Source organism: Ornithodoros turicata, unplaced genomic scaffold (genome assembly GCF_037126465.1).
Source record: "Ornithodoros turicata isolate Travis unplaced genomic scaffold, ASM3712646v1 ctg00000858.1, whole genome shotgun sequence".
NCBI classification, from domain to species: Eukaryota; Metazoa; Arthropoda; class Arachnida; order Ixodida; family Argasidae; genus Ornithodoros; species Ornithodoros turicata.
Window position 1 is genome coordinate 352939 of NW_026999407.1, and position 65696 is coordinate 418634.

Consider the following 65696-nt stretch of genomic DNA (forward strand, 5'->3'; position numbering starts at 1 on the left):
ATAAAAGCAGGATGGGAATTGATGTTCTGAGTTTGGAACACAAAGAAAGGACAAATACATACAAAGCCTGAGTTTGCCCTTTCAAACGAAACACCTTTGGAAATCGCTGGAGAGGCGTGTTAGCTTAGCTCAATTGGTAAGATCCCTGGAAAGGTAATCTAGAAGATGTGGGTTCGTGTCCTACAGCTGGATAACCTTTTCAGCGACTTCCTTCCTTCCTTCGTCATTAATAAAAGTAGTTTTGACATACCCAGAGGTGGGTACATTGTCCCGGAAAGTCTCAGTATTTTTTCAGCATTTTCCGTCCCGATTTTAGTAATGCGATAGAATCTTGTTAATTCAAATCGCTCAATTCGAAACCCCCGATAATTCGAACTCTATCCTCCAGCCACGACATTTCTCGTTCCAAGCCGCGTGTATATTTCAATGGGGAAAGACCCCCGTTAGTTCAAAGTGGCAAGCATAGTATGCACCGCATAATTAGAACCAACGGCTTCTGCGCATCGGACCGCAACGGGCCACAGCACCCCATATCTCCCTGGTTATTGACCATCTGTACGGTTCCCGTCATTTTTTTCACATTGTGAGCCCTGTTCAAGGATGCGTCTTTACGACAGCAAGGAGCTTAAGCAAACGCTTGCGTTCTCTTTCTCCATTTTCCCTCTCCCCTCTTGAGGCGGTGGAGGAAGTGCGCTCGCTTTTGGAACTTTGTGACTGTCAGCATCGTTCCCTAACCCGTTCACCGTCATTATTTTATTTCCCTAACTGGCACCACGTCAGCGTAGACGACGGCGTGGGTTCTGGTTGCACAATGTAAGCGCTCGCGAATTTCGCGAAAATTACTACTTATATACAGTATGTCAACGTAATACAAACCCATCTGCACTCTCACTGTCCCATTTATAAAATTTCAGATGCACCTACAAGCAGTCGCATGCTTCATGTTAAGGATGAACCCACAGACAGTTGTGATCCACCAGTGTCCCCAGTTACCCTAAAGCATCCTGTTGCAGCGAAGCCCCGGGTGGAAGACTTCAGTCCGGCTACATTCTCCCAGTCCGAGGGTGCCCAGAGCCACATGCAGGGGCACGCTTACAAGACGGCGTACAAGTGCAATCTCTGTCCCGAAGAGTTCATCCTAAGCGCACACTTGAAGCGTCACAAGAAGACACACGTGTGCAACAAGCCAAACAAGTGCGACCTCTGTCCTGCAGCATTCAGCCGGAGCAGTGACCTGCGCCGTCACAAGAAGACGCACACAGGCGAGAAGCCATACAAGTGCGATCTTTGTCCCGCAATGTTCGCCTACAGCTCAAGCTTGCAGTACCACAAGAAGGTACACGCGGGTGTAAGGCAGCACAAGTGTGACCTCTGTCCCTCCGAGTTCACCCGACTGCAGCACCTGAAGGATCACGTGCGGATTCATACGGGTGAGAAGCCGTACAAGTGCGATCTCTGTCCTGCCGAGTTCGTCCGGAGCACGTACCTGCGGTGTCACAGGAGGACGCACACGGGCGAGAGGCCACACAAGTGCAGTCTCTGTCCCGCAGAGTTCAGCCACGGCACGCACCTGCGGCGCCACAGGCGGACACACGCAGGCGAGAAGCCATACAAGTGCAGTCTCTGTCCCTCCGAGTTCACCCAGATGCACCACCTGAAGGAACACTCGTGGATTCATTCTGATGAGAAGCCGTACAAGTGCAACCTCTGTCCTGCATCGTTCATCCGGGGCACGTACCTGCAGTGTCACAAGAAGACACACGGGCAAGAAGCTGCACAGGTGTGATCTCTGTCCTGCAGGGTTCATCCGCAGCATGTACCTGCAGTGTCACCAGAAGACACATACAAGCAAGAAGTCGCGCAAATGCAGTTTCTGTCCTGCGCATTTCTGCCATCGCACGCAAACGGACAACTTGCAAAGAGAAGCTGTACAAGTGCGACGTCCGTCCTGCATCGTTAATCCGGGGTACGAACCTGCAACGTCACAAGAAGCTGCATGGGTGTGATCTCTGTCCTGCAGATTTCACTTCCACCATGCTCCTGCAGCGTTACCAGAAGACACACGATCTCTGTCCTGCAGAGTTCACTTCCACCATGCTCCTGCAGCGTTACCAGAAGACACACGATCTCTGTCCTGCAGAGTTCAGCCATAGCACGCAAATGCATCACCACAAATGGACAACTCATGGGAGAGAAGCTGTACAAGTGCGACCTCCATCCTGCATCGTACATGCAATGTTACAAGAAGCCGCATGGTTGTGATCTCTGTCCTGCAGTGTTATCAGTAGACACACGTGTGCGAGAAGCCATACAAGTGCGATCTCTGTCCTGCAGGGTTCATCAGCAGCATGTACCTGCAGTGTCATCAGAAGAGACACATGAGCGAAAAGCCGTACAATTTTAGTCTCTGTCCTGCAACATTAAGCCATGTTCTGCACCTGTGGCACCACGAACAGACCCTCACGGGAGAGAGGCTATACATGTGCAATCTGTCCTTCTGAGTTCGCTCAGGTGAACCACCCGATTTAAGAGCATTAAAAAAAAAACCAGTGCTGAGTACGAACAAGACAGTCCACTAGAAGACATAAAAGGACACAGACACAAGCACTGAACTTCAACCTTTCCTTTCGTGAACATCTTTTAAAGGTGTATCTGGAGAACTTTTGATAAAATCTGTTTTGCTCGTATTGCTAGGACCCGGAAATTTAGGCAGTAAAAACAGTGGAAATAGGCAGGCGTTTAAGAACATCAAAATAGACACGTTAATCTGGTATGCTCTTTGGCTTTGTTGCTGCTTCAGAATCCTCCATCCAGGAAAACTTGCTGCTTGAAGGCTACAATATCGTAGAAGCTTTAACTTCTGGCACATAACTGCCGAGGCAGCCTAGAACGACGCTATATTGAATAATGCCTGCTGTTGTCCGCCCTCAAAGATATTTAAAGGGCAAGAAGGGCCAAGAGAGAACTGATGTTCTGAGGCTGGAACAACATAGAAGGGACAAATACATACAAGGCCTCAAGTTGCCTAAGAAATTAACGATTAAGTCCTACAGCTGGTTAACCTTTTCAGTGACTTTGATCCTTCATCGTTAGTTTCTTAGGCAACTTGAGGCTTTGTATGTGATTGTCCCTTCTATTAAATTGTCCCTTCTAAGAAATTAACGATTAAGTCCTACAGATGGCTAACCTTTTCAGTGACTTTGATCCTTCATCGTTAGTTTCTTAGGCAACTTGAGGCTTTGTATGTGATTGTCCCTTCTATGTTGTTCCAGCCTCAGAACATCAGTTCTCTCATGTTCAACATTTGCCGCTTGCGTCGACCCCTGTCGTATGAATGTGTGTATGAATGTGCAAAAATGTAAGAGTGAAAGGAGGATGAGTGAGAGAGAGTGACTGGTTTGTCCCTTCAGATGACGCACCCTGTGTGATAGCTGGAAGTCTAAAGAATACCAACATTAGACCTTGGGTTCCTGTTGGGGCAGTGTTTAATGTGTGACTGCCGCGGTCAGCTGAGAAACAGCTGATTGCCAGCTGAAGAATGCAGCACGTCACGCGGCTCGTTGTCCATCTTTCGTAACGTCGTCGTCATCCGCTACACCTTGGAAGTCGCTGAGAAGGCGTGTTAGCTTAGCTCAATTTGTAGAGCCCTGGACCGGTAATCAAGAAGATGTGGGTTCAAGACCTACAGCTGGCTAACCTTTTCAGTGACTTTCATCTTTCATCGTTAAGAAGGGCCAAATCGTTTCATCAAGTATGTACGAACCCCTTCTAGCAAACAAAGATACTGAGGGAAGCCAAACGCAAGAAAGAAAAAAAAAGGCGCAAACACGCAGAAACTAAAAGCAAAATGCAACATTCAGCATAAGCTTGAAAGATGCGTTCGCACTTGCACTTGTCAAAGAAGGCTGTTGCGGCATCTAAAATGCTGAAAAATGCAATAATTCAGTAGAGTCGACAAAAAGGCAGGCAACCCCGAAAATGACACACACAGGCTTTTATAGGCATTCGTAGGCAGATGCCTAAAATTCCGTGGCCTAGTTATCACCTGAGAACTTTCTCACATTATCTGAATATTCTACAGCACTGAGGGCTTTTAACGCTTTTTGATAATGTACCAAGCGGCCCATTTCGCAACACTGTGTCGAAGCACCTTAAGTAACACGTATGGATTCTGTTGAGAAGCCGTCCAAGTGCAATCTCCGTTCTGCAGTGTCACAAGAAGACACACAAGACAACGGCAAGTGATGTTCCTCCTGTGGGATAGATGGCACTTCTTGAAAGTACCGGACACGTTTCTGCAAAATGTCTCGTCTTTAATCAGGCAGGAATCCCTTACAACGGGTCGTGTTACCTCAGACTGTCACGTAGGGAATATTATTCCAGTGCATAAACCTGGTACATGGCGAACATTTTCCTGCCAATTATCGTACTGTATCTCGTATGAGCCTTCCCCGTTAATTCTTGAGAAACATCATTGTGAAAGATGTTTTAGACTTCCCTCTAGAGCATAACTTTTTCTACACTTATCAACATGGCTTTCGCAGGGGCTGCTCGTGTGAAACCCAGCTCACCGGCAAAACACTGACTGTGACATTCTCATCTTGATTTAGGATCTCAAGTTGACACTGTTTTTCTGGGCTTTGCAAAGCTTTTCATAGGGTACCCCATAACTGTCTTGTCCATAAGTCTGAGAAAAATAAAATTGCTAGCTGTGGGCAACCATGTGCCAAGGTAGACACCAAATTTGCATTTCCCGTTGAGTACTGCGACACAGCTGTATGTTGCATGCGCGTAACAGCTTGGATGCAACAGTGATATCAACGCCGCAGAGTGTATCGAAACTAAACTTAGATAACAAGAACAACAAAAGTGGATACGTAAGTGCCAATGTTGCCCACTAAAATGCTGGTGGTCTGGCATGAGTCGTCGCCCCGACCGATTGGGAGATGTGCACCAACTGCCCGGCTTGTCTCTCCATTAGCAACTCTCATCTGGTAAGCCCAGAAGGAGTAAGCCCCTTTCTGCGTTTTCATGATATAGACAAAGCGAGCACGAAAAGCTGAATGCAAACAGTCTGCAAAAATTCCCACGCACATAGGAATGAAGTGGTGATGGTGAATAAAAATAACATGCTTTACATAAACGTTACACATTTTACACGAACTTCTTGCCATGTATACCGTATATTTTTATCCTTTATATGGATTTACATGGATGTGGTTTTTCCTGTTGAGTTCCATGGCCAGGCCTGCATCGTCTCGAAGAAAGTGTGCAACTACACTAGGACTAATTATCTTGTATTCGTTAATTAATTAACTCTTAAAGTACGGGATTCCGGGCAAAAGAAGCAAGATAGCAGAATGAGAGAACACACTAGCTGAAAGCCGTTCTACATTTAAGAAATCGTGAAACACACATGTGCTAGGATATCAATGAATTCTGGTGCGCCAACGAGCAAAAACTGAAACTGTGGAAACAGGGAATGCAGGGAGTACAGCTCTCATTTCACATCCAACTGTCTTTTGTAAAGTGTATTGTGCGGTGACATTACGTCGCAGATCGGAAATATTTTGCATGGTGACTCCTTTGGACAGCTTCACAGATGAAGCAGGGTTTCGAGTCACGTTAAATGTCACTTCCATGCTCCTTTAAGATTCTTTGAACATGGAATGCCTTTCAACTGGGACAGTCTTTCGTTCTGCTCATTCTGCTGCCTTGCTTTTGCCCAAAGTCCCCCAATTAAAGAGTCAATGAACAAAGTTCAGATAATCATTCACCTCGTAGTTGCGCACTTTTCTTGAGAGGATGTCTGCCCCATCGTAGAACTCAACTGCAAAAGTTGGCGTATATGCCGTTATCTTTTTCTAAAAAATCGTGCGCAGCATTAAAATATAGCGCCCCGTTTATTTACTTGTCATTCCCGCAGTTACGGTGGCTGAGCTCGTTCAGATGCTTGCCAAAGGAAAAGTTGCCGTGGCAGACAGCGTTTTAGAGGGCCGAGGAGCTGAGCAACCTAGTTCAACTAGAAAGGTACGTACTTTCAGGAGATTCAGTTGATAAACATCGCATTCATGAGCAGTCGCATACCACAACCAGCTTTTTTTTCTTTTTTTTTTTTTCGTTACAGGCTGTCTCGGATAAAGCAGTAGCCCGGAACGAGGCCGTTGGCAGGAAAAGAAAGGTGCTGTCCCAGCAACTCAGCAGCAGCTCCGATGATGGTGAGGACGATGACGACTACGACGACGACTGGGTGCCAAAGAGACTCCTTCTGGAGGAGCAGCGCAAGGTGTCCGTGCTTCGCCAGAAACTTCACTCTCTGCGACAGAAGCACGAGAAGCTCCAAATGCGCCACGATCGCCTCGAGGATCTCATGCTGGGCAGGCTGGGTGAGTTTGTCTTCCTCGACCGTGGCTGTTTTGCCTTTTTTTTTTTTTTTACCGCTTTCCCGTGTGTTGTTTTTGTGTTGAACGGGTGATGGCGTGGGGGAGGTGAAAAGAACAAATGGACGATATTCTATTTCTGTGTTCAGTCGGAAATACAAAAATACAAAATACTAGAGATGGGACGAATCCATTTTACGAATCCGAATCCAAATCCGAGGGACGTTCTGCGAATCCACGAATCTTGCGAATCTTTTGAATCCTCTCTTTAAAAAGAGCTTAAAAATATAAGGAAGAAAAAAAGAATTCTATTGAAAAGTGTTTTGAAGCAGAATATGCTGCATTTTTAATAGCTAAAACCGGCGCTAAAAACACTAAGAACATAACAGGATGGACGCACTGAACTTTCAACAACTCCAACTTTAAAAAAACAGTGTCCGTCCTGTTATGTTCTTATAGTGTTTTTAGCACTGGTTTTAGCTGTTTTATCATTCGTGACCAACAGGCCAAAATTGGTATTTTATGCTACATTTCTTTAGGAAAAAAAAACATTACATAACATTTCGTTTTGGGAGAAAATACACCCCTGTAGTAGTTGATTTATTTAACATATTGTTCATCGACTACAAGAAATACATAAACTCTCGAGTACAAATTATCTTCATTAAGCTAAACCAACAATCAAAAGCAAAACAATATTACTTTTAAACTTGTAATATAACAGTTCCTGCCTGAACTCTTTCAGTTCAGAGCAACGTAAACAAAAAAAACAAACAAGAAAACACCCGACTGTAAATTAGGCTTTCGGCGGACTCCGGAAGCGCCAGTTTGAAAAAGAAACGAACAAATGTGGTTGCTGGATTCGAAAGATCCGATTCGCCGTTTTGGGCACTTTGATTCGGATTTGCGAATCTCATGGATTCGAGGATTTGCAGATTCATTCTGCACATCCCAACAAAGTACAAATTCAAAGATACGGAAATATGAAATACAGATGTGTGTATTAATTTTATTATGTTTTGCTCCATTTTCTGTTGCTTTCAGAGTCCTGGTCCACCTCAAATGGAGGAAATGACACCCACTTCCACGAGGTATGAACATTATTCGCATACAAAAAAAATTACCCAGTGTAGAAACAACGATACAGTCAACCCTCGATTTATGAACACCCTCGGTTCCCCAAAAAATCGTTCATAAATCAAGGGATTCATAAATCAAAAATTCAGTGAGTACTATCGAGCAAATGGAACAGTATTTCCGAGATGGGATTGTGTTTATAATGCAATATATTGTTTAATTTTGCTTTGGACCATGCCTTCCGCTGTGTCAATCTTGGAAAGAAGAGATGTCAGCACATTCGCACTCAACTGGTCTCGGATTTCCTCTGAGATTTTTAACCTATGTTTATTAATCTCCGGGTGACAGCGGACACCTTATTCATCAATTGAGGTCAGGAACACTTCTGCAAAAACCGTTTGTTGTTCGGATTTTGAGGGGTTAAGAATCGGGAGTGCAATACCTGGAAAACGTTTTTTCTGTTCAGGTGCCATTCATAAGGCCACGAATAATCCCTCGAAGGTTTCTGTTGGCCTCGGAATGATCCGTTCACAAATTCAGGGCAAAAACTCCTAGTTGGTTCCCAGAAATTCCATTCATTATTCGAATATCGAGGTTCATAAAACGAAGGAAAAATACACGTAAAAAGTTTGGTTTCTCGTGCTAGTGTTCATAAAACGAGGGAATTCATAAATCGAAGGTTCATAAATCGAGGGTTGACTGTAGAAGGAACCAAATAACGTTAAACCTCGGGTGGTTGATATATTGCGCTAAAATCGGTTAAAAACCCCGGTGCAGCAGATGATAGTGAAAACAAAGGATGAATGGTGCTTTGTGTCTTTGTATCATGCCTCGTTTTCACCACCACCTGCGGCACTGGGGTTTTTAATTGACCTTAGAAGGATACAGAGGATTTGCTTGTTTGTTTATGTGCATGTGTAGACGCATGAAAGTAACAAACTCAAACACTGTGCTGAACTAGCTGTGGTTTGCCTCGGCCAATTCTCGTTGCTTACGGCATGGAAGTAGCTTGACCAACGTAACAGGGAGGAATCTTGCGATTCTTTCTTTCGATATTAGTCACACATGTCTGATTAGTAATATATTGCAAACGTTAGAAAAATGTGGTAGAGAAAAAGGACAGTGCTTCTGGATGACACAGCTGCAGCAGATTCTCGATGATACAAATCTCACGGGGTAGACGAAAAACTTTGTATAATCCAAAATTCGTATCAAAAGACCCAGCAAGTGCTACCCCAGTCGCGCGACAGTGTTCTAAAGCTAGCTTTTCCTAAAGCATGCAGGCGTTAGGTGATGCTCGACTTGCGAAACTGTGACTATAATGTTACCAGAAGTTTTCCTGGTATGTTCCCTCCACGTGCTCTGGTCGCTGTTTTCCGCCAGTGCGAGGTCACATAGCTTCCCAAGCAGCACAATGTACTGAATGCCGAATGCAATAGGGGTGGACGGGTAGGTGAAAGGCTTTGAACAAACTCGTGAAACTAAAGAACATTCATAAGACACATACCGTCCACCCCTATTGCACTCGACTTTCAGTACGTTGTGCTGCATGGGTCAGATTTTATTGTTGCGAGGGGGGTAAAAAGGGTCAAAACAGAGATAAGTTGATAAGGTTTGGGGCTGTGTAATCCCTTCGATCTTATCTCCTCCGGCACTGCCAGAGGGAGAGTCATTGCTTGCATCGTGCGACGCGATGTAAGGTAGCTCGTGGTGAGGATCTCCCTCCCTTTTCGGAAAAAGAAGCAATCTCACGTCACGAGGGAACAACCTCTGTCTCATCCTCAGCTCGTTCGTATCATCCGTAATGGCAAGATAATGCGTTCGTATCATCCGAACTCACAGACATGGGAAGAGTAGGCATTCCGCCTGAGACCGGAAAAGAATTTGTATCATCCCGAAATTCGTATCATCGAGATTCTGCTGTATGTTTATAGGTGCCCCCCATCACATAAAGCATTATTATTCTCATTACACCTGTGTGTGCACTGCTCTTGGTAGCATAGTCGATGGTAAGCCCATTCCTTTTGCCTGCACCTCCTGAACTAGTTTAAGCTCGCATGTATTTAAGAAATGGTGCAGCATTTTTCTTTCAAGAAGGAGCGAACCTAGTGTGTCGGTCTGCTTATCTAAAGATCACGAATTCAGTCCCAGCCAAGGATGGTGGCAACTTCGTGGAAGTGTACAAGTTGCTCATACCTTCCGCAGAAGAACATTAAATGCCGCGTGTCACGCGTCGCGATTTTGGCGCACGTTAAAGAACCTTCGGGTGGGGCAAAAAATTAATCCACAGACCCGACCATCACCTGTGGCATCGCTCATTATTGCAGCCGTCTCTTAAGCTGACGTGAAGCCTCGAATTATTGTACTGCGCGCATTTGCAAGATTTCACAGCTTTAACGAACAATGTCTGTTCAACTCCCGTTTGGAGAAAGATATTAATCTCGGCATTGTTGTTCCAACAGGCCGCACTGCACTCGTCAACCACTCAGTTTGGCACCTTTGCAGAGCGTGAGAACCCCGTTCTTTCAACACGGAATCCCGTTTTACCCCTGACGCACCATCCTACGGGCCCCAACACTGCAGAATGCAATGCTGTCCAGGGCACAAAGGTACTCTGTTCGTGAGAATTTCTCCGTAACCGTAGCTGAAATTTATAATCAGCTGAGGATACTCTTTGTACATTAAACAGAGCATGGCATGCATTACTGTCTTGTACTTCGCTTTTTCCTTAGACGGCAGCAGCCATCGTCGTGCAGGCATCAGCAGTGCCAGCACCACCAGAGAGGGAGACAGCAAAAGGAGTGAGCTACCAAGGAGTGGGAGAACAGCTTGGGGGGAGGGATCAGCCGGTCCACTCCTCCTTGGCACCGGGGAATCCTGGCATGGTAAGTGTGTGTTCGTAAGCTTTATTCCACAAATAAGAGAAGAGTGTACAAAGAGGTCAAGTCCTGTAGATCACATAAAAACAAAATGGAGAAACCGACACTGAAGATTTTTGTTTAAGTTTAAGTTTTAAGCTTGTAAAAATTAAACTTAAACAAAAATCTTCAGTGTCGGTTTCTGTACTTATGAATAAGAGAATAAGAAATCCGCAAGAATATGAGGAATGTCTGCTGGATGTAGCCTCTATCTCATGTTACGACATTTTTCACTAGGTTGGCTGATTATTGCAGAGCCTCACGTTCAGTCTCTCATCTTACAGGAGAATCGAGGAGGAGCGACCCCAGCGCTGTTTGTCGAAGTGGATGGACAGGTGATATATACGCACGCATTATACCAAGTGTCCCCGAAAATGTGTCATTGAATTATAATAAAAAAAACTATGCCACCTAGAATCATGCGGTTAACGGCATTTGTTCTTATTAGGTTTTCGCCACCTCCTCATGTGAGTGTCGTGTAACGTAAGTTTAATGATGTAAATTTTATTAAGTTTAATTATGAAAACCAATGTGAACAGCGTGCCGAATTCACTCAAATTCATGATAATTGACATTGATATTCACGAGCTATCCCATCGGAAAATCTTCTGGAGCACCGGACCATGACACGCAATGACTTTTTGAGCGCAATCGCTCTCAGTCTGACGAAAGGAGGTTCCAAAGCCAGCCCACAGTGATACAGTAGAATCTCGATGATACGAATCTCATGACAGTTCTCATGACAGCTTGGTTCGCTCTGTGTTAGTTTTTGCCTTGAACAAAGTCTCTATGTTGTTGGGTGTGTCAGGTGCTTGCTGCTTACAATTTGCCGTTAAATAGAACGTGCCTTGTGAAAAGCGTTTGTTAAATCGAGTGCAGAAATGCAGTGACATCTGTGGGGTAATGCACATATGACAGAAGTAATACACGAAGAGAGGCTTTCGTTAAATCGACCTTTACTGTGCGGAGGTTCAACTGTATTAGCTGTGTGCTGACGGTGTCGATGTCTCGCTCGTTGCAGAAGACTACGCACATCCTTTTGGATACGAATGCAAATGATGCGCATTCTACACCCCTCAACCGCACCCCTGTAGCTGACTTGTTTCCCCGCAGGTCCACCTTGGCAACAATGTCTTTGTGCCGACATCCAAGTGGCAGTGGCTTCAGCAGCGCACGCGGGACTCTCTGTTCTGCAAGGAGGTTGCCAGAGCCATCTGGGGAACTGCTGGCCTCAAAGGACGCAGTGTCACTGGCACCATCTGCAGGAGGTTTGTGAACACAGACGTCGCTGCGACTGCTAAGCGGGCCCTCACACCCAGCAAGCTGGAAGCGGTCGGAAGTAAGTGGTGTGCTTTCACAACGCGTACAAGGTGTCCTGGCTAATAATTAGACCCTGAAGTTTTAGGGTTAAACCCGATTTTCCCCCGAATTTGCACCCCGAATCGAGGTTCACCGGTTTAGGGTTAAACCCGATTTCTACCCGCAAAACTGCACCTAAGCTAGGCACCTCACAGCAATGACATACTAATTTTTCACAAAATACACGGTTGATCTCAACATCTGATACTCTGGATAGGCTGTACAACGAACGTTTGTTCGACAATAGAGCCCGATTTATCCCCAAATTCAGTCTGATGGTAATTTTTCCGCCCGAATTTGCATGAATTTTCGACATCAAGTGATTCACCCGATTTCTACCCCCCGAAATTGATTGGAAAAATATAAAACCCGAAAACTTCAGGGTCTACTAATAATAGGTAGATTTAAAACTAGAGAAATCGTTTTTTAACTAGCGCATTGACCTAGGATGTTGTTGGTGCCTTCGTAAGTGCAGTTTTTAGTGTAGAATACATAGGGTTCTACATTTTTGGGTAAAACTCGATTTTTCGCAATAGTTCCCCCCCCCCCCCCCAACAGGTTTTCAATAACCCGATATCTACCTGAAATCCTTGCGGTCCTTCAACCTGTTGTTCTAAATCCAGAAACCGACACTGAAGATTTTTGTTTAAGTTTAATTTGTACAAGCTTTCGCGTGGACCTCCATGCGAAAGGTTGTACAAATTAAACTTAAACAAAAATCTTCAGTGTCAGTTTCTGTATTTTGTTTCTGTGATCTACAGGACTTGACTCCCCTGTTCGTATACGCTTGTTGTTCCACGTAAACCGTCGGAAAAGTGAATCATGATATCAGTAAAGAGAGCTATCTGTGACAACCCATTTGTCCTCCTTTTCTAATCTCCTCCCGCAGGAGTCAAAGACGAGCCTTTGTGGCGCTTGGACAAGTGTTTGAATACAGCGGTCGTTCACTGCCCCAGTTCTGAGTGGAAGTACAGTAGAATCTCGATGATACGATCAGGGATGATACGAATTCTTTTCCGGTCCCGGCCGGAATGCCTATTCTTCCCACGTATTAGAGTTCGGGTAATACGAACGCGTTATCTTGCCTTTACGGGTGATACGAATGAGCCGAGGATGCGACAGAGGTCGTTCCCTCGTGACGCGAGAGCGCGCGAGTCATATGCTGCTGCGTCTTTCGAAAAGGGAGGGGCGATCCTCACCACGAACTCCTTACATCATGTAGCGCAATGCAAGCAATGACTTTCCTTTCGGTGGTGGAGATAAGATCATAGGGATTGAACGGTCCGGAATCTTATCACCTCATCTCTGTTTTGACCCTTTTTACCCCCCTCGCAACAATAAACCGCGAAGCTGTGTGACATCGGTCCTGCGGAAAACAGCGACCAGAACACGTGGAGGGAACATATCGGGACAACTTGTGGCAACATTACGCGTCACCATTCCGCAAGTCGGCTTCACCTAACGCTTGCGTGCTTTAGGAGAAGCTCGCTTTAGACCACTGTCGCGCGACTCGCGGGTGACATGCACGTGCTACGTCTTTTGAATCATCTTTTGAATTTGAGCAGCATTGGCCAAATACGGAGACACAAAAGCGTTACAACCGACCTCTTTCATTGACAGTAACGAAAAATGAACAGTCACTGTCTGTTTTCTTGCCTCAATTTTTATTTTGGTTTAATTCGTTTCATACGAATTTCATCGAATTTTTTCCGCGACCCCGTGAGATTCGTATCATCGAGATTCTACTGTGTAAAGATTCTTGTTTCGCGTCCCAGTGTACACAGCCGTCTTACGGCTTTCGTTTCGCCTGAACATTCCTTGACGACATAACAAACAAACCCAACGGATCGTGTTCCTGATTTCTCCCTGAATTCTCGCGCATAAATAGGACCCGTTTCCCCCCCCCCCCCCAAAAAAAAAAAATTAGAAAAATCGTAAAACCCAAAAAGAAGGATAGCACTGGCTTACATAACAAACAAAGTAACAAAATTTGTCTGGACGTTTCGACGTCTATGCAGACGTCATCGTCAGCAAAGAAACAACAGCGCGTGAGTCCTTAGGTCTTATAACAATCTGGCAGTGGCCCCTTGTGGTTGTTACAGGAATTCTTCTCATGGTGTATGTGCCATGACTCAAGGAATCTTCTCACTCCCCATCTTTGTTACTTTACCCCAATTTTGTTACTTTGTTTGTTTATGTAAGCCAGTGCTATCCTTCTTTTTATTATACATGACTCCTGGCTTCTGGTCTATTTTCATAAAACCCAAAAACAAAGAACCCTAAGAATACAGTCATTGTTTATAGTCCCTAAAGGAAAAAGGTCTCTCCATATTTATAAGAAATCTGTCTATGTGGTTAGCCAGGACACCTTGTATATATATATATATATATCACTTACTTGGATATTCCAAGGAGGTCACGTAGTGTATACTAAACTTTCAGATGCATTCGACAAGTTCATCGAAGAAAATTCCTCCACAGAGACAAAGAAGCAAAGGCGGGCAAAGATGAATAGGTACATTGCAGAAATGCTACAGGACATGAATAAGTAATACCATTCTTTAGCATATCTGTAATATAATATCTATATATAATATATAATATAAAAGTAAAATAATAAGACGTGGACCACAGATTACAGGAAAGTTAACAAAAACTAATAGTGGCACTGTCGAAACGTCGACCATTCTGTTATAATCTGTGTGTTAAATTACCCATTAAACAAATTAGTTTTTAACATTCCTGTAAACTGTCGTCCACGCCTTATTATTTTACTTTTAATAAATATATATATATATATATATATCTACTGTAATATAATGTATATATTGTCATCTGTATGCAGGGTGGCCCACCAACCATGATAGAAATTCCTAGTAAATAACATGGGCAACGAGGAAGCATGTGGTCAAGGGCTTCTTTTCTGTCAGTTTTACATTTGCCACATATTGGTGCCATTTTTATTTCATTTCAATTGATGAAAACTTGATTTCTTCAACTGAACTCTGGAATATCCCAAGTCAGCCTAACGTTTTTCTTGTGGAAATGGATTTCTCGTCATCCTACTCGGTATAGTACAGTCGCCGGCTTGACTTTTCGGACCCCAACTTTTCGAACATTCTCGATTATTCACACACGCTGATACTTCGGACTCTGTTTGTCCAACCAGCGAATTTCTCTCTTGGGGTGACGGAAAATATTGGCACCATCCGAAATTCTTATCAAAATAAATCAACCAACTAAAATATTGAGGGGAAAAAAAGGCAATGATTCAAAGGCTCGATTCAAAATGCCCAGCACGTGCTGCCCACCCGCGGGTCGCGCGACAGCGCTGTAAAGCGAACTTCACCTAAAGCACGCATGCGTTAGGTGAAGCCGACTTGCAGATTTGATGGCGGCACCCCCTTTGTCAGTGCACAGTGACGAAATGTCGCTTCGGGAAACAGAAGCTGATCTTATCAGGCAAGAGCTCGAAGCGTGTTAGGAGAGCATCGACAATTTTTTCTTCGTAACGTTTATTTTGAAGCGAAATCCGTCTTTTCGGACTGCTCGATTATTCGGACTTTTGCGCGGTCCCCGCGGAGTCTGATAAATTGGAAGGCGACTGTGCCTGTAACTCAACAACATTTTCAAAAATAAATTGGAAAAGAAAACGTTAGGTTGACTTGGGAATTTGGGGGGTCCAATTCAAGAAAATAACTTTCCATCAATTGAAATTAAATAAAAATGCAGGATATGATTTTTGGCAAATTTATTTCAGCAGTTGTCATTGCGTTACATGCCTTTTCAGGTGCTATGCTCAGTAAAATGACCACGGGGAAACTGATTTCTACTAGGAAAGCATTAGGTTGACAATTCAGGAAATTAAATTTCTGTCAATCAAAATGAAAGAGAAATCATATCAATATGTGGCAAACTAGCCTGGCAGAAAAATCCGTTGACCGCATGTCTCTTCGTTGCCTCCAATATTTACTATGAATTTCTATCATGGTTGATGGACCACCTTGCATATTGTCAGCTGTATATAATGTATATATTAATGGAAATAATCCAAGAAATTTTACCTCTTTGAGAACAAGCTGGCACTTAAATATGTTTAAATTGGTGTAATGCAATACATATAAGTATTGCAAAATGCGCATCGTTTTGATGTTGTGTTGTGTCACCAAATGTATGTGAACTGTATGTACATACTTTTTGTAATACATCGTCACACACCTGCAGTTTTTTTGTTGTCCTTAATCAGAATAATCGGGGGAACACATTCATGATGCAGTTCTTCGGCATAATTCATAGAAAATTCATGTCACGTATACCATAGTCTCTGCAACACCATTTCCCAATATGACCCGTAACTACTGTGTTACATAACCCCATGTCTATGGGTCTCGTTTGGTTTCCCATGCATCTTCCAATGTGGTCTCTGTTGGAAGGGCGAGCGAAATCTCTGGAAACAGGGAACTTTGTGGAGAAGGTCAAAAGGTCGATGAGGAACTTTGGCAAGTCTATATCTCAGCCCTTCCATCTGATGTGAAAGGGTGTGGTAGCCTCGTTGTTGGGAAGTTGGGTTGTTGAAGCCAGGCAGAGCTTAGAAACGTCAGAAGCAAGCCGCTGTCCAGCAGGTATGAGCAAGTGTCACACTAGTTTTCACTGTAGAGGGGACTCCAAATGCAATATAATACAAACTATGGTGGTGGACTTCGCCACGCAAGTGAAGTGCTTTACAGGAAAAAGCACGCTTTACAGGAATACAACTGCAGGAGGTGCGCCCAGACTGCTTTCTTAAAATATATTCCCTACCTCGATTTCCACTATAACGGGGACTCCAAATGCATTGGAATACAAACTCTGGTCATGCACTTCACCACGCAAGTGAAGTGCTCTACAGGCAAAGCATGTGTTACAGGCATACAACTACAGGAGGTGCGCCCAGACCGATTGATTAAAGATTTATTATTCTCCAGCTCGATTTTTGCTATAACGGGGACTCCAAATGCACTGGAATACAAACTCTGGTCATGCACTTCGCCACGCAAGTGAAGTGCTCTACAGGCAAAGCATGCGTTACAGGCATACAACTACAGGAGGTGCGCCCAGACCGATTGATTAAAGATTTATTATTCTCCAGCTCGATTTTTGCTATATAGGGGACTCCAAATGCAATGTAATGTGAACTCCAGAGATGGGCCTCACCAAGTAAGTAAAGTGCTCTACAGGCAAAGCAGGCTTTACAGGAGTACAAGTGCAGGAGGTGCGCCCTGACCGATTGATTAAAGAATTATTCTCCACCTCGATTTTTGCTATATAGGGGACTTCAAATGCAATGTAATGTGAACTCCAGAGATGGGCTTCGCCAAGTAAGTAAAGTGCTTTACAGGAGTACAAGTGCAGGAGGTGCGCCCTGACCGATTAATTAAAGAATTATTCTCCACCTCGATTTTTGCTATATAGGGGACTTCAAATGCAATTTAATGTGAACTCCAGAGATGGGCTTCGCCAAGTAAGTAATGTGCTTTACAGGAGTACAAGTGCAGGAGGTGCGCCCTGACCGATTGATTAAAGAATTATTCTCCACCTCGATTTTTGCTATATAGGGGACTCCAAATGCAGTGTAATGTGAACTCCAGAGATGGGCTTTGCAAAGTAAGTAAAGTGCTCTACAGGCAAAGCACGCTTTACAGGAGTACAAGTGCAGGAGGTGCGCCCTGACCGATAGATTAAAGAATTATTCTCCACCTCGATTTTTGCTATATAGGGGACTCCAAATGCAATTTAATGTGAACTCCAGAGATGGGCTTCGCCACGTAAGTCAAGTGCTCAACAGGTAAAGCTCGCTTTACAGAAGTACAAATGCAGGAGGTGCGCCCAGACCGACTGATTAAAGAATTATTCTCCACCTCGATTTTCTCTATAAAGGGGACTCCAAATGCAATTTAATGTGAACTCCAGAGATGGGCTTCGCCACATAAGTCAAGTGCTCAACAGGCAAAGCACGCTTTACAGAAGTACAAATGCAGGAGGTGCGCCCAGACCGACTGATTAAAGAATTATTCTCCACCTCGATTTTCTCTATCAAGGGGACTTCATATGCAATTTAATGTGTACTCCAGAGATGGGCTTAGCCACGCAAGTCAAGTACTCAACAGGCAAAGCACGCTTTACAGGAGTACAAGTGCAGGAGGTGCGCCCAGACCGACTGATTAAAGAATTATTCTCCACCTCGATTTTCTCTATAAAGGGGACTCCAAATGCAATTTAATGTGAACTCCAGAGATGGGCTTCGCCACATAAGTCAAGTGCTCAACAGGCAAAGCACGCTTTACAGAAGTACAAGTGCAGGAGGTGCGCCCAGACCGACTGATTAAAGAATTATTCTCCACCTCGATTTTCTCTATAAAGGGGACTCCAAATGCAATTTAATGTGAACTCCAGAGATGGGCTTCGCCACGTAAGTCAAGTGCTCAACAGGTAAAGCTCGCTTTACAGAAGTACAAATGCAGGAGGTGCGCCCTGACCGATAGATTAAAGAATTATTCTCCACCTCGATTTTCTCTATAAGGGGGACTCCAAATGCAATTTAATGTGAACTCCAGAGATGGGCTTCGCCACATAAGTCAAGTGCTCAACAGGCAAAGCACGCTTTACAGAAGTACAAGTGCAGGAGGTGCGCCCAGACCGACTGATTAAAGAATTATTCTCCACCTCGATTTTTGCTATATAGGGGACTCCAAATGCAATTTAATGTGAACTCCAGAGATGGGCTTCGCCACGTAAGTCAAGTGCTCAACAGGTAAAGCTCGCTTTACAGAAGTACAAATGCAGGAGGTGCGCCCTGACCGATAGATTAAAAAATTATTCTCCACCTCGATTTTCTCTATAAAGGGGACTCCAAATGCAATTTAATGTGAACTCCAGAGATGGCTTCGCCACATAAGTCAAGTGCTCAACAGGCAAAGCACGCTTTACAGAAGTACAAATGCAGGAGGTGCGCCCAGACCGACTGATTAAAGAATTATTCTCCACCTCGATTTTCTCTATCAAGGGGACTTCATATGCAATTTAATGTGTACTCCAGAGATGGGCTTAGCCACGCAAGTCAAGTACTCAACAGGCAAAGCACGCTTTACAGGAGTACAAGTGCAGGAGGTGCGCCCAGACCGACTGATTAAAGAATTATTCTCCACCTCGATTTTCTCTATAAAGGGGACTCCAAATGCAATTTAATGTGAACTCCAGAGATGGGCTTCGCCACATAAGTCAAGTGCTCAACAGGCAAAGCACGCTTTACAGAAGTACAAGTGCAGGAGGTGCGCCCAGACCGACTGATTAAAGAATTATTCTCCACCTCGATTTTCTCTATAAAGGGGACTCCAAATGCAATTTAATGTGAACTCCAGAGATGGGCTTCGCCACATAAGTCAAGTGCTCAACAGGCAAAGCACGCTTTACAGAAGTACAAGTGCAGGAGGTGCGCCCAGACCGACTGATTAAAGAATTATTCTCCACCTCGATTTTCTCTATAAAGGGGACTCCAAATGCAATTTAATGTGAACTCCAGAGATGGGCTTCGCCACATAAGTCAAGTGCTCAACAGGCAAAGCACGCTTTACAGAAGTACAAGTGCAGGAGGTGCGCCCAGACCGACTGATTAAAGAATTATTCTCCACCTCGATTTTCTCTATAAAGGGGACTCCAAATGCAATTTAATGTGAACTCCAGAGATGGGCTTCGCCACATAAGTCAAGTGCTCAACAGGCAAAGCACGCTTTACAGAAGTACAAGTGCAGGAGGTGCGCCCAGACCGACTGATTAAAGAATTATTCTCCACCTCGATTTTCTCTATAAAGGGGACTCCAAATGCAATTTAATGTGAACTCCAGAGATGGGCTTCGCCACATAAGTCAAGTGCTCAACAGGCAAAGCACGCTTTACAGAAGTACAAGTGCAGGAGGTGCGCCCAGACCGACTGATTAAAGAATTATTCTCCACCTCGATTTTCTCTATAAAGGGGACTCCAAATGCAATTTAATGTGAACTCCAGAGATGGGCTTCGCCACATAAGTCAAGTGCTCAACAGGCAAAGCACGCTTTACAGAAGTACAAGTGCAGGAGGTGCGCCCAGACCGACTGATTAAAGAATTATTCTCCACCTCGATTTTCTCTATAAAGGGGACTCCAAATGCAATTTAATGTGAACTCCAGAGATGGGCTTCGCCACATAAGTCAAGTGCTCAACAGGCAAAGCACGCTTTACAGAAGTACAAGTGCAGGAGGTGCGCCCAGACCGACTGATTAAAGAATTATTCTCCACCTCGATTTTCTCTATAAAGGGGACTCCAAATGCAATTTAATGTGAACTCCAGAGATGGGCTTCGCCACATAAGTCAAGTGCTCAACAGGCAAAGCACGCTTTACAGAAGTACAAGTGCAGGAGGTGCGCCCAGACCGACTGATTAAAGAATTATTCTCCACCTCGATTTTCTCTATAAAGGGGACTCCAAATGCAATTTAATGTGAACTCCAGAGATGGGCTTCGCCACATAAGTCAAGTGCTCAACAGGCAAAGCACGCTTTACAGAAGTACAAGTGCAGGAGGTGCGCCCAGACCGACTGATTAAAGAATTATTCTCCACCTCGATTTTCTCTATAAAGGGGACTCCAAATGCAATTTAATGTGAACTCCAGAGATGGGCTTCGCCACATAAGTCAAGTGCTCAACAGGCAAAGCACGCTTTACAGAAGTACAAGTGCAGGAGGTGCGCCCAGACCGACTGATTAAAGAATTATTCTCCACCTCGATTTTCTCTATAAAGGGGACTCCAAATGCAATTTAATGTGAACTCCAGAGATGGGCTTCGCCACATAAGTCAAGTGCTCAACAGGCAAAGCACGCTTTACAGAAGTACAAGTGCAGGAGGTGCGCCCAGACCGACTGATTAAAGAATTATTCTCCACCTCGATTTTCTCTATAAAGGGGACTCCAAATGCAATTTAATGTGAACTCCAGAGATGGGCTTCGCCACATAAGTCAAGTGCTCAACAGGCAAAGCACGCTTTACAGAAGTACAAGTGCAGGAGGTGCGCCCAGACCGACTGATTAAAGAATTATTCTCCACCTGGATTTTCTCTATCAAGGGGACTCCAAATGCAATTTAATGTGAACTCCAGAGATGGGCTTCGCCACGTAAGTCAAGTGCTCAACAGGTAAAGCTCGCTTTACAGAAGTACAAATGCAGGAGGTGCGCCCTGACCGATAGATTAAAGAATTATTCTCCACCTCGATTTTCTCTATAAAGGGGACTCCAAATGCAATTTAATGTGAACTCCAGAGATGGGCTTCGCCACATAAGTCAAGTGCTCAACAGGCAAAGCACGCTTTACAGAAGTACAAGTGCAGGAGGTGCGCCCAGACCGACTGATTAAAGAATTATTCTCCACCTCGATTTTGCTATATAGGGGACTCCAAATGCAATTTAATGTGAACTCCAGAGATGGGCTTCGCCACGTAAGTCAAGTGCTCAACAGGTAAAGCTCGCTTTACAGAAGTACAAATGCAGGAGGTGCGCCCTGACCGATAGATTAAAGAATTATTCTCCACCTCGATTTTCTCTATAAAGGGGACTCCAAATGCAATTTAATGTGAACTCCAGAGATGGGCTTCGCCACATAAGTCAAGTGCTCAACAGGCAAAGCACGCTTTACAGAAGTACAAATGCAGGAGGTGCGCCCAGACCGACTGATTAAAGAATTATTCTCCACCTCGATTTTCTCTATCAAGGGGACTTCATATGCAATTTAATGTGTACTCCAGAGATGGGCTTAGCCACGCAAGTCAAGTACTCAACAGGCAAAGCACGCTTTACAGGAGTACAAGTGCAGGAGGTGCGCCCAGACCGACTGATTAAAGAATTATTCTCCACCTCGATTTTCTCTATAAAGGGGACTCCAAATGCAATTTAATGTGAACTCCAGAGATGGGCTTCGCCACATAAGTCAAGTGCTCAACAGGCAAAGCACGCTTTACAGAAGTACAAGTGCAGGAGGTGCGCCCAGACCGACTGATTAAAGAATTATTCTCCACCTCGATTTTCTCTATAAAGGGGACTCCAAATGCAATTTAATGTGAACTCCAGAGATGGGCTTCGCCACATAAGTCAAGTGCTCAACAGGCAAAGCACGCTTTACAGAAGTACAAGTGCAGGAGGTGCGCCCAGACCGACTGATTAAAGAATTATTCTCCACCTCGATTTTCTCTATAAAGGGGACTCCAAATGCAATTTAATGTGAACTCCAGAGATGGGCTTCGCCACATAAGTCAAGTGCTCAACAGGCAAAGCACGCTTTACAGAAGTACAAGTGCAGGAGGTGCGCCCAGACCGACTGATTAAAGAATTATTCTCCACCTCGATTTTCTCTATAAAGGGGACTCCAAATGCAATTTAATGTGAACTCCAGAGATGGGCTTCGCCACATAAGTCAAGTGCTCAACAGGCAAAGCACGCTTTACAGAAGTACAAGTGCAGGAGGTGCGCCCAGACCGACTGATTAAAGAATTATTCTCCACCTCGATTTTCTCTATAAAGGGGACTCCAAATGCAATTTAATGTGAACTCCAGAGATGGGCTTCGCCACATAAGTCAAGTGCTCAACAGGCAAAGCACGCTTTACAGAAGTACAAGTGCAGGAGGTGCGCCCACACCGACTGATTAAAGAATTATTCTCCACCTCGATTTTCTCTATAAAGGGGACTCCAAATGCAATTTAATGTGAACTCCAGAGATGGGCTTCGCCACATAAGTCAAGTGCTCAACAGGCAAAGCACGCTTTACAGAAGTACAAGTGCAGGAGGTGCGCCCAGACCGACTGATTAAAGAATTATTCTCCACCTCGATTTTCTCTATAAAGGGGACTCCAAATGCAATTTAATGTGAACTCCAGAGATGGGCTTCGCCACATAAGTCAAGTGCTCAACAGGCAAAGCACGCTTTACAGAAGTACAAGTGCAGGTGGTGCGCCCAGACCGACTGATTAAAGAATTATTCTCCACCTCGATTTTCTCTATAAAGGGGACTCCAAATGCAATTTAATGTGAACTCCAGAGATGGGCTTCGCCACATAAGTCAAGTGCTCAACAGGCAAAGCACGCTTTACAGAAGTACAAGTGCAGGAGGTGCGCCCAGACCGACTGATTAAAGAATTATTCTCCACCTGGATTTTCTCTATCAAGGGGACTCCAAATGCAATTTAATGTGAACTCCAGAGATGGGCTTCGCCACATAAGTCAAGTGCTCAACAGGCAAAGCACGCTTTACAGAAGTACAAGTGCAGGAGGTGCGCCCAGACCGACTGATTAAAGAATTATTCTCCACCTCGATTTTCTCTATCAAGGGGACTCCAAATGCAATTTAATGTGAACTCCAGAGATGGGCTTCGCCACATAAGTCAAGTGCTCAACAGGCAAAGCACGCTTTACAGAAGTACAAGTGCAGGAGGTGCGCCCAGACCGACTGATTAAAGAATTATTCTCCACCTGGATTTTCTCTATAAAGGGGACTCCAAATGCAATTTAATGTGAACTCCAGAGATGGGCTTCGCCACATAAGTCAAGTGCTCAACAGGCAAAGCACGCTTTACAGAAGTACAAGTGCAGGAGGTGCGCCCAGACCGACTGATTAAAGAATTATTCTCCACCTCGATTTTCTCTATAAAGGGGACTCCAAATGCAATTTAATGTGAACTCCAGAGATGGGCTTCGCCACATAAGTCAAGTGCTCAACAGGCAAAGCACGCTTTACAGAAGTACAAGTGCAGGAGGTGCGCCCAGACCGGCTGATTAAAGAATTATTCTCCACCTCGATTTTCTCTATAAAGGGGACTCCAAATGCAATTTAATGTGAACTCCAGAGATGGGCTTCGCCACGTAAGTCAAGTACTCAACAGGCAAAGCACGCTTTACGGGAGTACAAGTGCAGGAGGTGCGCCCAGACCGACTGATTAAAGAATTATTCTCCACCTCGATTTTCTCTATCAAGGGGACTCCAAATGCAATTTAATGTGAACTCCAGAGATGGGCTTCGCCACGTAAGTCAAGTACTCAACAGGCAAAGCACGCTTTACGGGAGTACAAGTGCAGGAGGTGCGCCCAGACCGACTGATTAAAGAATTATTCTCCACCTCGATTTTCTCTATAAAGGGGACTCCAAATGTAATTTAATGTGAACTCCAGAGATGGGCTTCGCCACGTAAGTCAAGTACTCAACAGGCAAAGCACGCTTTACTGGAGTACAAGTGCAGGAGGTGCGCCCAGACCGACTGATTAAAGAATTATTCTCCACCTCGATTTTCTCTATAAAGGGGACTCCAAATGCAATTTAATGTGAACTCCAGAGATGGGCTTCGCCACGTAAGTCAAGTACTCAACAGGCAAAGCACGCTTTACGGGAGTACAAGTGCAGGAGGTGCGCCCAGACCGACTGATTAAAGAATTATTCTCCACCTCGATTTTCTCTATAAAGGGGACTCCAAATGCAATTTAATGTGAACTCCAGAGATGGGCTTCGCCACGTAAGTCAAGTACTCAACAGGCAAAGCACGCTTTACTGGAGTACAAGTGCAGGAGGTGCGCCCAGACCGACTGATTAAAGAATTATTCTCCACCTCGATTTTCTCTATAAAGGGGACTCCAAATGCAATTTAATGTGAACTCCAGAGATGGGCTTCGCCACGTAAGTCAAGTACTCAACAGGCAAAGCACGCTTTACGGGAGTACAAGTGCAGGAGGTGCGCCCAGACCGACTGATTAAAGAATTATTCTCCACCTCGATTTTCTCTATCAAGGGGACTTCATATGCAATTTAATGTGTACTCCAGAGATGGGCTTAGCCACGCAAGTCAAGTACTCAACAGGCAAAGCACGCTTTACAGGAGTACAAGTGCAGGAGGTGCGCCCAGACCGACTGATTAAAGAATTATTCTCCACCTCAATTTTCTCTATCAAGGGGACTCCAAATGCAATTTAATGTGAACTCCAGAGATGGGCTTCGCCACGTAAGTCAAGTACTCAACAGGCAAAGCACACTTTACAGGAGTACAAGTGCAGGAGGTGCGCCCAGACCAACTGATTAAAGAATTATTCTCCACCTCGATTTTCTCTATCAAGGGGACTTCATATGCAATTTAATGTGTACTCCAGAGATGGGCTTAGCCACGCAAGTCAAGTACTCAACAGGCAAAGCACGCTTTACAGGAGTACAAGTGCAGGAGGTGCGCCCAGACCGACTGATTAAAGAATTATTCTCCACCTCAATTTTCTCTATCAAGGGGACTGCAAATGCAATTTAATGTGAACTCCAGAGATGGGCTTCGCCACGTAAGTCAAGTACTCAACAGGCAAAGCACACTTTACAGGAGTACAAGTGCAGGAGGTGCGCCCAGACCAACTGATTAAAGAATTATTCTCCGCCTCGATTTTCTCTATCAAGGGGACTTCATATGCAATTTAATGTGTACTCCAGAGATGGGCTTAGCCACGCAAGTCAAGTACTCAACAAGCAAAGCACGCTTTACAGGAGTACAAGTGCAGGAGGTGCGCCCAGACCGACTGATTAAAGAATTATTCTCCACCTCGATTTTCTCTATCAAGGGGACTCCAAATGCAATTTAATGTGAACTCCAGAGATGGGCTTCGCCACGTAAGTCAAGTACTCAACAGGCAAAGCACACTTTACAGGAGTACAAGTGCAGGAGGTGCGCCCAGACCAACTGATTAAAGAATTATTCTCCACCTCGATTTTCTCTATCAAGGGGACTTCATATGCAATTTAATGTGTACTCCAGAGATGGGCTTAGCCACGCAAGTCAAGTACTCAACAGGCAAAGCACGCTTTACAGGAGTACAAGTGCAGGAGGTGCGCCCAGACCGACTGATTAAAGAATTATTCTCCACCTCGATTTTCTCTATCAAGGGGACTCCAAATGCAATTTAATGTGAACTCCAGAGATGGGCTTCGCCACGTAAGTCAAGTACTCAACAGGCAAAGCACACTTTACAGGAGTACAAGTGCAGGAGGTACGCCCAGACCAACTGATTAAAGAATTATTCTCCACCTCGATTTTCTCTATCAAGGGGACTCCAAATGCAATTTAATGTGAACTCCAGAGATGGGCTTCGCCACGTAAGTCAAGTACTCAACAGGCAAAGCACACTTTACAGGAGTACAAGTGCAGGAGGTGCGCCCAGACCAACTGATTAAAGAATTATTCTCCACCTCGATTTTCTCTATCAAGGGGACTTCATATGCAATTTAATGTGTACTCCAGAGATGGGCTTAGCCACGCAAGTCAAGTACTCAACAGGCAAAGCACGCTTTACAGGAGTACAAGTGCAGGAGGTGCGCCCAGACCGACTGATTAAAGAATTATTCTCCACCTCAATTTTCTCTATCAAGGGGACTCCAAATGCAATTTAATGTGAACTCCAGAGATGGGCTTCGCCACGTAAGTCAAGTACTCAACAGGCAAAGCACACTTTACAGGAGTACAAGTGCAGGAGGTGCGCCCAGACCAACTGATTAAAGAATTATTCTCCACCTCGATTTTCTCTATCAAGGGGACTTCATATGCAATTTAATGTGTACTCCAGAGATGGGCTTAGCCACGCAAGTCAAGTACTCAACAGGCAAAGCACGCTTTACAGGAGTACAAGTGCAGGAGGTGCGCCCAGACCGACTGATTAAAGAATTATTCTCCACCTCGATTTTCTCTATCAAGGGGACTTCATATGCAATTTAATGTGTACTCCAGAGATGGACTTAGCCACGCAAGTCAAGTACTCAACAGGCAAAGCACGCTTTACAGGAGTACAAGTGCAGGAGGTGCGCCCAGACCGACTGATTAAAGAATTATTCTCCACCTCGATTTTCTCTATCAAGGGGACTCCAAATGCAATTTAATGTGAACTCCAGAGATGGGCTTCGCCACGTAAGTCAAGTACTCAACAGGCAAAGCACACTTTACAGGAGTACAAGTGCAGGAGGTGCGCCCAGACCAACTGATTAAAGAATTATTCTCCACCTCGATTTTCTCTATCAAGGGGACTTCATATGCAATTTAATGTGTACTCCAGAGATGGGCTTAGCCACGCAAGTCAAGTACTCAACAGGCAAAGCACGCTTTACAGGAGTACAAGTGCAGGAGGTGCGCCCAGACCGACTGATTAAAGAATTATCCTCCACCTCGATTTTCTCTATCAAGGGGACTCCAAATGCAATTTAATGTGAACTCCAGAGATGGGCTTCGCCACGTAAGTCAAGTACTCAACAGGCAAAGCACACTTTACAGGAGTACAAGTGCAGGAGGTGCGCCCAGACCGACTGATTAAAGAATTATTCTCCACCTCGATTTTCTCTATCAAGGGGACTCCAAATGCAATTTAATGTGAACTCCAGAGATGGGCTTCGCCACGTAAGTCAAGTACTCAACAGGCAAAGCACGCTTTACGGGAGTACAAGTGCAGGAGGTGCGCCCAGACCGACTGATTAAAGAATTATTCTCCACCTCTGTTTTCTCTATCAAGGGGACTCCAAATGCAATTTAATGTGAACTCCAGAGATGGGCTTCGCCACGTAAGTCAAGTACTCAACAGGCAAAGCACGCTTTACTGGAGTACAAGTGCAGGAGGTGCGCCCAGACCGACTGATTAAAGAATTATTCTCCACCTCGATTTTCTCTATAAAGGGGACTCCAAATGCAATTTAATGTGAACTCCAGAGATGGGCTTCGCCACGTAAGTCAAGTACTCAACAGGCAAAGCACGCTTTACGGGAGTACAAGTGCAGGAGGTGCGCCCAGACCGACTGATTAAAGAATTATTCTCCACCTCGATTTTCTCTATCAAGGGGACTCCAAATGCAATTTAATGTGAACTCCAGAGATGGGCTTCGCCACGTAAGTCAAGTACTCAACAGGCAAAGCACACTTTACAGGAGTACAAGTGCAGGAGGTGCGCCCAGACCAACTGATTAAAGAATTATTCTCCACCTCGATTTTCTCTATCAAGGGGACTTCATATGCAATTTAATGTGTACTCCAGAGATGGGCTTAGCCACGCAAGTCAAGTACTCAACAGGCAAAGCACGCTTTACAGGAGTACAAGTGCAGGAGGTGCGCCCAGACCGACTGATTAAAGAATTATTCTCCACCTCAATTTTCTCTATCAAGGGGACTCCAAATGCAATTTAATGTGAACTCCAGAGATGGGCTTCGCCACGTAAGTCAAGTACTCAACAGGCAAAGCACGCTTTACGGGAGTACAAGTGCAGGAGGTGCGCCCAGACCGACTGATTAAAGAATTATTCTCCACCTCTGTTTTCTCTATCAAGGGGACTCCAAATGCAATTTAATGTGAACTCCAGAGATGGGCTTCGCCACGTAAGTCAAGTACTCAACAGGCAAAGCACGCTTTACTGGAGTACAAGTGCAGGAGGTGCGCCCAGACCGACTGATTAAAGAATTATTCTCCACCTCGATTTTCTCTATAAAGGGGACTCCAAATGCAATTTAATGTGAACTCCAGAGATGGGCTTCGCCACGTAAGTCAAGTACTCAACAGGCAAAGCACGCTTTACGGGAGTACAAGTGCAGGAGGTGCGCCCAGACCGACTGATTAAAGAATTATTCTCCACCTCGATTTTCTCTATCAAGGGGACTCCAAATGCAATTTAATGTGAACTCCAGAGATGGGCTTCGCCACGTAAGTCAAGTACTCAACAGGCAAAGCACACTTTACAGGAGTACAAGTGCAGGAGGTGCGCCCAGACCAACTGATTAAAGAATTATTCTCCACCTCGATTTTCTCTATCAAGGGGACTTCATATGCAATTTAATGTGTACTCCAGAGATGGGCTTAGCCACGCAAGTCAAGTACTCAACAGGCAAAGCACGCTTTACAGGAGTACAAGTGCAGGAGGTGCGCCCAGACCGACCGATTAAAGAATTATTCTCCACCTCAATTTTCTCTATCAAGGGGACTCCAAATGCAATTTAATGTGAACTCCAGAGATGGGCTTCGCCACGTAAGTCAAGTACTCAACAGGCAAAGCACACTTTACAGGAGTACAAGTGCAGGAGGTGCGCCCAGACCAACTGATTAAAGAATTATTCTCCACCTCGATTTTCTCTATCAAGGGGACTTCATATGCAATTTAATGTGTACTCCAGAGATGGGCTTAGCCACGCAAGTCAAGTACTCAACAGGCAAAGCACGCTTTACAGGAGTACAAGTGCAGGAGGTGCGCCCAGACCGACTGATTAAAGAATTATTCTCCACCTCAATTTTCTCTATCAAGGGGACTCCAAATGCAATTTAATGTGAACTCCAGAGATGGGCTTCGCCACGTAAGTCAAGGACTCAACAGGCAAAGCACACTTTACAGGAGTACAAGTGCAGGAGGTGCGCCCAGACCAACTGATTAAAGAATTATTCTCCACCTCGATTTTCTCTATCAAGGGGACTTCATATGCAATTTAATGTGTACTCCAGAGATGGGCTTAGCCACGCAAGTCAAGTACTCAACAGGCAAAGCACGCTTTACAGGAGTACAAGTGCAGGAGGTGCGCCCAGACCGACTGATTAAAGAATTATTCTCCACCTCGATTTTCTCTATCAAGGGGACTCCAAATGCAATTTAATGTGAACTCCAGAGATGGGCTTCGCCACGTAAGTCAAGTACTCAACAGGCAAAGCACACTTTACAGGAGTACAAGTGCAGGAGGTGCGCCCAGACCAACTGATTAAAGAATTATTCTCCACCTCGATTTTCTCTATCAAGGGGACTTCATATGCAATTTAATGTGTACTCCAGAGATGGGCTTAGCCACGCAAGTCAAGTACTCAACAGGCAAAGCACGCTTTACAGGAGTACAAGTGCAGGAGGTGCGCCCAGGCCGACTGATTAAAGAATTATTCTCCACCTCGATTTTCTCTATCAAGGGGACTCCAAATGCAATTTAATGTGAACTCCAGAGATGGGCTTCGCCACGTAAGTCAAGTACTCAACAGGCAAAGCACACTTTACAGGAGTACAAGTGCAGGAGGTGCGCCCAGACCAACTGATTAAAGAATTATTCTCCACCTCGATTTTCTCTATCAAGGGGACTTCATATGCAATTTAATGTGTACTCCAGAGATGGGCTTAGCCACGCAAGTCAAGTACTCAACAGGCAAAGCACGCTTTACAGGAGTACAAGTGCAGGAGGTGCGCCCAGACCGACTGATTAAAGAATTATTCTCCACCTCGATTTTCTCTATCAAGGGGACTCCAAATGCAGTTTAATGTGTACTCCAGAGATGGGCTTCGCCACGCAAGTCAAGTACTCAACAGGCAAAGCACGCTTTACAGGAGTACAAGTGCAGGAGGTGCGCCCAGACCGACTGATTAAAGAATTATTCTCCACCTCGATTTTCTCTATCAAGGGGACTCCAAATGCAATTTAATGTGAACTCCAGAGATGGGCTTCGCCACGTAAGTCAAGTACTCAACAGGCAAAGCACACTTTACAGGAGTACAAGTGCAGGAGGTGCGCCCAGACCAACTGATTAAAGAATTATTCTCCACCTCGATTTTCTCTATCAAGGGGACTTCATATGCAATTTAATGTGTACTCCAGAGATGGGCTTAGCCACGCAAGTCAAGTACTCAACAGGCAAAGCACGCTTTACAGGAGTACAAGTGCAGGAGGTGCGCCCAGACCGACTGATTAAAGAATTATTCTCCACCTCGATTTTCTCTATCAAGGGGACTCCAAATGCAGTTTAATGTGTACTCCAGAGATGGGCTTCGCCACGCAAGTCAAGTACTCAACAGGCAAAGCACGCTTTACAGGAGTACAAGTGCAGGAGGTGCGCCCAGACCGACTGATTAAAGAATTATTCTCCACCTCAATTTTCTCTATCAAGGGGACTTCATATGCAATTTAATGTGTACTCCAGAGATGGGCTTAGCCACGCAAGTCAAGTACTCAACAGGCAAAGCACGCTTTACAGGAGTACAAGTGCAGGAGGTGCGCCCAGACCGACTGATTAAAGAATTATTCTCCACCTCGATTTTCTCTATCAAGGGGACTCCAAATGCAGTTTAATGTGTACTCCAGAGATGGGCTTCGCCACGCAAGTCAAGTACTCAACAGGCAAAGCACGCTTTACAGGAGTACAAGTGCAGGAGGTGCGCCCAGACCGACTGATTAAAGAATTATTCTCCACCTCAATTTTCTCTATCAAGGGGACTCCAAATGCAATATAATGTGTACTCCAGAGATGGGCTTCGCCACGTAAGTCAAGTACTCAACAGGCAAAGCACGCTTTACAGAAGTACAAGTGCAGGAGGTGCGCCCAGACCGACTGATTATAGAATTATTCTCCACCTCGATTTTCTCTATCAAGGGGACTCCAAATGCAGTTTAATGTGTACTCCAGAGATGGGCTTCGCCACGCAAGTCAAGTACTCAACAGGCAAAGCACGCTTTACAGGAGTACAAGTGCAGGAGGTGCGCCCAGACCGACTGATTAAAGAATTATTCTCCACCTCAATTTTCTCTATCAAGGGGACTCCAAATGCAATATAATGTGTACTCCAGAGATGGGCTTCGCCACGTAAGTCAAGTACTCAACAGGCAAAGCACGCTTTACAGAAGTACAAGTGCAGGAGGTGCGCCCAGACCGACTGATTATAGAATTATTCTCCACCTCGATTTTTGTTATATAGGGGACTCCAAATGCAATGTAATGTGAACTCCAGATATGGGCTTCGCAGGGCAAGCAAAGTGCTCTACTGGCAAAGCACGCTTTACAGGAGTATAAGTGAAATGGTACCGCGCATGAAACGTTGCACGGAGTGTGGGTGTTTACCTGCGGTAACCCAGTGTATGTGCATCGGAAGAAATGGATACAGAACCACTAGGGAGATTATCGAGGCCCCCAAAATAAAAGAATTGGGTCAGGCCTGTGTCAGCGTTCCTTCAATTGCATTGTCTGATAGGGAACTGACATACCTCCACACGTGTAAGAATAGAAAGAACAACCAGCAGGTGGGCAGGAGCGTATAAGCAGCCAATACAACAAGTTTCAATAGAGTGTTGTAAGTAGCGAATGTATTATGTCCCTCTTAATGCCTTCGTCTTTTATCACTCAGCAACAATACTGTCTCGCACCAACAAGCCCAAACTTGTCACTCTTCAAGGATACTGATATTACACGTAAGGTTTGTCTGCCCAGTGTGGTGACATGTTGCACGTGCCGCAGGGTAGGAATGCGGATAATTTGGACCAACTGGGAGGAACTCAGACTGCTTTATTAACAATGAAAAAATGGCTAGGAAGCAAGCGAGCTGGTGAAGATGATGCATAATGTAAAACCCCGAGACCAGGGACCACGAAAGGACAGACACAACACGGTTTGTCTGATTGTTTGATTCGTTTTGTGTCTGTCCTTTCGTGTTCCCTAGTCTCGGGGTTTTACATTATGCTTTATTAAGGTTCTCCACTTCTCCATTATAAACTAAACTCCAAATGCAATGTAATGCGAACTACGATGATGGGCTTCGCCACGCAAATGAAGTGTTCTACAGGCGAAGCATGCTTTACAGGAGTACAAGTGCAGGAGGTGCGCTTTTCTGCAAAGCTCTGACCTGAAAATCGGTTCCTGGCAGATACCGGACGCATTTCTTTGGTACGCTTGAAAGCTTAGGTGCGCATGTTGGCTCGTGTTGTGTGGGACACTTTTCGGTGTCACGATAGTTCCTTCTTTATTACGTGTTCTTTCTTTGCTTTGCGGCTCCCAATAATATTCTGCAGTTTCGCTTATGAAGCACCATGTTTTTTTAATGGCAACAGAAACTAACCAAAAATTAAGATGAGCGGTGTCCGCAAGTAGACGTCCATAGCCGTTGCACGTTTTTCTTTTTTTTTCTTTCTTGGTGTCGTTCTGAGAAAAGGAGTCCACGGTTTTGTCCCGAAAGTGTGCGCCGGGAAACAGAGGGCATGGTGATATGTTTTGGACCTGCTACCAGATCCACATGTGACTGGTGGAAATATGTCTGTGTTCAGGAACTGTGCAAAGTTCCTGTGCGAGTGATGGCTTTTTTTGTCTCCATCTTAATCTTCCCAGCACGGAGGTTTATCAGAATCTGATACGCGTCACAAATCCGGCCAGATTACGACTCCTTTGAACCTCCGTCTATTGAAGCACGTGAGGTGAGTTTTAAACATGAAATCACACTGTTAAGGTGTCCAGTTCACATCTGTAAAAGGCTTTCGTCTTCTTGGGACCTCCGGGTTGAGGACACATGATAGGGCAGTGTGGACACTTGTATGAGACTCCCTCATGTGTTTTCATTTGCAACAGCATTCGTCCATGCTCTACGTGTGTACTCCACAGGGCATAGGTTATTCTTGTACGCCTTCTCACCCGTACGTGTGTGCAGGACAAATATCACACATACAGTTTCTGGCGCATGTGTGCCTGTAGCCCGTGTGTGTCTCTTTGTAAACACTGTAGGTGTGTGCTCCAGATCCTATTCCGCAGGACAGAGATAGCACTTGTACACCTTTTCATCATTATGTGTCCCTATGTGATGTTTCAGGTGGTGCAGCTGGGTGAACTCAGAGGGACAGCGATCGCACTTGTGTGACCTTACACCCATGTGTCTACTTTTGACACAGCAAGATGGGGATCGCACTTGTATGGCTTCTCGCCCGTGTGCGCCTCCTTGTGACGCTTCAGGTACGTGCTCCGGGTAAACTCTGCAGGACAGATATCGCACTTGAATGGCTTGTCACCGGTGTGTGTCATCTTGTGACGCTGCAGGTTCGAGTTGTGCCTGAACGCTGCAGGACAAAGGTCGCACTTGTATGGCTTCTCATCAGTATGAATCCGTAAGTGTTCCTTCAGGTGGTGGAGACGGATGAACTCAGAGGGACAGAGACTGCACTTGTACGGCTTCTCGCCCGTGTGCGTCTTCTTGTGGACCTCCAGGTTCGTGCTGCGAATGAACTCTGCAGGACAGAGATCGCACTTGAATGGCCTCTCACCAGTATGAATGAACGCGTGTTCCTTCAGGTGGTGGGGCCGCGTGAACTCGGAGGAACAGAGACTGCACTTGAATGGGTTTTCGCCCGTGTGCGTCTTCTTGTGAACCTGCAGGTACGTGCTGCGGATGAACTCTGCAGGACAGAGATCGCACTTGTACGGCTTTTCGCCGGTATGAACCAGTATGTGTTCCTTCAGATGGTGGAGCCGGATGAACTCCGAGGGACAACGATCGCACTTGTACGGCCTCTCACCCGTGTGCGTCTTCGTGTGACTCTGCAGGTATGTGCTGCGAATGAACTCCGCAGGACAGAGGTTGCACTTGTACGGCTTCTCACCGGTATGAATCCGTAAGTGTTCCTTCAGGTGCTGGAGCCGGGTGAACTCAGAGGGGCAGAAATTGCACTTGTGCGGTTTCTTTCCTGCGTGTGTCCCTTTGTGACGTGACAGCTGTGTGCCGTGGCTGAACTCCATCTTGTCGGTCTGCTCCTGCGTGTGGTTCTGGGCACACTCAGACCTCGAGAACGTAGCTGGATTAAAGTCGTACTTGAGCATCTTATCCTTCGTCGTGACAGGATGCTTCGGGCTACCTGACGGTGCTGGATCGCAAGTAACCTTGGGCTCGTCCTGAACATGAAGCGTATGAGTACTTGCTGTTCCATCTGAAATTTTAGAGATAGGACAGTGAGGGAGCACACAGGTTGATATAACACGGGCACAATGGCACACACTTGCACCCCTTTTCGACAACTCGTTTTATTGCTCCTCTAACAAGCTTCTTCCACTACGACATTGTTACAAAACCTATTCGCTAAGAAATAACACCAACACGTTTCAACTTATTAAGCCACGAACTTAGTCTCTCTTTTTTTTCACTTGATTGCTTTGGCTGTAACGTGTGCACCGCATTGCCGCATGAGATAAGAGTCATTAACAATTTTATTTCCTTCAATGGCATTGTAAAAGCACATTTTCTGTCGCGGTGATTGTGGCGTTGTCATATTCCTGTTTTATCTTTTACTCGACCCCTTTCTTTTTAGTCTCGTTTAACATGTCTTTCTCTTCTTCTTCTTCTACTAAGACAGTGTACCTGTATATTATAAGGGATTATAGGTTTATTTAAAAAAGAGAAGGAAAAGGTATAAGTACTCTGTAACAGTCTCCATCTTGTAATCAACGCCATGACTGAATGTAAAATAAGGATTCCTTGATGCCGAGTAAAGATGACATTCACGTGTCCCACACTGTGGTGTGTGGAGCGAGCAAACTTGAAAGACAGCAATACAGCTTATTACATGAGCCTCAGAAGTCTCCCCGGCGGCCCTTGTTCACCGTTTACACCACAAATGATTCGTGGAAGTAAACATACATATATGTTTGTGTGTGCATTGAAGATCTGGACCCTATAGTGTGCTAACTAGCAAAGGAAAGGGAGAATACCAACATTTCACCACCAGTGGGATCAGGCCACAACAAGGCCATTCTCGAGTGGATCGTTCTGCATGTGGCGCGATAGCTTCTGATATTGCTCCGGATAACCGAATTTAGTTGCTCGAAACAAAACAGAAGACAACGCGTTATTAATGTGTCAGCATTAGAAAGCATGTGTCAGTGGAAAAACGGCAGTGTCCATCTGTGGACACAAAAAGAAACAAGGAAAGATGGGGCAGCTTGAACGAAAACAACGAAGACGGCGGGAAACGAAACGCAAGTTATGTTATCTTTGGACTCGGACTGCGATTGTAACTTTAGACCTTCAGAGACTGCGATGGAACCTGATGTGCCCATCCTAATCAAGAGCTTCTCCCATATCTCCGTTTATCTCCGTTTATGAATACGGTGTGTCCTGTGCTGTACACCTTCCCACGGATCTCAACGTCGTTACTGCGTACCTCCATCCAAGGATTACGCACAAGCAAATGGCAACCGCTGTAAACCGCATGATGGACTGTGTTATGCTTACTCAGGAATGGGTCATCATGGTAGGAGACTTCAACGAAGACGCTGTGAAAGACATCCTGTTCGCCTTAAATATGCGATCTCCATGCTTTGACTGCGTGTTCTGCCGTCCCCAAAGCTTCCATCTCCACTGACCAAGGAAAGTGTGTGGACCGAGTCTACCACACGACGCTTCAGGGTCGTTACTTAGAGTGGCGCGAGCCTTCAAAGAACTTTAGGAAGATCCATTCGCAAATGACTTTATTGACGTCAGATTAGCCAGGATGGACAAACTCCTGCAGACTTGCTCTAGATTGTGTCACCTTGTCAGGAACACTACACAGAACTTGACCAGTTATAATTACTACCCATCTACAGGGTGTTTCACGTAGCGTGATAAAAAATTCCAGCTGGCGACGTACTCGCCGAATGATTGTGGGACTTTCGGCAATGGAAACTTCTGGAAACTTTTTCCGCCATTTAGGAAGGCTTTGGACAAGTTGTAATTGAGGGAAATTTATTTTTCAATTCAAATTTCAAAATAGCCAAAAAAATTAGTAAAAATGCTGTTGTAGCCTCGCCTGTTTGATTGTCACAAAGAAGAACGCACGGGAGATGCGGGGAGAGGAAGAAGCGTTCCCCCCTCTTGCTTTACCTTTTTTTCTTCTGCTGTGACCTTGATGGTGGTGACAACCTTCTTATCACAAAGAAAACAAAACAACAGTCTTATCACAAAGACGGCAAAACAAATGAAGGAATTAAACAAATGAATTCCACCTCTAGAAGCACATTTTGCGCGCGTTTCTTGGCGAAAATCAAGCAGGTGAGGCTAAAGCATAATGATTACTAATTTTTTCAACTATTTCTGTCGCGATACTGTCCATAGTTTTTGTTGGGTCTGAGTTGTTCGTGGAGGACTTCATATTTCTGAAAAAAAAAAAGGGGGGTTTACTTGGCAAATTTCGAAGGTCAATTGACAAAAATAAATTTCTCACAATTAAAAATTGTCCAAAGCCTTCCTCAATGGTGGCCAAAGTTCCCAGAAGGCAATTGTCGAAAGTCCCACAATCCTCTAGCAAGTACATCGCCAGTTATAATTTTTTATCACTTTAGGTAAAACACCCAGAATAGCAGTGTTCCACTTAAGAAGGATAAGAAATCTATCTGCAGATAGGTTTGTCTCTTCATTTTAGCCCCCTTCGTCCTGTCTGAATGCTGCAGTGTTGCAACATGAATAGACCCTGAAGTTTTCGGGTTTTATATTTTTCCAAATTCGGGGGGTAGAAATCGGGTCAATAAATTGATGTCGAAAATTCATGCAAATTTGGGCAGAAAAATTACCATCAGACTGAGTTCAGGGAGAAATTGGGCATTATTGTAGAATAAACGTTCACTGTCCCGTTTATCCAGAGTGCCAGAAGTAAGGGGCAGTCGCATATTTTGTGAGAAACTAGTATGTCGATGCCTTGAGGTGCCTAGCCTAGGTGCAGTTTTGCAGGTAGAAATCGGGTTTAACCCTAGATAGGTGAACCTGAATTCGGGGTGCAAACTCGGGGAAAAATCGGGTTTAACCCTAAAACATCAGGGTCTAAACATGAACCATTGCCAACTCCCCTCTTCCTCCCGTTGATCAAAGAAATCTAGTCTGTTAACTACATACACCGTTGGAGATCAACCGAAATGAAATAAAAATGGTGGCAGTATGTGGCAAATGTTCCTGGCAGAAAAAAGAAATCCCTTGAACTGCATGCATCTCCGCTGCCTACTTTATTTACTATGAATCTCTATCATGGTTCGTGGACCACCCTGTATGCAGACAATACAATGTTACGAGCATGGCAGGTAGACTTTTATAGGGTAACACCCTGTACTAATTAGCTTCCGCTCACACATAACCCTGGGACACGCCACCATAATGCTATTAGATTAAAAGACTAACAAAGGAAGGCTGAAGCCCACTTCAAGTGCCAACAAAGGCTTATATCCACAAACAATGCGACTTTACATCTTCCCCTTCTGTCCTCTTGTTAATGGAGGCTTATCTTGCCGCCTTCATTTTGTTATTCCTTTCCTGTTACCTAACTGGCAGAACACTCCTCCATTTCTTTTCTTCCTATTTACTTATTTAGGTGTAGTTATCTTATCAGCTCATGGGACAAAAAGAGGAATACAATAACTGGAAGATAAGTGCCCACTTGGAAAAAGAGGGAGGAAGGGATGTTCATAGAAATAAAACTTTGGCAGTTTGAAGGCTGTGTGGAGGCATCCTGTTTGTGCTCATTTTCTCTGCACTGGAGGCTTATTCAGATTTTAGGTCCATCATCAACCAGTACAGACTTTCAACCTTTCAAGCTCAGTCTATATTTGTTTAAGTGTCCGACACTGAACTCTGTCCAAATGAACACTGAAATGCTGCGGGCTACACATTGCAGCTGCACAGCATTTGAAGGATGGCAGCTGACAAGAAGTCAGTGAGCAGTACGCATGTCTTAATTGTTCATTCAGCTTCCACTATTTATATTGTACAGCATCTCCTCAGATGCATCACAGAAGGCTTCTTCAGGTCTACAGGTAGAGTACAAGTGACAGGCCCAAGACCTCATTGCCATCTCTCACATTTGCAAACTCTCAGATCCATTCCGTGTCTGCACCCCACACAACAGAGGCAACACATCCATGCCTTCTTGCAGGTGCGTCGACATGTGATGTCGCAGGCCCCCGCTGTCGGCATATTCTGCAGCACAGATACCACATTTGTACAGCTTTGCATCCACGTGTGTTCGTTTGTGACGCTGCAGGTTTGTGCTGTCCTTGTACTCCGCTGGACAGAGGTCACACTTGTACGGCTTCTCGCCCGTGTGCATTTGCTTGTGACGCCGCAGGTTCGTGCTGTCCTTGTACTCTGCAGGACAGAGGTCACACTTGTACGGCTTCTCGCCCGTGTGTGTTCGCTTGTGACGTCGCAGGTTTGTGCCGCGGTTGAACTCTGCAGGACAGAGATCACATTTATGTGGCTTCTCTCCCGTGTGCGTCTGCTTGTGGTTCCGCAGTTCCAGATTGCTCGGGAATTCTGCGGAACAGATATTGCACTTTTGTGGCTTGTCGTCCGTGTGTGTGTGTTTGTGACGCCACAGGCTTGCATTGTCTCTGTACTGTGCAGGACAGAGGTCACACCTGTACGGGTTCTCACCCGTATGTATTTGCACGTGACACAATAGGTCTCTCCTCCGGCTGAACTCTGCAGGACATAGGTGACACTTGTACGGCTTCTCGCCTGTGTGCATTCGCTGGTGACACAGCAGGTCTACGCTCTGGCTGAACTCCGCAGGACAGACGCCGCACTTGTACGGCTTCTCGCCCGTGTGTATTCGCTCGTGACGCCGCAGGTCCGCCCTGCGAATGAACTCCGCAGGACACACATCGCACTTGTGTGGCCTCTCTCCCAAGTGCGTTCGTTTGTGGTACCGCAGGTGTGTCCTGCAGCTGAACGCCGCATGGCAGAGAATGCACTCGTACGGCTTCTCACCCGTATGAGTGCGTACGTGGTCCCTCAGGAGATACGGGTGGCTGAACTCTGCAGGACAGAGATTGCACTTGTGTGGCTTCTCTCCCGTGTGTGTCCATTTGTGACGCCACAGGTGTGTTTTGCTGCTGAACGCTGCGGGGCAGAGGACGCACTTGTATGGCTTCTCGCTGGTATGAGTCCGTACATGATCCTTCAGGAGGTACAGGTGAGCGAACTCAGCGGGGCAGATAATGCACTTGTGCGGCTTCTTACCTCTGTGTGTCTTTTTGTGAAGCCGTAGTTTTGCGTTCTGGCTGAACTCTGCAGGACATAGATGGCACTTGTACAACATCTCGTCAGTGTGCTCCTGCCTTTGGCTTTTGCCACTCTCCGACTGGATGAATTCGGCTGAACTGAGGTCGCACACACGGCTCATGTCTCCATTGTTGTCCTTTGATGGAATGGGCTGTTCCGATTCGTTGGAATCATGTACGAGCGTGCAGCAATTCAGGCTGCCCTGCGACACACATTCAATTGGGCATACCGCACACTTGAATGACGATTCAACCATGCGACGCTTCGCGTACAGTCGCTGGGCTGACACATGATGGATTGGTGCAGAACACGCGCCGCAGGCAAATGTCTTCGTATCCTGAGTTTTGAGGTCAACCTCAACGCATTTAGTGAAACAGATATTGCACTTCTGCATCCCATCTTCCTTGTGGTCAGAGATATGAGATGACGCCTTTCTCTTAGGTGGTGAATCGTCTCTGAGCTTGGAATCTGGGTGTTGACCGTTCATGGAGTCTGGGACAGTGTTGTCGAACAGAGGCTGAACAGCTGTTGTGTTGATGTCGAACTGTATATTGGAAGAGTTGCAACCTGAAGACACTGGATGGCAAATGTCTTTGGACTCATCCTCAATATGAGGCATACCAGTGCTTGCTGTTGTGTCTGAAATTGCAGAAACGGGACACTGAGAGTGCAGATGGGATGGTAGTAGCACACCGACAAAACTGCCATATTTGCTCACCTAAATAACTTATAGGCGGGTGGATACAGAAACAACACAGTACCACAATAATGCATTCCAGAACCCCTCATTCCCAAATCCCAGTTTGTGTATGTATATCGAACATGACTTCAGGAACAGTTATTTTGCCCATTCTATCACAGCGTCTTAGTTTTGCACGTTTACAGAACCGCTGGTTCGTGTCGGCAGGTTATTTCGTACTCAAGTATGTCTCCGCAATTCTGGAAAGTTATTTCAGTGCACAGCCCATAGCGGGGCACATTAATTGGTTCCATCTTGTTTCGATAAATCTTGCAGTGAGTCGTTCATGAACGCTACGTCGTCTGACGCTATGTGATGCACGTCGGCACTGCTGCTACAGCCCTGGGCCTCCAACATCGTCGATATGCGGTAGCAAGCACTGAACGCACCGCTTCTCCCGTGGTTCAGCATTTTTACTTTTGGCAACGTTTACTCGAAATCTCAGCCAAGTATCAGGATAATGTTCACGTGCCTTTGTGTAACATATGAAGCGTACCAACTTGAAAGATAATGACAACGGTTCTGATGTGCCGATTGAAGGATATGAAGGAAGAAGAAAGCACAGAGATATGACTGCCAGAACAAAGGGGCCACCACTAAACCATTCACCAGTCAATGGTAAGGGAATGTGGGCAATTTGGGCATACCTAATGATGGGCATACTTGCCAACCTGACGAACTCAGAATTCGGGAGACCACCCGCAGAGATGGCGGGGGAACACGTTAATTTTCTGCACTCAAAATAGCAATGCCACTGTTCTGCGGTTCCTCTACGTCATAGATAGGGTTCCTCGTTTTTTAATCGGGAAACATCAAATACAGAGGAACATTCCAGGAACCATCACAGATAAATTACTGTGCATGCGCTACTTAAGGTTCTAACATGCCAACCAGGCTTTCCTTTATTACTCTTCGTTTCTTGGTATTTGCTATGGTTGGATGACCTGCGACCACATTGACTGTTCCAGGGTCAATCCTTTTGTCCCGGATCGGGTGTGCTGGTCGGAATCTCATTCTTCTGCTATTGTAGGTGCCCCACTGCGCTTGTGAGGCTTTTAGGGACTTGACGTCAAGTAGAATCTCGGTCACCAGCCTTTAGTTGTTTAGTGGAGAGGTTACGACAGTACGCACACCTCCACTTTTCACGTACGGCGGTCCTGTCTTTCCGCGGCACCCGAGATGGGAAGAAAAAGGAAGAGGGCCTCGGACTAAGTTTGCAAAAATCTAGATTTTGAACTCTCGGGCAAGGAAGATGTTGTCATATGCAAGTATTGTCGCGTGACAGTGTTAATGTGGGCTGTGAAAGAGGTGCGGCGCGCATATCGGACACGTGCAATCGCTGTGCCACATGAATCTGAAGGATCCTCATAACGAACAACGTGAGCAAACGCTTTCCGGTCATTTCTTGCAGCACTTATAAAACTTGAAATTGTACTTTATAAAACAGGTACTGGTAAAACTGGTAATTCGCATTGGTTGTTGTTGTTAAGGCTGCGTTAGACGCGCACAGCACTGAAACTACATTGTAATTGCTATTCGCCGATAACTGTCGGCTAAACCATGTACACGCAAGGAAAAACATCTAAAAATTCCAATTTCGCAAAAATCAATAAATATCGAAAAACATATGCCAAATCCGCCCAAAAATAAACAATGAAAACGCGGAACCCTAGTCATAGGTAGCCACTATCGCTCCTTCCGTCGACCGTTGTCGCGATGACGCATCATCTCAGGCTCTCCAACAGTGCATTTTGAGCAGCCATTTCATCGATGATGGCGGTGGTCTTCGTCCGTCCACAGCGGTGGCGCTTCACTTGATCACATTTTGGAAACGGATCAACGGCCCCTACCTGGTCCGGATGTGCTCAACCAGAAAAGCAGTGTAAATGCACTTGGCACGTACGCGGGACACATGCAGGTATTTCTTCTATTTGGCGAGAGCCATTGGTGCAGACCAAACTATCATACGAGTCTCGACTGAGGATAGTACGTCTTCTCGAGAAACGCAGACACGATGAAACGCATGAGCTGCCATGACCTGCAGCCATGGACTGCCATGTCGTGCGGCCACAAGGTTGAACAGGTGGCTACGGGAAGCTGCGAAACTGACCCACTCTATGAACGTTGGACAACAAAGCAGAAAATATGATCCAAACTAGAGGAATAGTTTCTGCGTAATTTGAGGTCATGCATGGCAAGAGCAGACGACAGATGTTGAGAGTACGCCCGATTTCCGGGGAAGGAAGGACGATGTCTACAGGTTGCCGACAGTCTGTGTTCGACTCATGGAGTGCTACTTCTGAGTTATGTTAGCGCAGGACGTCTTCGTACAGGTCCCCCAAACTCACCTCGGAAAAGCGTGCAACGAAGAAGGCCGCCACTAGATACCCCACTGTTGCCGTTCCGGATCACTTCAGCGCGCTAAGTTTAGCGGCAAAATGTTTTTGTTGTTTCTGCGAATGAATCTAGTCTTTATATGTCTAAATAAAACGCGTATAACAACTTTCTGTGTCGTGTTTCACTTTTTGGTCGCGTTTTTAAACGTGTTGAGCGATCGGAAGGATCTAGTGCACGGCTGCGTGCATCACATAGCGTACCTGTCGTGCCAGGCGCCGCAGGCGCAGTCGTCCATTTCTCCATCGGTGACTTGGCCTGGCTTGGATTGTGCTTCAACTGGATCTTTAGCGCGCTACAATCAAACGCAAGCCAACGTCTGGTAACAATGGGGTATCTAAGAGCGGCCTCCAGCGGTATCTAAGGGACCTGTCTTCGTATAGCCAAGTGAGTAACACTGCATTTCACTGAACTGAACTTCTTAGGCAATTTGAGGCTTTTTATGTACGTGTCCCTTTCGATGTTGTTCCAGCCACAGAACATCAGTTCTCTAATGTTCAAAACTTGTTCATTTAATATGTAAGTTGTTTTTGGAAGAGAGGCTTCACCACGTAGACTTGTGACAGTGGAAGTGAGTGTAATTGTCCCTGACATTACTGCATCAGGTGTGTACACGCTTCCGGATATGATAGTCATTTCGTGACGCATCATGTGAAACACCGTATATGGGTGCTCACTAATAATAAGTAATTAATAGTACGTACACGTGCTCATTGTTTGTGGAAATAAACCTCCGTTGGCGGGGCGTGAGGGTGTCATTTTGCGTTTGTCCTCATCTTAATTAATGGGGCGGCAGATTTAGTTACTCCGTGACAAACTGGCTACTTTCCGACTCTCGGGACTCTGAAGTTTGTGAAACGACGACTTGGCTATTTTCTGGTTACTTTTGTGGGTACTTCTTCGCGTTACATTTGAGACTCCCGAGCACCTAAGTCGGGAAGCTCCGTAATGCCAAAGTGTGCACAGTGCATTCTTTCCTGTGTCCCTTGATGGTCAGTCACTTTTTTTCTCAGTTGGTGCAATGTCCCTCAGTCTGTTTTGTTTGCTTGCTGCTGTTTCAAGACTCGTTAAAGACATTCAATACCTCATGCCTGCACACCACTGGCTACAGAATTGGCTACATACAAGGAAAACGGGCTACTTTCGTCTCATCGCACGATGGCAACTTCTCGGTATTTTGACCTCGCAGCCCTGCTTCCTAGCAGTAGATACCTCACAAGCCAGGCAAGGCCACAACTATTTTGCTATTCACATCTATTCATGTGCATCACACAGGTATGAAACACGGTTTGCATTAACACGCGCCTCTCCAGGTCTCTGGCATGAGGACATGCGACGCAGCTCTTATACGGCCTCTCTAATACGTGTTTCCATTTGTAAGGATGCAGGTCCATGCCCCGCCTGCATTCCACAGGACACAAATTACACTTGTACGGCTTCTCACCCGCGTGCGCGTCCACAGGACAGAGACTGCACATGTTGCGCCTGTGTGTCCGTCTGTGACACCGCAGGTGTGCGCTGCAGCTCAAATCTGCAGGACACAGACTGCACTTTTGTGGCTTCTCTCCCGTATGAGTGCGTTCGCAATGCCACTCGTGCATGCTATCTCGAAACTCTGTAGGACAGATGTCACACTTGTACACCTCTCACCGATGATTATATGAGTGATTAAAACCTTCTTAGCATACGTGTTGGGTGACAACTGTCATGTGACCAGATGCGGACGAATGGCGCTCTTAGCGTAAAATAAAAGTTACGCTAAGCCACGTTGCCACATTTTTGTAACCCAAATTTTCCATTACAAACATTAGCTACGCTGCAATTTCAGTGTGAGATCAAAGTTGCAAAAACTCCAAAAGTGTTTATGCGATTAGCGTGTATGCAAAAGTGTTTATGCGATTTATGTGTACAATTAAAGTTGCAAATGCAACATTACTGTAACAAAGATCTCCATTATGAGGGATTTCAGTAAAACAGAACATGTGCTGGAAAGTGGACACATGCTTAACGGAAAACCTAAAAGCATCCTATTTTCTCTGACTAAATCAATCAAGTAAATTGTATCACCTTCTGACGTTGCATCGTGACCCGTCTGGTCCCGTCCCGGCAAAATGGGAGTGTTGTAAGGCTCCGTCTTCACTTCTATGATTGGACGCTCACTTGAGGAGTCATCCGGGAGTATTTCGTTGATGTGGCACACCCCAGCTGTCATCTCTGAAGTAAGACAGAAATGAGAAGTAAGTCACACTGCGAAAGCTTCGAGTTAGGCAGTGATGGCCACTAACTACTTCTACAGTAGTTTAACTATAACTACTAACTACTTTGTGATTGAGTAGTTTAACTAGTAGTTCAACTACTTTTCAGGGGAGTAGTTAAAACTACTTTTTTAACTACTGCGATGTAGTTTAACTACATCTATAACTACTTAACGGTGTCCACCAACACGAATCCCTCGTAGTGTTCTTGGACACCTAAATATGAATCACGAGCAATAATAAACTTTGGCTAAAGCCATTGCTAAGATCGTCAAATACAAAGCTTGCGGCGGGATTCCTTCTGTGCCTACGCGATAAACTAAGATGCAGAATTATTTCACAGCAAATGAGGCTTCACTAGACAAGCATTAAAAGTGAAGATTTAGTACACATGCACAACACAATTGCTCTGCACCTCTGTTCTCATCAAAGAAGTAGCTCAAGGTAAAGGTCGGAAGCGCAATCGTGCCGTAAAGCTTGCGGCAAAATCGAAAGTAGTTGGCGCCTTCAATAACCTAACTACAGTAGTTAACTACTTAAAATAGTAGTTTAACTAGTAGTTGCCACTACATTTCTGCAAGTAGTTGATAATTACTTTTTAACTACAATCAGGTAGTTGAACTAGTAGTTTAACTACATGTAGTTAACTACTGGCCATCACTGGAGTTAGGTGACACTCCTCTCCGTCCTCTTTCGGGATCTACTGACGCTCCATCTATCGCAACTTATCTCTGCATATGGCCAGAAAATGTGAAATTACTGCATCATAACACATTAAGCCGGTCAATTCTGGATTGTGCTTCAGCAATTTGACTTTCATACTCCGGTCTGGCGCTGAATGATAAGTTAGAAAGAATTCGGTTCATCTTCAGTTTTTCATTCGGTTCATCTTTTTGGAAAAGCGAACCCACTTCAGTTTCACGGGAGGGCTTTGCTACAGAAGTTCAGAACTTTCTGGCTAATAATTGACGGTCATTTGATTAGCTGATTGACTGAACGGTCATTGATCCAAGCGAATGCGTTACATTCTCTGGCTAAACAAAATCACGTATTAGGCATTGTAAAACTATTAAACTTGCGAAATGTCGAACTGACAAGTACATACATGCATTCATTTTTTTGCATATATGTCACGTCAATGGAATTCCCTCCCTAACAGTGTTGTATGTTCTACAAATTTAGATGCATTTCTTGATCACGTATCCTCTTCATTAAAATATAGTTGCTTTTAGTTTGTACACTTATCTGGGTACTGTATGTTTCATTTTACTCTGCATTTAAGCACATGCTGCGTATGGTTTGTCTTGTCTTCACTCTTGCGACAGCCACTTTGGCAAACGGTACTCTAATAAATAAGTAAATGAATAAATAAATAAATATTGCATATAAGATCAGTCCACGAAACATTGCTCGAAATCTTGGGTATGTACAACATGTCATCAATAGCATTCCAGAAACATTCACCACATGACCACAAAGCTTAAGTGTGAACTGCATGACATAACCACCGTCCGAATTATTTCCAAACTGAAACAGGAACAAAAACTTTTTTTCGGCAGCCGTAGTTTCGAATTCTGTCGGATCTTGTGAAGCCAGATATCCAAAATATAGCAAGCACCTAATGGCTATTGAGCCAGTATGAGACCCATAGCAACTGTGAGCGCATTCAGCCTCACCGCCATTGTCAGAACTGTGCAGTGGTGCCGCTACAGTATACAGGGTGTCTACCAAACTGCAGCCTTCAAATTCCCTGACTTTTCCAGGTTTTCCTGACTATTTCAAGCGAATTCCCTGACAAAAACAAAAGGGAACTTGGTGCCTGCTCATACGTTTTGATACCAGATCCAATTTAAAACAGACCATTTATTAAGTATTAGTGAGGCTACCCTACTTTTCTGCATCAGAGCTTGTCATACTGGTGAACTGCTACTCGCAGTAACGTTGCTGCGGCATCGCCTCTCAACCACCAGCCGCCAATCGCGATTCGCCGCGCATCATCACAGCACTTGTCTGCGATTTTCCCCGACTTCAGCTGCTTTTTAGCCAAATTCCATGACAATTCCCTGACTTTTCCAGTCACATGAAAATTCCCCGACTATTCCCTGTTTTCCAGGTTTTCCAGGTTGGTAGACACCCTGGTATATAAGCGTGCTCCGGGCGCTCATCTACGTTCTTCATCTGCCTTAACGTCATAACATATAGATGTCTGGACCCTTGTACTAGCAATTCGGCGCTTCATTGCACAAATTGCTAGGTAATGGTTCGTGATTTTTATTTTTCACTCGTTTCATCATATGCATCATCAATGAGCAACAACAAATACGCGGAGCAAGGGCAAAATAAAAAAAAGATCGGTCCCGATTTTAGTTCCGGCCATTTTCGGACGGTCTTTCGTGCCACACAGTTCAGTCTTCACAAAAATTTTGCCACTTCCCAACGCGGACTCTGCACAGTGCTCTTGCTGGATCGCTGAGCCCGGATCTGGACCCTAGTTACATTCTGTCGCACCGGATCTGTACAGTGCTGGACAAAAGTTTACGGAACACACTCCAGAGCACTCCTTCCTCGTAGCGACACACTAGCAGCGAATGGGACCATACGGACTTACGGACATGTGCCTAGGTAACCCAGTCACCTGCTTGCAAGTCCGTACTGTGCCATGCACTGAGGGAGGAATGCACCGGAGCGTGCTCCACAAACTTTTGTTCAGCGCTGTACATCACACACAAGAACGTCAGTCCACAAAACCTTGCGTCCAACCTTTCGTTACATGATGTGAGACGGCCAGATGCCTGACTGCTTCCACAATGAGATTCCAGAAATCATTCACCACATATACAGGGTGTCCCAGAAAATGTGTCATTGAATTATAATACAAAAACTACGCCACCTAGAATCATGCAGTCAGTGACATTTGTTCTTATTAGGTTTTTGCCACCTTCTAATGTTAATGCCATGTACCCCGAGTTTAATTATGTAAATATTTGCAAACTGAACTCGGAAATTTGCGGAGTAAAGGTGCTTTTTCACCCCACCCATATGAAGAGCGTGCCGAATTCACTCAAATTCACGATAGTTGACAGTGATATTCACGAGCTGTCCCATCAGAAAAAAATAGCCGAATATCACACTTTTTGGAGCACCGGACCATAAAGCACGACGACGTTTTGGGCACAATCGCTCTCAGTGCGACGAAAGGAGGTTCCGAAGCCAGCCCACAGAGTGATAGTAGAAAAAGTGACAATTCCTAAAATTGGGAGAGGGACAGCATTATCCCAGCGAAAGTCGGATGCGATAAGCCCTGTCTGTGTTATCTCTCTCTGCGATTCCGGGGTGGGCTGGGTTTCCAACCTCCTTTCGTCGAACTGACAAAGATTGCGCTGAAAAATTCATCGTGCGCTATTCTGCGCGACCTCCGTAGAGCATGACGTTCGGCTATTTTTTCCCACGCGATACCTCCTGCATATCCCTCTCAATTATCGTTAATTTAAGTAAATTAGACACACCCTTCACATTCGTGTGGTAAAAAAGTGACCTTTACAAGGCAAATTTCCAACTTATGCTCGCAAAAATTTACGTAATTAAACTTACGTTACGCAACATTCTCATGAGGGGGCGGCAAAAACCCAGCAAGAACAAATGCCATTGACCGCATGACCCTAGGAGGTGTAGTTTTTTTTTAAATTATAATTCAATGACACCCTGTATGTACACTGTAAGCTTACAAAAATGTTACCATGGCAATAATCTCCTAACGCAGACTCGCTGCAATTATCTTGCCAGACCTGGACCTGTTCCGGCAGGCACGCGGCATCGTGAGGTTCCGATTTTACCCTCGTGAGCTGATCGCTGAAGTCTGGGGACAGTTCCATTTATGTCGGTTGTAAGGACAGGGCTTGTACTTGATCACACGAGCACACGGGTATCTTTTGGCTCTCGTTTAACGAGAAGTTTTGTCCCTGAAACGACAGAAAACAGACAAGCGGGTCAAGAAGTAAGAGATACCTCGACGGTTGTCACGTGCTCACAGGACGTCAAGAGTCGATTAAAACGCCGACTCGCTGTTCCGGGAAGAGTGATAGTACGTGTTCACTTCCTCTGTGTCTGAACTGATGACCGAGAAAAGTTGTTGATGGAACGCCTTAGATGCACGGACTAAATATTTATACTCTATGTCTACCAGTGTGACGTGCGTATTATGCCAGGTAAACCACAAAGATTTGCGCCTTATCCGACCCGACTCGACCAGAATTGGGTTGAATCAGCGTTCGGTTCAACCCTATCATGCCCGGATTATTGAAGCAAAATATAATTATAATGAATATAATATATTTAATAAATAAATAGTCTTAAAATATATTGTAAGTATAATTTATTTACCCCCAGATTTTGCTGGAAAATATAACCCGAAGGAGCCATGCCCTAGTTATCAGCGTGCGTGCTTGAAGAGATACTGCAGATTTACGTAACTCTTAGATATATATATGAGCACTGTGATTTGCAGCTCCTGATGAAGACGGCTACGAATCTTTTCTCCATGGAGGTGACGTTGACGAAAGAAAATCACCTCCCGCGGCACACGCTACGAATTCTTCGGAAATTCCTTTCGGGGAACTCCGTTTCGTGTGCACCTATTGGTCTACATTGAAGCCTTTTGTGGTGTTGATGCAGTACATTCGTGATGGTGGTCGGCATTATGGTCGCCATCGATAAAGCATTCCAGGGGGGCCGGTAGTCGGAACGGGGCATCACACGTTTCACAATGTGCGTTAAACAATGCAACTGCAAAATGTGGAACAATTGTGGTACACAAATGTTGGAAAAAAAGAAAAATCGAGATGGAACATCTTTTACAAATATAGCATGGTGCACAGTCCTCAGAACCGAGTGTATTCCGTTTTTTTTTTTTTCTTTTTTCTTTTTTCGGGAAAGTCAGTCCTCATAATTCTCTTGTGAAGACTTTGTCGTATTCTTTGGAAGTGCGCCAAAAAAGGCAAAACCCTCAGTGTCTGCAACATAAGGATGTGACAAACATAACCTGCAACCAGCTCACCCCTTTTGCCAATGTTGAGGTGAGTTCCGTTAAATGTTCCTGACTAAGAACCCTGGGACTGGGGCACGAGGAATGATCTTGAATCGTTCGTGTTCTTTCCATACTTTCCTGCCCCTCTGTGTTTTTCAGCATTCTTTCTGCGGTGTAACATCGTACGGCGAGACAGAACTTACTGCTTTCTGTAGGGCTGTACCTTGTTTTTTCTTCTTAATTTACACGTTCACGGTGTCTCCCATGTTGTCTTTGATCGTTGTGATCGTTTGATCTTCTCCATTGGCTCTTCGTTCAGGTTCAGGTACGTCCTAGGTCCTACGTCCCAGGTTCGTCCTAGACAATCCTGAAGCGCGGATATGAGCGACATAAATCGAAAATTTGGTAAATACATCGGTCCCATGGAGGTAGCATTTTATGCACAAAATGCATAAGGTAGGAAGGGCTGCCGATACTTCGAATAAAACAGTAAGCATTCGAGGTATCGGCGGCCCCTGACGAAAAGTGACGTTTTCCTCATCCGTAACGACACGAGAGGATCCCACATTTGTAATGTCTCAAAGTGATGCGTAAATATTGTTTTTTGGTAATACCTGAGGCCGCGTTGATCACCAGAGTCCGCAAACCTTTGTAATTGTCCCATTCAAAGGGTGTAAACCCCACGAAGAACGTTGTTTACATGTTTACATACTACAATGAGGATAGCGGTGCTCAATAGTAACCGTAATAAACAGAGTTGTGGCGATACCGTTACGGCGTTGGACGGACTATAAAGAATAATCACTGAGTGATAGTGTGATAGTAGACCCAAGAAAAATGAAATTGCCGCTTATGCGCTCATTTTGAATAATTTAATTAAGCGAAAGCTTAACTTGTGTAACTTTTTTTTTTATATGCGCAACTGAGGAAGTGTTGCGGTGTTACAGACGTGATGCTGCTACATTAGTCCTAAAGCGTCCAAAAACCACATGCAAGAACGAAACTCATATACTTCCGTTCTAGAGGGAAAAACACGAGGGCGAAATGTGTCGAATAGTGTGTTTATTGTGGCGTCCCCGCAGTCGTGCTGGGAACGAAGAAAGGAAAATATGACAGGAACAGCTACGTTCTTTTTTCACGCCAGCTGAAAAGCGACAATCCAGCATGGAGACATTAGTCCTAAAGCGTCTTCCAAAAACCACATGCAAGAACGAAACTCATATACTTCCGTTCTAGAGGGAAAAACACGAGGGCGAAATGTGTCGAATAGTGTGTTTATTGTGGCGCCCCCGCAGTCGTGCTGGGAACGAAGAAAGGAAAATATGACAGGAACAGCTACGTTCTTTTTTCACGCCAGCTGAAAAGCGACAATCCAGCATGGAGACATATTAGTCCTAAAGCGTCTTCCAAAAACCACATGCAAGAACGAAACTCATATACTTCCGTTCTAGAGGGAAAAACACGAGGGCGAAATGTGTCGAATAGTGTGTTTATTGTGGCGCCCCCGCAGTCGTGCTGGGAACGAAGAAAGGAAAATATGACAGGAACAGCTACGTTCTTTTTTCACGCCAGCTGAAAAGCGACAATCCAGCATGGAGACATTAGTCCTAAAGCGTCTTCCAAAAACCACATGCAAGAACGAAACTCATATACTTCCATTCTAGAGGGAAAAACACGAGGGCGAAATGTGTCGAATAGTGTGTTTATTGTGGCGCCCCCGCAGTCGTGCTGGGAACGAAGAAAGGAAAATATGACAGGAACAGCTACGTTCTTTTTTCACGCCAGCTGAAAAGCGACAATCCAGCATGGAAACATTAGTCCTAAAGCGTCTTCCAAAAACCACATGCAAGAACGAAACTCATATACTTCCGTTCTAGAGGGAAAAACACGAGGGCGAAATGTGTCGAATAGTGTGTTTATTGTGGCGCCCCCGCAGTCGTGCTGGGAACGAAGAAAGGAAAATATGACAGGAACAGCTACGTTCTTTTTTCACGCCAGCTGAAAAGCGACAATCCAGCATGGAAACATTAGTCCTAAAGCGTCTTCCAAAAACCACATGCAAGAACGAAACTCATATACTTCCGTTCTAGAGGGAAAAACACGAGGGCGAAATGTGTCGAATAGTGTGTTTATTGTGGCGCCCCCGCAGTCGTGCTGGGAACGAAGAAAGGAAAATATGACAGGAACAGCTACGTTCTTTTTCACGCCTGCTGAAAAGCGACAATCCAGCATGGAGACATTAGTCCTAAAGCGTCTTCCAAAAACCACATGCAAGAACGAAACTCATATACTTCCGTTCTAGAGGGAAAAACACGAGGGCGAAATGTGTCGAATAGTGTGTTTATTGTGGCGCCCCCGCAGTCGTGCTGGGAACGAAGAAAGGAAAATATGACAGGAACAGCTACGTTCTTTTTTCACGCCAGCTGAAAAGCGACAATCCAGCATGGAAACATTAGTCCTAAAGCGTCTTCCAAAAACCACATGCAAGAACGAAACTCATATACTTCCGTTCTAGAGGGAAAAACACGAGGGCGAAATGTGTCGAATAGTGTGTTTATTGTGGCGCCCCCGCAGTCGTGCTGGGAACGAAGAAAGGAAAATATGACAGGAACAGCTACGTTCTTTTTCACGCCTGCTGAAAAGCGACAATCCAGCATGGAGACATTAGTCCTAAAGCGTCTTCCAAAAACCACGTACAAGAACGAAACTCATATACTTCCGTTCTAGAGGGAAAAACACGAGGGCGAAATGTGTCGAATAGTGTGTTTATTGTGGCGCCCCCGCAGTCGTGCTGGGAACGAAGAAAGGAAAATATGACAGGAACAGCTGCGTTCTTTTTTCACGCCAGCTGAAAAGCGACAATCCAGCATGGAGACATTAGTCCTAAAGCGTCTTCCAAAAACCACATGCAAGAACGAAACTCATATACTTCCGTTCTAGAGGGAAAAACACGAGGGCGAAATGTGTCGAATAGTGTGTTTATTGTGGCGCCCCCGCAGTCGTGCTGGGAACGAAGAAAGGGAAATATGACAGGAACAGCTGCGTTCTTTTTTCACGCCAGCTGAAAAGCGACAATCCAGCATGGAGACATTAGTCCTAAAGCGTCTTCCAAAAACCACGTGCAAGAAAGAACGAAACTCATATACTTCCGTTCTAGAGGGAAAAACACGAGGGCGGAATGTGTCGAACACATACTACAATGGGGATAGCGGTGCTCAATAGTAACCATAATAAACAGAGTGGTGGCGATACCGTTACGGCGTTGGACGGACTATAAAGTATAATAATCATTGAGTGATACTGTGATAGTAGACCCAAGAAAAATGAAATTGCCGATTATGCGCTCATTTTGAATAATTTAATAAAGCGAAAGCTTAACTTATGTAACTTTTTTTTTTATATATGCGCAACTGAGGAAGTGTTGCGGTGTTACAGACGTGATGCTGCTGCGGCGACTAATTTCAATTATTTCTAGTTCGTTTTCTATCGCTCTCTACGTCAAACTACAGTGGTGGTGGTGGTGGTGAAGGGGTGAATGGGACTCGCCATGCTACAGTGCCGACTATAAGACACTGTGCCAGCGAAACACGTGGGACAAAGTGACAAAGCTTCAAATGCATGATCACAGCCGACCGCAGTGGTCAACCCGTTGTGATGTGAGTTTTAATGTGGAATGGAATTCTTCAAAATTGGTGTCATATATACCCCAGGTTCTAACCATCCGGCCACGACTGAAGTCTTGTGCCATTGCATCTCCGAGTTTATTTCTTTTGAACTTGAACCCTTTGAAGTTGAAAACGGATTTGAAGTAAACGCGAAATACTCACATGGCACTTTTTATGTCGCATGTATAGAAATTAACGTAAGTTTACCGGGTTTAATTCCCCCCAAAACGTGCGCCATCATGCAATATTCTGTTACTCATAGACACAACGTCACTATACACTTGGCACCATCGAACCATACATCTAACGATGTCACAACCTGTGACTTCATTTTCTGAAGTCTGCCTGACAATCCGAAACTATTATAATGGCTGTGTAAATCAGTTCGAGACATTCCTCCAAAATGCGAAATTAAGTTAGCTTGGCAGTGGGGGAATTGTCAGTTACCAAGAGAGATGGGAAGCTCAAAACGAATCGGAAATTTCTTACGGTTCCCTCTTCAACCTCCTTTATCTCCTTTATCATGTGTGACGTCACCGGTAGTCCTGTGTGGGCCATCGGCTTTTTTTTTTGGGGGGGGGGGGGGCTGATCTTAGGTTTACTTGTTTGCGCCATAGGGTCGTCTGTGATGCGAAGCAACAGTGTTGCTGGACCGCTTTTCTGTGGGGAAAGCACCTAATCACTCGAATGAAAATATTCATTTTTTACTTATCCGTTCCACATCGGGATCAGAACTCGTATTCACTAAAACATCATACGGATTGATATCGCACTGTTACCTGAACACGCTTTTCATACGGAGCCTCCCTCTAGTGGGTCGCTTAATGACAGGTTACACAGACTGCGGAAACATGGACCGTACCACAGTAACACCCGGTGCAAAATTAAAGAAGACTTGGTCGGGATATTTCTTCTCTCTTGTCTTCCGTTGCTGCGCAAACTCTATACACAACAGGGAGGCCCGTCCTTTATTTTTTGCCACTTACATTTTCCAAATGTCATTCGTTGAATCTAGTAATTAATTGAGTACAACTACTATGTATCATACATTTTTTTCTTCAGAAACAAGAACCAGAAACCTTTCCAGTCTCTCTGTCCAGCGCTCCGCATTAACGCAGGACCAGAAGAGCAAAAGAGGCACTTTTCAGCCGTCAAGTTCTAGCCCATAGGATTTGCTGCTCCGAAAAATGCAGTTCTCCCCAAGGTTGAGCGGTGAACTTGGAAGAGTAAAATTGGAACCTCGTGACACTGTGTGTGTGTTAGAAGCGGATGAGGCCCGGCAACAGCACTGCAGGGAGTCTACGTCGGGAGGTGACAGTTATGGTAAACATTTTTTAAAGTTACATGTACGGGTGGTGAACGTTCCGCAGGATTATCCTGACGAACATGTCGTAGTCAGATTGCATAATATTACGTACAATTGGAACCGTGGATATTTTATGGAGCGTTCCTGAGGAAGATGTCGTATGTCTTACTCTTTCGCATCATTTAACGGCATGCAGCACAACATCTTGGGCCAATAAAGGACTGATATCGGTCCAGTATTGAGCCGATATTGCCAATATTGGGCTTGGGTTTCCTACTTTCTCGCACCATTTAATGGCATGACCCAAGCAGCACAACGTCTTGGGCCAATAATGGACCAATATCGGTCTAGTATTGAGCCGATATTACCAATCTTGGTCTAATATTGGGCTTGGGTTTTCTACTTTCTCACACCATTTAACGGCATGCCCCAAGCAGCACAACATCTTGGGCCAATGATGGACCAATATCGGCCCAGTATTGAGCCGGTATTGCCAATATTGGGCTTGCGTTTTCTACTCTCGCACCGTTTAACGGCATGACTCAAGCAGCACAACGTCTTGCCCCCTGAATTCTTGAGCGTAAATAGCACCCAGTTTGAATTGCACCCTCACGAATTTGAAAAATCATAAACCTGAAAACCATATGTACTGGGTGTTCAAAATTAAGCTTTCACCAGCGCTACGCAAACACAGCGATGACAGGAAACCGGATGATAACTTTACGCCACTTGTGTAAGAAACGGGTGCTGCTAATTCTGTAGCACCTCTTTTCTTACTCGAGGAACAGAAAGATAGCACCAGTTTTCCTTTTGTTCGCCTATTTATGAAGTGCTAGTGAAAGCTTAATTTTGAACACCCTGTATAGGCCATAGGAAATACATGCGGTGAGAACTTGCTTTGCTTCTAACTTTTTTTTCTACAAAGAGATAGCATTGGGAAAAAAAAGTTGGATGAAACCTCGACCGAATGACTATCGGTCTGTAAAGCTTGAAGCATCGGGGTCGTTATCTCGTATTTTTACGGCTCGGTCGAAATGTGTAGCCTTCACTAAATTTGCCCTCTAGATTAGACTCTGCTAGGCTACGGATCGCTTTACCTGAAGCCTCGTAATGTGGCTTACTTCTCCCATTTACTTTTACTTTTTTTTTTACTTCGGGAGGAACAGCTGCGATGTGCGACATTAAGGAAGAACCGGCAGACTCAGACGAACATCCGATCGTAGAAGTGAAGACGGAGCCGTACAACGTTGCACTCTTGGCGGAGCACGACCAGATGGGACACAGCCTCCACTCAGCATCCGAAGGTAAATACAAAATGGGGATTTAATCAATTTTTAATTGGATTAATTAAGAAATTAATAACTAATTAAGAAAAATTAAATTGACTAAGAAAAATTAAATTGGTTGGGGATTTAATTTAATCAAATTTTAAATTAATCAGGGACTTTTAGAGAGTGACTCGAAGCAAACGACCAATACTGTTGAAATGAAAAGCCTACGAGAAGTAAACTATAGAAAGTTTTAGGAAAGCATGCAACACAGTAAGGTTCCACATTCAAAATAACACGACTGGTCTTGAAGTGTGCATATAAGAAACACAATACAGCATGCAAAAATGTGGTGTACCGTATCTGAAAGTTGACAAGGCGACGCGGATTGAAGTTGGATGATTGAAAGATATGGCAGAATGTCGTCTGCTAGAAGGTGGCAAGAGTGACTTTTGAAAAGGGTCTATTGAACGCTGAAAAACAAATTTCATAAAGGGAAAAGAAAACTGAGCCAGAGATCTTTGGCTGCACATAGAGCTTACGTCTAAGTGCTCAAACATTGTCATACCAGTACTGGACAGCTCATGGACCCTGTGTACTGCTGACAATAGCCCATTAAGGCTGAAGAAATTTGTCTGGAAGTGCTCCACCATCGCCACGCCGGTAATGGACAGCTGCTCCAGCCTTATTAACGGGACATTGTCAGCAGCACACAGAGGTCCATCAGCTGTCCAGTACTGGTATGACAATGTTTGAGCATTTCCAGCCAAATTTCTTACACAAGTTCCTTCGAGAGTCTTGTCCTGGGTTCTAAATCACGCACCGTGTGATCTTCGAAACTTGCACAAAGACTTTTTTAAGGAAGCTTTCCTTTCTGAAGGCATAAGGAGGCCAATTTTGTTTCCTTAGGACGGAGCACTGTTTGTGCTTCTCTTTCTGTTCCCTGCGGTCTGTGCATGCTTTCTGGATAATACGGGTATGTCTGCCAGTACACTCTGGTACAATGTTCATAATCTACACCCTGCTTGCATGGCAGTTACATTATTGTTCTACCAACTCGTAAAGCATTCTCACTCCCTGATGTCTACAATTCCAGGCGCAACAGCAAGCACTGGTATGCCTCATGTTAAGGATGAATTCAAAGACATTTATCATCCAGTGTCTCCAGCGTGCAACTCATCAAACACACGGTTCAACATCAGCACAACAACAGTTCGGCCTCCACTCAACAACACCGTTTCTGCCGCGAACGATGAACACATCGATTCCAAACCCATCGACATTCCTCCGGACCAGAGAGAGACTCAGGAGGTATGCGAACCATCATCTCTGACCTCTGACCACCAGGGGAACAGGGAGCGCAGGTGCAGCGTTCGTTTGGCTTCGCGCATTGACACGGGCCGCGTCAACAAAGTCCAAATAAAAACGTGCAGTGCAAAGAAATCTACGACGACCCATCAAGTGTCAGCCCCGCGAGCGCGTGCGGAGCGCCACGTGGTTGAAGGGTTGCACAAGTGCAAGGCATGTACATTTGAGTGCTTGTCACAAGCCAGCCTAGAACACCACATGGTCGTACACGAGTGCAACGCGTCTGAACAGCATCCCTTTGTGCCTAAGGATGAGACGGGAGCAAAGAGTCTTGGGCGTGACCCCAGTCCAGATACATCCGTCCAGTCCGGGAGTGTCAAGAACCGTACTGACGAAGAGCCACGCAAGAAGCGGCGTCACAAGAAGACACACAAGTGCCATCTCTGTCCCGCTGAGTTCACCCGCGCGCATCTCCTGAAGGATCACATTCGAACCCACACGGGTGAGAAGCCGTACAAGTGCGGTCTCTGTCCTGCGAGGTTCAGCAAGAGCAGTAGCAGGTGGCGCCACCAGAAGACGCACGCACGTGTCAAGACACACGGGTGCGATCTCTGCCCCGCGGAGTTCGGCAAGCGCGCAAACATGCTGCGTCACAGGCAGACGCACACGGGCGAGAAGCCCTACAAGTGCGACCTCTGTCCCGCGGGATACAGATACAGCACAGACTTGTCGCGTCACAAGTGGACGCACGCGGTTGCGAAGACGCACAAGTGTTCCCTCTGTCCCTACGAGTTCGCCCGCCCGCACCTCCTGAAGGATCACATGCGGACTCATACCGGCGAGAAGCCATACAAGTGCGATCTCTGTCCCGCGAGGTTCAGGCAAAACTCGGGCCTGCACACTCACAAGAAGGGACACGCAGGCGACAAACCGTGCAGGTGCGACCTGTGCCCCGCGGAGTTCAGCCGGCGCCCGAACATGCTGCGTCACAGGCGGACGCACACGGGCGAGAAGCCGTACAAGTGCGACCTGTGTCCCGCGGAATACGTCGACAGCACGAACCTGCTGCGGCACAAGCGGACACACACGGGCGAGAAGCCGCACAAGTGTGACCTGTGTCCCGCGGAATTCATCAGCGGCGCAAAGCTGCAGCGTCACAAGCGAATACACACGGGCGAGAGGCCGTACAAGTGTGACCTCTGTCCTGCAGAGTGCAGACAGAAGGCAGACTTGCAGCGTCACAAACTGACACACGCGGCCAATAGGACGTACAAGTGCAACATGTTTCATTTCATTTCATTTTATTACCTTAAGGACCCTTTACACAAGGGTGTTACATAAGGGGGGAACAAGAGGAACACATCAAAGTATTTACACAGTTGAAAATTGTATTCTAAAGAAACATTTCTTCGCAGACACCTTGAAAACTGCTAAGGTCCGGCAGTGCGACGACATCAGCTGGCAACCTGTTCCATTCGCTGATACCCAGCTGAAGTGTGGAGTGCTTATGCGCGTCCGTGCAGCTCAAATTTGATTCTAACCTATAGGAATGCTCAACACGACGCGAGAAAAAACTGGCGCGAGTAATATATGGAGAATCAGAATGATACAATTTATGTAGGAGAACAAGCCTAGCTATTTTACGCCTTGCTGCCAATAATGGGATTTTATAGTACTTTTTGGTCTCTGTCATACTTACTGTACGATCGTGTATATTAAAAATAAACCTTATAGCATTACTTTGAACATGTTCTAACTTATCACATAAATATCTCTGATAAGGACTCCACACAACAGCAGCGTAATCTAGTTTGGATCGTACCAAAGTATTATATGCTAAGAGCTTCACTTTTGAAGGGGCCTGGTGCAATGTACGTTTTAGAAACCCCAATGTACTTGATGCTTTGAGACACACCTGTTCAACGTGGTATTTCCACGACAAATCGTCGGATATGAATATTCCCAAATACTTATATTGTTTAACTTTTTCTAACGTAGTTCCCCGAAATATGTAATCAATGTTTGTGCTCGTTTTTGCTCTCGATATTGACATCACTTTTGTTTTTGTTACATTTACGTCCATTAACCATACATTGCACCATGCTTCCAGAGCATCAACATCTGACTGAAATCTTATACAGTCTTCGTAACAATTTATGCCCTGGTACAAAACCAAATCATCAGCATATAGCCGAACGTTGCACTTCAAACTTTGCGGTAAATCATTAATATAAATTAAAAATAAAAGAGGGCCGAGGACAGAACCCTGCGGAACCCCTGAGAGAACATGTGATATATCTGATACCGATGTACCGCATTTTACACACTGCGTCCTGGATGTCAAAAAATTAGATGTCCATGCGATGACAGAGGGATGAAGTCCAACAGAATGCAGTTTGCTAATTAACCGCAGGTGAGGAACTCGGTCGAATGCGTTTTTAAAATCGACATAGATCACGTCTACCTGTAGACCACCGTTTGTCATTTCAAAAAGATCTGTGACCAACCCGAAGAGCTGTGTTTCACACGAAAAATTTCTTCTAAAGCCATGTTGATTTGGGAATAAGACCCCGTGGTCGTCTAGGTGATCCATAACATAAGCATACAGGATATGCTCCAAAATTTTACTACACACGCATGTTAAAGATATCGGTCTGTAGTGACTGACCTCTACAGGTTTTGGTCGTTTGGGAATTGGTGCTATTATTCCGTGCTTCCAGTCGGATGGTAAATCTGCGCAAACAAGACTCTGCTGGAAAATTAATGCTAAGATTTTACCGGATACTGCTTTTGTCATTTTCAATAACTTTGTTGTAATTCCGTCACAGCCAGGAGATGAAGAGATTGGTAAATTGTCAATAATTTTGATCACACCCTCAGGAGAAATAGAAGGCAGTTCGGCTTGGGTAGCGTGTGCGTGAGGTTGTATATCTGAAAAAAACGTGGTTTCTTTCGTAAACACTGAAGAAAAAAAGCAGTTTAATTCCTGTGCGCATGCCGAGTCAGACAGAGTAGACCCTTCTTTTTGTATATTACAAAATGTACTGCCTCCAACTTTAGACTTTACAACAGACCAAAATTTTTTTGGGTTACTACTCAAAAGTAGAGGCAGCTCCTGAGAATAAAATCTCTTTTTACTTTGCGTAACGGCTACTTTATACTCTCTTGCTGCCCTGTGGTATTTAGCCCAATTATATGAAGTCGCGAGTAGTTGAGCTTTACGATACATTCTCTTTTTCTTATTAGCCAGCCGTTTTAAATGTACAGAGTACCAAGGCGCCCTAGAACTGGATCGCAACCTCAGCCTAGGAATACTAATACGAGCGTTTTCAACGAGAGCAATTTTAAAGGACTGCCAGTTTTCATCCACCGATCGCATGGGCCAACACGAAGAAAGCGTACTAAAATAATTCTCCATGGCCGAGTTTAATTCAGTCACGTTTGCCCTTCTATAGTCATATATATATTTCACTACCTCATACTTTCTTTCTGGATTAAATGTCATTGTAACACAAATGGCTCTGTGATCACTAACTTCTTCCAGGTAATCAATATTCACTACATCATCAGGGCGGGTCGTAAAAAACAGGTCAAGGACAGCATCTCCCCGAGTTGGACAGACCAATTTTTGAACAATATTAAATTCATTACACACAGTCAAAAAACTTAAACACTCAGACCTATTTGTACATGAAGGGTATATTGAAGGTACTGACCAATCAATATCAGGTAAATTAAAATCACCTGCAAGTATAATATCTGATCCAGGAAACCGTAACAAAACTTCTTCTAAACAATTATGTAACTTATCACAAAAGTCAGACCTTGCACTTGGTGGCCGGTAACAAGCTCCTACAATAATCTTTTGAACTTGACGAATATTCAAAACCGCAAACACTATTTCTAAGTCGGTTAGAACATGAACAAAACCCGACACGATATTTTTACGGATACCTAAAAGCACACCGCCCCCACGTTTGCCACAACGATCTTTCCGATAAATAACATAATTCTTATTTAATAACAACTGGTTATCATTAATTTCATTTGTGAGCCATGTCTCCGTGCCAAATATAATGTCAGTTTTACACATATCGGTCAAATTTTCCACAATGTCCTGAACAGACAATAAACTTCTGAAGTTCAACACAAGACTTGACAGGGATGTGTCCAGTAACTGTCAATCCCTGTCTGACCTTACAAGGTTTACAGAAGGCAAAGGCAAGGAACTTGAGGAACTGACATTTATAGACGTAGCAGATACTACATCACTATTCACAGGACGAGCAGACATTTGCCTTAGTAGAACTACTTTGTTTTGCTTTTCATCGTACACATACATATCATTTTCAATTATCAGCTTGTCATAGGAAAAACGAACTTTCTTGTTTTCTTCACGATACGGTCTGGCGTAATCCCTAAGAATCTTACGACAGTTTCTTATCCGTAAGGAAAAATCCTCCTCAATCCATACTTTCGGTTGTGTGAGATTTTTTAATTTAGGAGCACTCTTAAGCACACTTTCCTTTTGTTTATAATTAGAGAACTTCACTATGATAGGACGAAACTGACCTTCTCTTGCCTTACGTCCTACTCTATGTACACGCTCAACATCACCAAGAGACGTACCCAAGTGTTCCCTGACAAAATCACTCAGGATTTTCTCAGTGTCCAACCAACGCTCCCCATCAACCTCAGGGATACCCTTAAATACTAGGTTATTACGTCTCATACGATTTTCCAGATCATCTATATGAGCAGCACAATTTCGCAGGTCACTCTGTATTTGTGGCAATACTAACTCCATTGAATGAACGTCGTTTTTCAGCCCCGTAATGTCATTTTGCATAGAACTTATACTCTCTAAACAGGACTCTACTTTTCCAACACGTTCTGTCAGCTCAGAAACACCTTTAGCTATGTCACGCAGTTTGACAGAATTTTCCCGCTGATGCTTCAACACCGTAGTGCTTAATGAATCAATAGCATCTTGCAATTTATCAAAACGATCAGCGTCAGTCGGGCCAGGGTTTAGTTCTACATCCCCGGCAAGGAGTAGCAGCCTCAAACACAGTAACATAACATAGCTTTTTTTTTTTTCTAGCATAGAGCGAAGGATTATCAAGGTACACAATGAACTCTGCCCGAGGAACGCGGAGTACAGCATATGACTAAACAACAGCCAGGTAATCGTGAGTACTGATTTGAACATAGATGCATTGCGAGACCGTCGATTCAACATACACACAGCTGGGAGTGGAGTAGGCAAAAAAGGCAACCAGCGAACAGTACATAAAGGAAAACCTTGACTAACCTGCGAAAGGACAACAGTATGAGTAGCCATGCCGTGAGATGTTCCTACTCCAACTCCCAGCGGTACGTTCACAAGTCCTGGCTTAAATACTGTCTGGAAGCCATGTGACAGATTACGTAGCGGGCACTTCCCGATTGCTTCAGCCATCGTATCTGTCGCATCTGTTGAAGCTGGGATTATCAATTCCTCGTTATCACGAAGAGCACAGCAGTTCCATGACACCCTTAAAGAATGCGCTGACGGCGGTCCACGTACCACACAGGTGGAAACAAGAAAAATAATCTGCGAAAGGACAACAGTATGAGTAGCCATGCCGTGAGATGTTCCTACTCCAACTCCCCATGTGTCCCGCAGAGTACAACTACGTCCTGGGCTTACGGCGTCACAAGTTGACTCACCAACAACAGGGTGTAAAAGTGTGAGCTCTGACGTTCAGAGTACAGACGGACGCAGCGCGAACCTACAGCCTCGGAAATGCGGGACACACATGAGGAATGGCAGTGTCAGTTGGGGTCCGTCGCTTGTCCTCTACGTGGAGACCTGAAGACGCACGTGGTGGTGCATAGGTAGCTCGTGCTTTACGACACGAATTGTGAAGGCTGCGTGAACAATTAAGACATGCATGTAGTTTATCACTGCAGTAAACTTCTTGTCAGTTGCCTCCTTCAAAAGCATGAACAGATGCCAGGCGGTAATGTCAGATCTTTAAAGCATGCATGCATAAGTAGCCAGAGGTCAATAAGAGTTAAGGTGGACTCATGTGATCTAGCGTTACACGTTTTGGATCACGTCCTAAATATAGAAGGCGACGGTTCCGGCGCTTCAAAGCTCTGCAGTTACGTATTGTCATTTGCCTGAAGTTTTACACCTGATGCCTGATATTTTTTTTTTCAAATGCTGTTTGTAGAAAAAAAAGTCTGAAGCACAGCAAGTTTGCACCCCATGTATTTCCTGTGGCCTATGTTGCCTGCACATCGCCGCCTTCTTTTTCTCGGTCTGCTTCACGTTCACATTCCCACGTGTAGGTGGCGCTGCCTCGAAACCAGAGGGGTGGCATCCAGTGTATTGGTCCGTAGATGAAAGCGTGCTCTGCGAACGTGATGCATCCTGGACAGGTCCTGGACAGGTCCTGGTCACAAGTCACAGCAAACGTCGAGGCACACGTGGCCTTAATGATGGCGGTGCCCGTGATAGGCGGCCTAACCGTTTGTAAACAATGTGATTGTCTTTTCTACGCGACATTTCGGATGTCTTTCGATCGAGGTAATTATTTCTGTCCGATAATCTCCCAGTAAAACGCGCAGTTTTGCGCATGAGACCTCGTACTGTTGACGACTTCCAAAGATGTGATGACGATAAGCCGACGCGATATACATAAACTAAGGAGAAATTGGGTTCCATGTTGAGGAAGAAGCACTGCGTAGTTTACGCTGGAAAAATACGTTCAGCTCTTTGTCCTGTGACGACAAAAATATGTCGGTACGCAGCAAAACGACGTGTTAACAAGGTCACACGACTTGAAGATGACGTTTTCTATGACGTGCGACCAGGAAAAGGTGGCCGTTTTGCCAAGAGCATCCCGTTGAGGGTAGTTACAATGATAGCGGGTTTGTGTCACCCCTGTGCTCAAAACCCTGCATCTGGTTCATCTGGTTCCATAGCTTTTGGTTTTGCTTCGTCTCCAGGCAGCGCCACCTATACGTGGTGAAGTGAGCGTGAAGTAGACCGAGGAAAAAAATGACTGTCTGTGAGTGGTACAGGCCATAGGAAATGCAGGGGGCGAGAATTTGCTCTGCTTCTAACTTTTTTCCTCCAAAGTGATAGCATTTGAACGAAACATGGATGAAACTTCAGGTGAATGACTATCAGCCTGCTGAGTTTGAAATGCTAGAGACGAGGTCTTGTATTTTTAACCACTCAATCGAAATGTGTAACCTTCGCTGAATTCATCCTGTTGTTACGATCGCTTCAGGGGAGGGGTGACGGCACCGTTGGAATTTTTTTTTTCTTTCTATGTTTTGCTTCCTCCCACACTCTAAGGAAGTGATGGAATTGGCACCGAGATCGTAAATTCAAAATTTCTTCGTTCCCGCGTTATCCTGTCCAACCATCCTGCCAGGGCGGCTGCCCCTCTCGTCCCCCAGTTGTTATGGCTCTGCCTAAGGATGGCCAGAACAAAGTGGAAGAGGTCTGATTTGGCAGTTGGGATGAAAAGTGGTGTTACTCGAAGGAGGCAAACGATGCCCTACGAATTGCCTCGTTGTGTCTTGAGCAAAGAAAGGACATTGGTGACGTATCAACAATTGATGGTGCTACTGTTCATTTAGAAGAATTAATTGTTCGGAGCAGACCTTGTTAACAGATTTTTCAGAAAATAAATCGTAGGCTTTTGTTTTGCGTATCAGTCTGTCCAGCTCGCGGAGGGTGTGCTCTTCGTTAATATACCAACTCACTTTATGACCAAAACTTCCAGGAACAGAAGTGATCATATTAATGAGGGTTCATTGTATATCCGTACAGGTATTAAGTGTAGTCACTGTCTGAAAGCTTGCTAACAAAGAAGGGAAAACGAGAAAGGGGTGGTGTGGTGCAGAAGTGGTGATGGGAACATAAAAAATTCTGCTACCTTTCTCCGGCAACAACACAAGATTCCAAGCGAGACTTTGTGGACTGATATTCTTCTACGCGATATGCAGAGATCGAGGAGTTACCCGTTAAAAAGAACTCGTTACGAGTGAAGTTATTGCGTGAAAAATTTAACTGAGCTAATAACGAAGTTCTTCAGCCTGAAATGTAAGTCGCAGTTACGGAGTTACATAAAAAAAAGGAATGAGTTACTTCCAAGTTACTT

General features: G+C 45.1%; 4 protein-coding genes across 5 annotated transcripts in view; 3 read left to right on the forward strand and 1 right to left on the reverse strand.

The window, feature by feature from the left end:
• Window positions 1-1843, forward strand: part of LOC135375400 (zinc finger protein 239-like) — a 7973-nt gene extending 6130 nt beyond the window's left edge. The window contains exon 3 of the mRNA XM_064608121.1: window positions 915-1843. Coding sequence (XP_064464191.1) covers window positions 915-1786 — 872 coding nt within the window. The 3' untranslated portion in view covers window positions 1787-1843. The remainder of the gene's footprint in view (window positions 1-914) is intronic.
• A 4106-nt stretch (window positions 1844-5949) lies between these two features.
• LOC135375372 (uncharacterized) lies at window positions 5950-14595 on the forward strand. Its single transcript, XM_064608088.1, has 8 exons — window positions 5950-6030; window positions 6128-6386; window positions 7425-7471; window positions 9890-10066; window positions 10190-10342; window positions 10660-10710; window positions 11489-11714; window positions 14177-14595. Exons 1-8 carry the CDS (start codon window positions 5950-5952, stop codon window positions 14284-14286), a joined length of 1104 nt encoding a protein of 367 aa, XP_064464158.1. The 3' UTR covers window positions 14287-14595.
• An 18282-nt stretch (window positions 14596-32877) lies between these two features.
• Window positions 32878-50270, reverse strand: LOC135375388 (zinc finger protein 501-like). Of its 2 annotated transcripts, none has more exons than XM_064608108.1 (4): window positions 50188-50270; window positions 48698-48920; window positions 44774-44920; window positions 32878-34477 (listed from the first exon to the last, which is right to left on the reverse strand). In XM_064608108.1, the coding sequence occupies exons 2-4, from the start codon at window positions 48831-48833 to the stop codon at window positions 33420-33422; spliced, it is 1341 nt and encodes a 446-aa protein (XP_064464178.1). In that variant the 5' UTR covers window positions 48834-48920; window positions 50188-50270; the 3' UTR covers window positions 32878-33419. The 2 variants fall into 2 exon arrangements, with proteins under 2 accessions (XP_064464178.1, XP_064464177.1); XM_064608107.1 differs by lacking the exon at window positions 32878-34477 and adding an exon at window positions 37631-40212.
• Window positions 50271-56092: 5822 nt separating this feature from the next.
• Window positions 56093-63611, forward strand: LOC135375365 (zinc finger protein 436-like). The gene is made up of 3 exons (XM_064608081.1): window positions 56093-56259; window positions 57320-58811; window positions 63186-63611. Exons 1-3 carry the CDS (start codon window positions 56127-56129, stop codon window positions 63265-63267), a joined length of 1707 nt encoding a protein of 568 aa, XP_064464151.1. The 5' UTR covers window positions 56093-56126; the 3' UTR covers window positions 63268-63611.
• Window positions 63612-65696: the final 2085 nt, after the last annotated feature.

Excerpts from the sequence above, each read along its gene's own strand:
- LOC135375388 (XM_064608107.1), bottom strand. The coding sequence starts at position 48,833 with ATGGAACTGTCCCCAGACTTCAGCGATCAGCTCACGAGGGTAAAATCG. Across the intron at positions 44,921-48,697 it reads GTTAGGAGATTATTGCCATG|AGATGACAGCTGGGGTGTGC; the intron begins GTAACATTTTTG and ends GTCTTACTTCAG. Across the intron at positions 40,213-44,773 it reads TCACGATGCAACGTCAGAAG|ACACAACAGCAAGCACTGGT; the intron begins GTGATACAATTT and ends CTGCAATTTCAG.
- LOC135375372 (XM_064608088.1), top strand. The coding sequence starts at position 5,950 with ATGCTTGCCAAAGGAAAAGTTGCCGTGGCAGACAGCGTTTTAGAGGGC. Across the intron at positions 6,031-6,127 it reads AACCTAGTTCAACTAGAAAG|GCTGTCTCGGATAAAGCAGT; the intron begins GTACGTACTTTC and ends TTTTCGTTACAG. Across the intron at positions 10,067-10,189 it reads ATGCTGTCCAGGGCACAAAG|ACGGCAGCAGCCATCGTCGT; the intron begins GTACTCTGTTCG and ends CTTTTTCCTTAG.
- LOC135375365 (XM_064608081.1), top strand. The coding sequence starts at position 56,127 with ATGTGCGACATTAAGGAAGAACCGGCAGACTCAGACGAACATCCGATC. Across the intron at positions 56,260-57,319 it reads CCTCCACTCAGCATCCGAAG|GCGCAACAGCAAGCACTGGT; the intron begins GTAAATACAAAA and ends CTACAATTCCAG. Across the intron at positions 58,812-63,185 it reads AATAGGACGTACAAGTGCAA|CATGTGTCCCGCAGAGTACA; the intron begins CATGTTTCATTT and ends ACTCCAACTCCC.